Here is a 72,089-nt window from a genome sequence, read left to right on the forward strand (position 1 = left end):
TTTTGCATATTATTATTATTAAAATAAAGAAATGCATACCATGATAACAGCTAAATACATATTGAAAGATGTAGCGTTATAGTTTTAAAAATATCAATAAACAACAAAGCAATCCAGCTTCCCTGGCCGAAATAGATCGAAATAATAACATTAAAAGAAATACATATAAACCGTGATAAGATCTGGTGAATAAATGTTGATTAAAACAGCGATTATTGGGCTAAACATACCAATAATATCAAAGCTGTATCCAGCTTCTCTGTTGCAGCCGAGTGGCAGAAAGTTTCATGCTGTGATTACGTAAGATGCTTCTCATTGAAATACATTAGTATAAAAAACGTGATCCCAACACGTAAATCTTCACAATAACGTAATGGTATAACGTTCTAATAGATTTAATTTTGTAATGCCATCACGAACTGACGTGAGACTGGGTTGCTGTGGAACACGAGCCCAGCAGGCCTGTCCAAGAAAATGGACGCAAATCACAGAGAAGATGCTTTGTCCAAACATAGTAACATGAATACAAAGCTTTAGTAGCCCTTTTGTTCTGTTGGGTTAACATGTTTCTTAACGCAAATAAAATGGTTCCTGGGTAAAAAAGAAACAGTATATGGTGCTTATGACTCCTAAAATGCAGCAGCATCAGAGAGGAAAAATACAAAAAAAGCAAAAGCTGAAGCACAGGCCTTTCAATTTCTGTATTGAAATTCAAATTTAATAATTTACTCACTGAACAGCAGGAACATATTCATTCCAAGTCTGATCTCAGTCCCTCCACGACCTCTCTACAGTATGTTGGCCTCAGAGGAGCCAGGCTGTAGTATCTGAAGAGTAACAATGAGTTTAACTGCTTTTCTAAACCAGGGGTAAAAAAAGGCATAGATCACAGGGTTTAGACAAGAGTTTAAAAAATAAAACATTGGGACCATAAAGGATGCATATGAGGCTGTGAGCAAGTTGTCAGCTGCAAGAGAAATGCAGTAATATGGGCTGAAACAAATTAGAAACACAACTACAAGAACACCAAGAGTCCTGGCTGCTTTCAGCTCTGATTTCTTTGCCTTTGGAGTCACTGAAAGCTGGAGTGTGACAGCCGTAATGTGAGAGCGCATGGCACGAGCCTGAGACACAGCCACGGCAAATATTCTCAGATACAGAACTACGATGACAGTAACTGGAACAATAAAGGTCAAAACAAGGTCCACAATCCCTGCAATATAGCCAACCACCAACACACATTCTCCGTAACACGGAATATACCTGTCTGGTTGAGTCGGGAAACCCTTTGTAAAGAGAAGGCTGTAGGAAACACAACAGAGCCAACACAGATGAACACAGAATTTAACTCTATTCATGGTGATTCTGGAGGTGTAATGCAGAGGGTCACAAATAGCCACATAACGGTCAACTGATATGAGTACCATGTCACCTACTGAAGAAGAAATAATGATAAGCTCTAGATAAGAATACAGAGAACACAAAAAATCGCCAAGAAACCAGCAGGATGTCTTTTGCAGGATTGCTCCGGGTATCAGCAGGAGTCCCACGAGAAAGTCTGAGACAGCCAGAGAGAGGAGGAGGATGTTGGTGGGTGTGTGGAGCTGCCTGGAAGAAAAGACAAAAGCACTATTAAGTCCTCATATCTAAATGAAAAGCAAATGTTTTATTTTATTTATTCTGATCTGCAATACCAACAGGCCTTATTTTGAGCAGGCAGTTTGATTATTATAGTAGGAGAAGCACAGGTGTTACATTACTAATAACAACATCAATTGTTCCTTCAAGTATTCCACTAAGCCATGACAGTAGGACAAGCTTGCCAGCATGCATTATGCCAGGACCCTGAAACTGTGTTCATAAATTTAACATCAATTGTTGAGACATTAATCTTTGCCTGAAGTGGGAGACTGAGATGATGACAAGCAGGTTGAGAGCTACAGTGAGCAGAGAGATGGAGGAAAGCAAAATGTGAATGAGCAACACTTCAAACCAAGGAGGTGTCAGTTTCCTGCAGGATGTGTTGAAGAGTTGTGGAAAGCAGAGCTCCTCTCTGACCTGTGTCTCCATCATCAGTGGAAGGAGAGAGGCTGCAGCTCTCTGCCTCGAACTCTGTCATACAACTGATTTATCTCTTTTTACTGTTGGCTCCATCCCTCTCCTTCTCCCTCTCGGTCTCTGTTGGGCACTGATGTCATTCTTTTCTTGCTCTACACATCACGTCACCTTTTACACTTTCTCTGTCATTTTTCAGACCTTTCAATAATCACTTTCTATTCAATCCTCCGGTGTTCTGCCTTTCCCTCAATCTTCTGTCACCCCCAGATTCCATACTTCCAGATCTCGACCCAGCTGAATTCATGCAAAAGCCTTGTTTAGAGCAGGTATATCTATGTACACATATATGAATATATATATATATATATATATATATATATATATATATATATATATATATATATATATATCTTTAGACAGTTGGGCGGCATGTCATATAATTTAGTTTGTTTCAAGCTTACGGAACCCTTAAGTCTTGAAACGCTTCCTAGTAACAGCCCCAGTCTTTTAGACCCCCGCTTGGCAACCAGAGGTTTCTCTCTGCTTCTCTGCTGCTTATATTCTGTTGCCATGCAGTTATAAACAACGACTCAAACAATCAAAATTTCCTCAATAAAAGGGGAAATTACAGCACTCTGGAGACTCAAGATCCCAGTCAATAAGATTGAACTCTTGCTGAAGTCAAAGAGGTGGGGTCAATATGTAACTGAAAACTAGTAAGCTTCTCTTAGATGTGATTACACTACCCGTTTTTAAGAGGAACTGGGTTTGTATTCTGATGCAATGTTCCCGCCACATCCCCGAGGTTCATGCACTTCTAAGGAACTTTCCAGACTGGCTACCGGATGCCCTTACACTTTTCCATCCGTCTAACATCCATCACTGCACTTTATCCTTAAGCTCCTCACATATCTCAGTCCCTCCAGAAAAATGCGATTATGTGATCGCATAATTCAATGCACAATTAGCCAAAGTCCGCATATTTATGGGGGGGCTGAATTTTTTCAAATACGCTGCACTTTCGCCACATAAATTGCCACATAAATTGCCACATAAATTGCCACATAAATTGCCACATAAATTGCCAATTTCCTCGCAAAACATGCAGGGCTTGCATGATTTCATAATCCCCGCATTTTCGTTGCAAAAAAGTCACATATATCTTAGCAGAAAGTTGAATAATGTTGCATTTACGTCACACAAGAGCAGCCAATTTCCCCTGTTGCCATGGGAACGTCATGAAGTGACGTAATTACGTGATGTGAACATCCTCAAAAAGCAGGGTGTTGGGGGAATCACTTTTTTTCTCTTTTTCATCAAACCGCAATTTTTGCAAGTTCCCACAATTTCATTGCATAAAATTGCATAAATATCCCGCATATTCCATCGCATTTTTTAAGAAAACGTGCTGCATAATCAAGGATTTTTGCCCGCAACAATCACAAAAATAACTCATTTTTTTGGAAGGACTGCCATCTGTGAGCAGGTGCCAGAGTTTGCCCAAGAAGTCGCATTCTTCAGGGGGAAATTGTATGCAAGCTCTGCTCCAGAACCTCTCTCCTGAGCCTATTCCAGCCTGGTATGAATCTTCCGAAGTTGCTCCTAGACCTCCAGTGCTTCCATGGGCCCTCTAGCAGCTCTCCGGAGTCAAGCAGGTTGCCCGCCAGCCCCCTGCTTGATTCCCTGCCGACTTCTAACTATTGTTATTCTCGGCCCGCTAGCATAGCTTAACAGTCAGCAAGCCTCTGCCTTGCCGACTTCCCCTCTGTCCTCTCCATTGCAGTCTGATTGAATTTGGCTGGCGCAGGCTTGTTGATAAGCACTGAAAAGCAACTTCACCACCCACCCTGCAGGACCAAAAGATACAGAAGTAGAAACAGTAGGGTTATAAAGATTCCAACAAGTCTTCCAAACCAAATGACAATATAGTCTTTTTATTCCTACCCTCTAATACGACTCATGGGAGCATTATATGAATTAACGCCCCATCATTGGTAAGAAAATACGCCCCACTACTTTTATTTTCAAACAGGACACGGTCCCCGGTCTCCTGGCTGAAAGTCCTGTTTGTTTGACCCATCCCCCACCCCAACCTGCTGTCTTACATAGAATTTGAAACATCTGGCGTCTGTGATAAAGAATGGTATAAATGTATTGAATTATTATTATCATTATTATTAGAGCTGTGAGAGTGAACCCAAACAGTAAAGGTGTGGGCCTTAAAACCAAAAAATCAGTGAGTTAAAAACCGTCTGCAGAGCTGAGAGGAGCTGCATAGTCAGGAGATAATTCTCTGGGGATTTGGGACTGGCAGCGACCCCTCTCACATTACACATGCTAATTGAATCCCTTTTTCTTATTAAAAATCTAAAAAATTTTGATTGATTCAATTATTGTACTCAGACACAATGTCAACTGAAAAACATCACTGTTCAGTAATGATTGCATCATATGTTGATGGGTTCATGCTGATTCGTGTTTGTCTTCACACCTCTGCTGGCAGTGACACCTCATTGGTCGAAATGTCATCATCTGACTAACCCATGCAGGTGTGAACAAACTTCCTGTCCAGAGGGGTTCAGCACACCGCCTTTAGGAGCCACTAATGGGCTGCAAAACATTGTTCATAGAGAGACAAATTAAATCTCACAGGACCTTACTGTTTGTGTATCTGAAGATGCCACTATACAAAGGCAAAAAGTAAATGGTCATCTACCCCATCAAACACTGATCTATTGAGAGATGAGTTTTGGCATTTCAGTTTTAGCTATGCTCATTAAGACACCATACTGTAGCATTCACACAAATGTTGCCTTATTAAACTTGCTGAAGACTACTTTGTTTTAATGCATTTTTTTCTTTTTAATACCATATGGTAGTAAGCAGGGCCTGAGGTTCACTTAATTGGCCACCAGCCATACAGGCCAAAGTTTAACCTGAAAAGGTTAAATAAAGGAAATGCACGAGCATCGTTGTTGAACTTGTTAATTATACACATTTAAATGCTTAAAGTTATTAATGATTAACTGCTGTCATAAATCAGCCACTCGATAACCTTGCCGTTGTCACTAACTGTCCCCTTGGTACTACAATGTCTTTTTTTTTTACTTTTCTCAAAAGCCTCTTCACCCCAGTAATGTGCCGCCACATTTTGGAACCCAAATCCAAAGAAAATGGCAGACTTGGTTGAAATGTGAAAGAATGTTGGCAAAACAACTGAGTCACTCAATTCTTATTCGCTACCAGCCAATGTGGCAGGTAGATTGACAGTTTAACCCGCCAATGGCAAAATTCTCCTGCATTTGGCGCAGGGTTGGGTGTTGATTTCAGGCCCTCGTAAGTATGATGGGTATCACTGTGGTTGTTCACTTGTATTTTATGTTTGGTGTTTGTCAAGTTAGACTACACCTTGCCCCATAGGTGATCACAGCACTTCCTATGTTGCTCTGTGATTTGAACACATATTGTTCCTACATAAACATTAGGGGAAAAGCCAAAGCATCATCTTTTGATCTATATCCAGCAGAGGGTTGTGTCTTCAAATTTGTCCAACAAACAGAGCACTGTCACCCAGAAGACTGGGATTTATGTACCGTTTGAAAATAAATGGTGATTTTTTTTTTTATTTTAACGGAACAACTTCTGTATCAGGTGTGTGAACAGAAGTAAAGTTAGCTAACAACACAAACCAAGATCTTTTTCTAAACATAACTACGGAATATTGGTGCCTAAACCTAACCAAACTGACTGTTTAAAACAGCCTCCGTTAGGGTTAGATATAAGGACAGGAACGCTCCTGTGGGTCATATTTCCTATGTGTTGACATTTGAAAACTTTAACAGCAGGAGACTGGTGGGTTGACTTCCCCATCCTGATAAGTGCCTATGGTTGGATGGGTCAAACAACACAGGACTTTCACCCAGGAGACTGGGGTTTGTGTCCCGTTCCTGTCCCGTTACTTACATTTTATAACCTCACACACAATCTTTTCCTAAACCTAACTGTCCTGTTCTTGTGCCGCATGTCAGTTAAACGTACGTCCTGCCCCAGAGCGTCAAAAAGTGACACCAAGATTCCAGACCAAGTGCATCTAAAGGAGATTTTTCGGGTCACGACAACTGCCAAAGGCACCTGACCAAGCATTGCTTTCTGACGCGATGGGAGGGAGAATGTGTTTGAAATACACAATGCGTTTATGTATATAGTGAATCTGATCTCACCCTTTTAAAACACTAAAGTCACACAATGAAACAAAAAGGGATACTTGGCCGATTTTAAACCAGCTCTGTGTCATGGCAGTGTGTGTGCAGATGAACGCCTTCCCATCCATTGTTAGTCTGATGTTTTTTTTTTTCTCCGAAGCGGATACTTACTGTGCAAAGGAATTTGAATCATAGGTGTTACATATGGCTATTAGATGATGTAAATTAACCAATCAAATTGCATGATTTGAGCTACCCGTTTTATAAATATATATCACAACATTGTGTTTCAAGATTTTTCTCTAAAACAAAAGTCTTAAAGTTACATCTTTTTAAAGATCATCCTGTTAGTTTGCTCCGTTAAGCTTTTCCAGAATTTCTTCATTTGGTTTTTGATAAAAGAAGAGAAGACATAAAGTAATGTGGAAAGTAAAGCCATGTAATGTATGCACACACTTTAACAAGACAGATATACCTTAAAAATTCCCTGTGAACCACAGACCTCATTTTGTCATCAAGAGAACCCATGGCTCAAACACTCTGTGGGTTACCATGTTTCAGTGTCTGGTGTAGTCCTCTTAATGATCTTACTATCCCCTCTGTCACAACCCTTCCTCATTGTAAGTTGTATCTACGTCTATTTGAAATGTGTCAGTTAACCAACAAGGAGCTGCTGCTCTCTTCCAGTTTGTTTAAACTTGAGGTAAATGTACAACAGAGTGGGGTGAATCCAGATGACACACTCAGACAGGAGGATACTTCTTTTGTTGAAAAGTGAACTGACATAATTACCCCTTGACCAATTTATTAACTGACTCAGTTTTTCCAAGTGTCTGTCCTTGTCACACACATACTCGACATACACACACATAAGTTATTATGTGTGTATGTCATTTTTATTTTTGTTTAGTGTGCAGGCAAGGAGTACTCGATCATATCTTCATCATCATCAGCTGGTCAACACATCATCTCACAGGGATCAGAGGATCCTATGTTCACCTCTGCCAATCAAAATAGTTTTTCATCATCTCTTCGTGCTTAACCCTAACCATAGTTTCTCCCTCTGACCTTAATTAATCCCTCCATTCCTGACCTTAACCCCAGACACGACCTTTCTGGATGACGTCACATTACGTGCCAGCAAAGCTTGTACCACTGTTGGTTTTTATTTTTATTTATTTTGTGTCGAAAGAAGCCCTGCTGCTTTAACAGAGTGGCCCCATTTAAATGAATGTGAGGGCTGTGTTTTTTCACAGACTTAATGCAGCTTCACACCTCAGAAACGTCTATCACTTAGTGAGATTTTGGCACAATTGGAAAATAGCCTTTAACACCCCCAGTGGCCATTAAGAGTACCTGGTTCTGTCTCTTAAGCCTGGTTCAGACGGCAGGATAATTAGGCCGATTTTAGCCCCGATTCACCCCTCCCGACAATCCTAAGGATGCTCCGATTATCGTAAAATAATCTGATCAGATATTCCTGCCGTGTGTGGTGTGTTAAGACTGCTCTCGTCTGCTCGGAAGGATGTCGGGACCGCTCCGATTTCAAATCGGGGATATCCAACATGTTGGATTTTTTTGGCCCGATTTCTCCTTGTATGTGGTCTCCCCCGGGGACAAACGAGCACGCAGCCTGTGTAAAATAAATAAAGTTGATGGGCATAACTACATCCACAACTGCAGTCCACCATGGAGTACATGGAAATGTATATATGAACGTTTATTTCAACAGTAATTAATCTGTGTAATACGTAACGACATTTCTATGAGAAAAAACAAATCATATCCATATCATGATGTAGCAAGTATAGTCCATGCTCGCGTTGTCTTCTTTGACCATCGCCTTTTCTTTTGATAACGTTTTTTTTTCGGTTAAAAACAAACTATCGCCACTGCATCCTCTTCGTCCGCAATGATTGTTTACTCTGAAGTCACATTTGATCTCGAGGGATTTTGTGAGATTTTTTCCGTCTGACCTGGGAATGCTCGGGAGTCAAATCAGTTCGTGTGTGATGTGTTGATTTTGCCGTGTGCTGCGCACCACACAATGTACGACCAAAACTGTTAGACCCGTGATTTTTCATCACCGTGCGCGGGGTCTCTCAGGATTGGAAAATCGGCCGACAATTTTAAAATCGTCCCGTGTGAAGCAGGCTTTAGACTGATCAATGCCCTGCAGGCTAGCAAACCATAGAGACATGTTAAACAAATGTGTCTTCGTCTATCTGGATGGTGCAGAGGTCCATGGGTGTGTTTTTAATTCATCTAAAATTACCATTCTGTCGCTGCTCCACTCCATCACTTAACCTCTCAACCCCCCAATATTAATAAATCAATGAAAAGACATGACGTTACATTTTGAAAGTCTTCTTTATTATCATATCTCAAGCTACTTTACAACAAATCGCCATGCGACGTAAAATAGGATGAATGACATTAAATCGGATCCTTTATTTATAAAAATGATTTTGTGAAACTTTTCTTTTTCCTATGATTACAGTGTAGATGTTTCTCTTGAAATGTAACTTCAATTATCTGAAAAAATCTAGATAATCTTGTATTTTCAAATACTGTTGTAACATCATAGTGCTTTATATACTTGTGTCACAGAAACAAGAAATGTTATTCGCCGATCAAATATAAATGGCACTTTACTGAAATGATTAAAACAACTTTTGTTCTATTTCTATACTAGACAGGAAAGTGTGGATGTTTAGGGTTCATTTTTTCCTCTGTCCTTTGACCAAACATAGTGATATGAATACAAAGCTTCAGTAGCTCTTTTGTTGTGTTGGGATGAAATGTTTCCTATCACAAAGAAAAAAAGATTCCCTAAGATAAAAAAGGACTGTGAATTTAAAGCTTGCATTAAACTGGGTGATTACCTATAAACAGTATATGGTGCATATGACTCTTTCTTTAAATGCAGCAGCATCAGAGAGACAAAATACACAGCAAGATAACGCTGAAGCACAGGCCTTTCAATTGTTGTTCACACACAATTTAGACGTAAAGATGGAAAAGCATGTCTTAACTTTCTGTATTTGATATTTCACTCACTGAACAACAGGCACATATTCATTCCTTTGTCTTAGACTGAGTCTGATCTCAGTCCCTCCACAGCCTCTCTACAGCATGTTGGCCTCACAGGAGCCAGGCTGCAGTATCTGAAGAGTAACAGTGAGTTTAACTGCTTTTCTAAACCAGGGGTACAAGAAGGCATAGATCACAGGGTTTAGACAAGAGTTTAAATAGAACAGATAGACTGCAAACGATGAAAAGGAAGCACTGACCAAGCTGTCACTTGCAAGAGAGACAGCATAATATGGGCAGAAACATAGTAGGAACACAACTACAAGAACACCAAGATTCCTGGCTGCTTTCAGCTCTGATTTCTTTGCCTTTGGAATCACTGTATGCTGGAGTGTGACAGCTGTAATGTGAGAGCGCATGGCATGGGCCTGAGACACAGCCACGGCAAATACACTCAGATACAGACCTACGATGACAGCGATGGGAACAATAAAGCACAAAACAAGATCTATTACTCCTGCGACATAGTCAATGACAAACACACATTCTCCGTGGCAGGAATTATACCTCCCTGGTTGAGTCAGGTCATCCTTCACAAAGAGAAAGCTGCTGAAAATAGAATAAAGCCAACACAGACAAACACAGAGTTTAACTCTATTCACAGTGATTCTGGAGGTGTAATGCAGAGGGTCACAAATAGCCACATAACGGTCAAATGATATGAGCACGATGTCAACAACTGAGGAAGTGCAAACGATGGGTGAAAAATAATTATAAAGAGAACACACAAGGTCACCAAAACACCAGCAGGATGTTTTTAGAAGAACTTCTACAGGCATCAGCACGAGGCCCACGAGAAAGTCTGAGACAGCCAGCGAGAGGAGGAGGATGTTGGTGGGTGTGTGGAGCTGCCTGGAGGAAAAGAGAAACCAAAGAGAATGACAAAACAACCCAATCAAGTATTTAAAAAAAGGCTATGAGTTTCAAAATATTCCGGTCCACCACATCAGTAGTTACCATATGCTTAGTGTAGACAGTTAAAATGACTTGGTTGAGGTCACGGTGGACAGAAAGCAATGTATTGGTAACAGAGTGGATATGAACAACAGTCTCTGGTATCAACGTCAGACATTTGGTGCAACATTATTCAGTACAAGCTCAAAGACAATTCTTCTAAATGTACAGCAGCTGTTCACATTTTTAAGTTACAAATCCTGTAGAGAGAAGCAAAAAAGTTAATATCTGCCTGAAGTGGGAGACTGAGATTATGATTAGCAGGTTGAGAGCCACAGTGTTCACAGAGATGGAGTACAGCATAATGGTAACTGCTTCAGGCCAAGGAGACAAGGGCTTCCTGCAGGAGGTGTTTGGGAACTGTGGAAAGCAGAGCTGGGCTCCGTCCTCAACCTCCATCTGCAGAGATCTGCAGATAGCTGCAGCTCTGGCCTGAACAAACCTGAGTCATGTAACTGATTTATCTCTCTCACACTCTTCATCTCCTCCTCTTTCTCCGTTCCTGTTTCACTCTGATGCCCCTCCTCCCTCACTCTGCACATCACACCATCATCTTCATCACTTTCTCTGTAATAACTGCTTCTTACACGTTCTCTCTATCCAAAAACTCATTTGTTATTCTCTACCCTTGTTTCTTTTCCTTTATCCTCTTTTTGTCCTATTGATTACTTTCAACAACAAGGTCATTTATTTACCTGCCGACAAAGTTCTGCTGGATCAGATCAAAATCAGCGACGTTCCCTCTCTAGCCTTTAGCTCATTACAGCGCCATTGAAACCATACAAGACAAATGATTGTCCAAACACTTTTGCCTCCAAAATATCAAGATGTTGTTGGCCAAAATGCTAAATCCTGTATTCAAAACGGCAGTCTACAAATAAATGGGTGACGTCACTTATGCTACGTCCATTATATTTATAATCTATGGTTAGTATCTGAGCCACCGAGGCCCAGCCAATCAGCGTCCTGTGCAGAGCTACTGACAGCATAAGGGCATGGTTTCGGTGTGTGTGCTGGGTCACTGTTCGCTTAAAACAGTGGAGGCTCGTAAAGAGGTTAGCTTAGATGCTGCAATAGTACAGCAATAGTTCCACTGTCCTCCGACATTCACGCCAGAAACAGCAAATGGAGTCATTTAACCAGGGGGATGAGTTGATGAAGGGAACAAGTCTTATTTACTTGCTCTAGCTCTAGCATATTACCGAGCCACTTTATCCAAAACGGAAGAGCACTATGTATTAAAGGAGAGGACAAGACAATTTTTGTCAGCGTGAGAAGATAACACTGAGCTTGGGTCAAAAGCTGCAGAAATCTTTTCAGCAGAGAAGCGATTTAAAATGCGAGAGCAGCTAACACGTTTACTGGGCAGTAAATCTAAATTGAAAGACAGGTTGAACAAAACACAGTCATGGTCAGTAGCATGCAGCAAGTCAATCTGGATCAATGGAATTGCAATGCAAATGCAGGGTTTTAAAATACTATCAAAAATGTATGAATCACTAGTAAATTCTTAGGCAAAATAGAGATGCCTGTAATTTATTTTCACAAAGATCAATAAATGACGAAATGATGTTTAGTGATGCACTATTTTGAATTGACTGCAATGGTGTAGATAAGGACAGAATAAAAAAATAATTTAATTTCACTTTTTGAGATAAAATTTTGAAATTTTGCACAGTAAATCTACAATGATCTTTGCATGTTGTGAATTTTTTAGATGAACATCAAATATTTAGTTTGGAAGAAATTGCTGAATTTGTTTACACTACTGTATGCAGTAACATGTTAGAATGCACTGTGGCCTCTTATTTTAAATTCTGTATCAAAGATCTGATTACTATTTTTGTCAGTCTGGATATGAAGTTCCCAAAATTAGTGTCAATTGAATCAAAAATGTGGGAGGAGATAGGTTTAAGAAGTTTTGGTGTCTGTGACCACGGCTAGATTGATGGGACCAAACACAGTGGAGACCAGTTTTACGACTGAGAATACACTGCTGAGAGGGTTTTCGTTCCGGGTTTGGCTCTTAGCTGCCCTGGGCTGAGTCAGCTAATTTAACAGCTGTACAGCTGACTGAATTCAATAGCTAACGGCAGCTAACTACAGTTAGCAGTTACTTTAGTAAGCTGCCGTAAGCTAATTTTAGTAACAAGAAACATTAGCCTAAGGCTAATGTTATCTGTTCAAAATTCATTAAATCCCCTCGGTACTGCATTCACTGTCGTCAAACTGGTCTTATAACTTTTAAGACATCTTAATGACAAGTCCAAAGTTTGATAATTGTCATCACATATTTATGACTTATGTTGCCTAGGTTATGTCAAGTTGTTATGACCAAGACCTCGACAGGTTGTATTGTCTTGTTTAATGTCAAGTTGTCATAACACAGAGATTGTTGTCTTCATTAATGTCAAGTTGTCATGACAACTCGGACAATGCTAACTTTGCATTAAAAGTGTCATAATTTACCGAATGACACTTAATGACAGCAGTCATTCACACTCAAAATTACTCCTTCATGTTCATGATAGGTGTTATGTCATAATAATGACGGTGTCATGTCAGTCTTATGTGCACCCCTTCAAATAATAATAGTATAAATAGTTTTCATGCATGGTAACATGGATTTCTTAGGAAGATGAATAATAATAATAATAATAATAATAATAATAATAATACTGGCAAAAACAATAGGGTCATAAAACTTCCACCTAAAGAATGACGCTATATTGACAAAAAAGTTCCACTTCCCCCGGACCTATACTCTGGACAATCCATCTGCATTTAGGCAGCTTCCACCACATCCACACGGACATCTTTAAAAAGATGCTTCATATTAATAATTCAGAAATAAATTAGTCTTGGCAAGCCTTTTTCTCAAACATCATCAGCAGAAATATCAACAATTCTAGGGCTTATTTTTCTTCTGTTGAAAAGAGAACTGTCATAGTGTCATGATAGGGACAGAACTCAGACGCAGAACTGAAGTTAGTGCAAAACAATATGTTTATTAGGTAATGAGTGAGAGTTGACAGTGGGGAAACTGGGTCCGTAGCTGGCTTGAGACTGGTAGTTGAGATGGCTGGGTCCGAGGTAAGGTTGAGCTAGCAGGAGTTTCTTAGGGCGTTTTCACACCTGTAGGTCGTTTGCTTTGGTCTGAATCAGTTGGGGAGTTTGTAAACTTGGAGCGATTTGCCCTCGGTCGGTTTGGTTTGGTTTGGTTTGACACCTGGAAAAATCCAAGCGTACCAAAATGCGTCATTACAAATCAGGCAAGAACGTCCAGCCCTCTCATTGGTCGGATATGTCTGAGCAAGAAAGTAAATACACAAAGAAAGTCCTGTGTTCTGGTCTAGTGGTCAAACCAGCTCATTTCATTCAAATTATCAGACTTCGCAAGAGACGTTACTACTGGTCACCGAGACTTTGCTCTGCAAGCGTCTATCTCCAATTTTAGCGGCAACTGGTTTGACAACAGAGATACGAGTGATGGACACCGAGCTTGACCGCAGTCTATTTCTGTGAGAGAAACACTGCAAGCTGCCACAGTTTGCTGCTCTGCTGCATCGAAGATTGCTAAACACACCTGACTACAGGAGACATTAGCTCAGACTGGAGGAGTATATAGTTGGTCCGGTTCGAGTACGGATCACCTTCTCACCACAAACGAACCGCTCCAGAGTTTGATTGAAAAGCGTACCGAGACCCCCTCTTCAAGTAAGTCTCGGTGCTCTTGTTTGGTCCACTTTTGGTGCACACCCGAGTTCGATGGCCACATTCTCACCTATCCAAACAAACCGCACCAGCGGGGCAAACAAATTCTAGTTTGATTTAATCGAATTAAAGACTGTCGGTGTGAAAACACTCTTAGGGTGAGTAGTTCTGTAACACAGAAACAAACAAATTAGTTCACGACAAGCAACAGGACTGAAAATTAGGGATGGCTGAAGTGAAACTGACGTTCCGAAGCTTTGTCGAGATCCTGAAGCGCAGATGTTTCGAAACACTGATTCAAAGCGTTATTCAAAACACCCATGTCACGTGACTACGGCTAAATGAAACATCGGAGTGTTTCACAAGTGTTTCAACAGGTGGCATGAATCAGCGTTTGATTGACAGGGTCGGGAACACACAATCGCACATCAGTATAAAAGTGAAGTAAACGCATCTTGACCTTGTGGGTTTTTGTGAGAGCACTTTGATTTTGAGATAGCGGATTTTTGGTGATATAGTGACATTCATAGTGCGAGTTGTTTAGTTATATTTAGGCTTACATTTAAATTTACACATTGACTGATAGGCTAGAGACAGACAGAGTATACATAGTGACACATTAACATATTGATAGGTAGATACATATATAGATACACAGATAGATAGATATATAGATATAGATAGAGATATATAGATAGATAATTATGATTGAAATATAATAAACTTTTGGGACATTCATATTTTTGAATAAAAATCTATAAAGAATTGAGACATTGTGGCTTGATTTCTTTTATTAATATTCTTCTGTCATTACCAAAATAACATTATGCACAGTGAGGACCCTACAGGTTACAAAAAATGGCTCATTGTCAAGGTTGTTTTAGATCAACACCTGCAAGTGACCACTAAGTGTCATCGTTGAGACGGGTGTCGGATTGTTTCGAAGCATCGACACAATATGGCACATTTGCTTCAACGGTTTCATTGTTTCACGAAGCCTTGATCTGCCCACCACTACTGAAAATAACTAACGTGAGCTGCAGTAGTCTCATACTAGAGGTAAGTAACAATCCGGCAGGGAGAGGAAGGTCACACTCTTCTTTAAACGAGGATGATGACCTGATGAATTTCAGGTGCACTGATTTGGAATAGGTGCCAGGTGCGGGAAGAGAGCAGCAGGAGGGGGTGTGTCCACACACTGTGGAGAATGACGTTAAAGGAAAAACCAAAACACGCCAGCCACACTGCAGGCACAACAAAATGAGGAAATGAAACAAAAACACAGTCACACCCACACCAGACAGTCGACGGGGCGTGACAAAAAGTTACCCCTCGAACAGTTTACCCACTGACTCAGTGTTTGCAAGTATCTGTCCTTGTCAGACAAATACATACAAACGCATACAAATATATTATGTTGTTTTTGATGACAGTGACTGGCCCAAAATAATTCATCCCATCTTTGTGTTGTGTTTTAACTCATATTGATGACTGGAAGGATGAGCATCATTTGTTTGGTCAAGTATTCAGGCAAGAAGTTCTCAATCATTTCATTTGAATTCTCGGTTTCTCGTCAAAACATGCATAAATATTATATTATGTACTCTGAAAAAAGAAGAAACTGTCATTTTCAACTGCCTTTATATTTTAAGTAAACTTAACATATGCAAATATTTGCATGAACATTAAAAGATTCAACAACTAAGACATAAACTGAACACTTTTCACAGACGTGTGACTAACAGAAATGGAATAATGTGTCCCTGAACAAAGGGGGGGTACTGCATTAAGTACTGCAGTATATCTCCTCATTATGTACTGCACCAGACTGGCCAGTTCATTAAGTACTGTAGTACATCTCCTCATTAGGTATTGCACCAGACTGGCCAATTCATTAATTACTGTAGTACATCTCATTATATACTGCACCAGACTGGCCAGTTCTTGCGGTTGTTGCCATCCTGTACCTGTCCCGCAGGTGTGATATTCGGATGTACCAATCCTATGCAGGTGTTGTTACACAAAGTCTGCCACTGCGAGGACGATCAGTTGTGCTTCCTGTCTCCCTGTAGCACTGTCTTAAGGCCGTTTTACAGTTGTGCGGAGGCTCCACGCAGAGCTCTCGCCGTAGCCTATGTAAGTGGCCTGATGTTTATACTTGTGCGCTGGTGTGTGCGTCGAGCTGCATGTGTGTGTGTGTGTGGGGAGTGTGTGGTAGAGGGAGAAGTGAGAGAGTGCCGGCGATCGGAGCTAGTAGCGACTCTAGAGTCATAGTGACAGAAACAAAGTGTCTCCCCTGTGTTTTCTGACCATGGTGGGAAATCTGGAGCAGTAGAAGTTAACCCTCTCCTTGATTTCATGTTGTTTATGGAGAAGGAGAACCAGGAAATGACTAGTGGGAAATGCAACGCTACCGAGCCACGGCCAAGCGACGTGCGTCGCCGCGAGGTGCGTTGCCGCGAGGTGCGTCGCCGCGAGGTAGTTACATTTTTTTGACAGGTGCACGTCAGGCTACGGCGCAGGGTCCGGCGTAGACGCAGAGGGGTCTACGTCTACGCCGGACCCTGCGCCGTCGATTCGACGCACAACTATGAAAAGGCCTTTAGGCGTCTCACAGTAGGGACATTGCAATGTATTGCCATGGCCACATCTGATGTCCTCATGCCTCCTTGCACTATGCCTAAGGCATGTTCACGCAGATTAGCAGGGACCCTGGGCGTCTTTCTTTTGGTGTTTTTCAGAGTCAGTAGAAGTGTCTCTTTACTTTCCTAATTTTCTTTTAACTGTGACCTTAATTGCCTACCGTCTGCAAGCTGTTATTGTCTTTTCGACCCTTCAACAGGTGCATGTTCATTAATTGTTTATGTTTCATTGAACAAGCATGGAAAACATTGTTTAAACCCTTTACAAATGAAGATCCCTAAAGTTATTTTAAATTTTACAAAAGTATCTTTAAAATACATGTGTCCTGAAAAAGGGGCGTTTCTTGTTTTGCTGAGTTTATATTATATAAACAGTCATCTCGTAGGCACGAGTATCCCATTTTTCACTTCTGTGAATAAACAACTTTTTATCATCTCATCGTGCTTAATGCTAACCCTAGTTTATCCCTCCGACCTTAATTAATCCTCCATTCCTGACCCTAACCACAGATGCAACACCTTTCTGGCCAGTTCATTTGCAACACATTATCAGATCACACAAAAATGTGTACTAGGTTCAAATGAATTTGCATCAACAGAATTCCCAAATTAAATTGAATGAGAGCGCTGCGTTTTTTCACACACTGTTGTCTGTCTAAATGCAGCTTCAGACCTCAGAAACACATATCACTTAGTGAGATTTTGGGCCATTTGGAAAATAGCCACCAGTGGCCATTGAGAGTATCTGATTGTATCTCTTACACTGATCAATGCCCTGCATGCAGGCTTGCAAGCCCTGGTGACCCATGTTCTTATTGACACGGTAGACAAATTTGTTTTTGTATATCTGGACTAACGTTACATTATGAATATGTCTTGCGTTTATTAAAATTGAATCTGGTCTTTTTTATGAAAATGATTTTATACTGCAACCCATCAGATTTCACGTAATTTTTGAAACTTCAATTTTTCTCTGTCCTATGTTTACAATGTACGTGTAGCTACAATTATCTGATGAAATGTAGCTAATACTGTCTTTTCAAATGATCTGTTTAAGCACTATGAAGTCCTTTTGGCAAGAAGTAAATACTTGGTGTTACACAGGGATCAAATATGAACTGAGATGGTTAAAACTGAGTTTCTCCCTGAGTTGAAAAGGAACATAATGTTTTTGTACTGACATTTGTATCAGAAACACAGAAGCTGATGTTTTTCTATACTGGAAACATACATAAACAGTACATACATAAAAGTGTGGCTCTTCAGGGGCATCTTTTTTCTCTGTAAAACAGGAGCCCAGCAGGCCTGTAATTTCAGTTTGCAACAAAATGGACACAAATCACAGAGATGATGCTTTGACCAAACATAGTAACATAAATACAAAGCTTTAGGAGCTCTTTTGTTGTTGGGTTGAAATGTTTCGGTTCCCTGGAAAAAAAAAGTGTCAGTAAATTTAAACTGGGTGATTACATAGAAACAGTATATGGTATGGTCAGGGACTTGTTCAGAGAGGAAAAATACACAACAAGCAAAAGCTGAAGCACAGGTCTTTCATTTGTTGTTCATCGACAATTTAGACTTAAAGACTGGAAAGCATATCTTCACTTTCTGTATTTGAGATTTCACTCACTGAACAGCATTCATTCCTTTGTCCTTAAACCGAGTCTGATCTCAGCCTCTCTACAGTATGTTGGCCTCACAGGAGCCAGGCTGCAGTATCTGAAGAGTAACAATGTTTTTAACTGCTTTTCTAAACCAGGGGTACAAGAAGGCATAGATCACAGGGTTTAGACAAGAGTTTAAATAGAACAGATATACTACAAAGGATGAAGAGGCACTGACCCAGTCGTCACCTGCAATTAAGAGACCGTAATATGGGCAGAAACATATTAGGAACACAACTACAAGAACACCAAGATTCCTGGCTGCTTTCAGCTCTGATTTCTTTGCCTTTGGAGTCACTGAATGCTGGAGTGTGACAGCCGTAATGTGAGAGCGCATGGCTCGGGCCTGAGACACAGCCACGGCAAATACTCTCAGATATAGACCTACGATGACAGTAAAAGGAACAATAAAGCTCAAAACAAGGTCTAGAGCTACTACGATATCGTCAATGATAAACACACATTCTCCATGGCAGGAATTATACATCCCTGGTTGTGTCAGGTCGTCCTTCACAAAGACAAAGCTGTAGCTAACACAATAGAGCCAACACAAATAAACACAGAGTTTAACTCTATTCACAGTGATTCTGGTGGTGTAATGCAGAGGGTCACAAATAGCCACGTAACGCTCAAATGATATGAGCACCATGTTACCTATCGAGGCAACGGTAATGATGACAGAAAGATAATTATAAAGAGAACACACAATGTCACCGAGAAACCAGCAGGTTGTATTTCGGATGCTTTCTGCGGGCATCAGCAGGAGGCCCACGAGAAAGTCTGAGACAGCTAGAGAGAGGAGGAGGATGTTGGTGGGTGTGTGGAGCTGCCTGGGGGAAAAGAGAAAAGCACCATTAAACCAACAAGTCCTCATATCTAAATGACAGACAATTTTTTTATGTCAGTTTTTTCTGAAACAATGGAAACAATCATTCCAAAAATACTTAGAGTTGTTTTTTTTAACCTGCCACACCAGCAGGCCTTATTTTGAGCAGGCAGTTTGATTATCATAGTAGGAGAAGCACAGGTGTTACATTACTAATAACATCATCAATGACTCCCTCAAATGTCCCAGTAAGCCATGACAGTGAGACATCAAGCCGGCATGCACAATACCAGGACCCTGAAACTGACACAAAGTGTTCATATATTTAAAACTTCAATTGTTGAGACAATCATCTTTGCCTGAAGTGGGAGACTGAGATGATGACGAGCAGGTTGAGAGCTACAGTGAGCAGAGCGATGGAGGAAAGCAAAATGTGAATGAGCAACACTTCAAACAAAGGAGATGTCAGTTTCCTGCAGGATGTGTTGAAGAGTTGTGGAAAGCAGAGCTCCTCTCTGACCTGTGTCTCCGTCATCAGTGGGAGGATGAGAGAGGCCTAAGCTCTCTGCTTCAAACTCTGTCATACAACTGATTTATCTCTTTCTACTGTTGTCACCACCCCTCACTTTCTCCGTCTCAGTCTCTGTTGGACACCGATGTCCTTCCTTCCTTGCTTTACACATCACAACATCATTTATCTACACTTTTTCTTGTTTCTTCTACAAACCTTTCAAAAGAATTTTACTTCTCACTCCTCCGGTATTCTGCCTTTCTGTCAATCTTCTGTTACCAGCCCCCATTTCAGAGCTCGAACAAGCTGAACACATGCAAAAGCCCCATGTGTTGTCTTTTAGACCCCTGTTTGGAAACCAGAGGTACCTCTCTGCCTTCTTTGCTCTTTGTATTCCTTTCCCATGCAGTGATAAACAAGGACACAAACAGTCAAAATTTCCCCAATGAAAGGGGAAGTTCAAGTATCCTGGAGATCCCAGATCAAAGTTTTAGGTGACAAATTTCAATTAGTTTGAACTCTGGCCCGAAGTGAAAGAGGTGGGGTCGATTTGCAAGTGGAAATGAGTAAGTCACAACTGATTACATTCAACGTTCCATTTTTAAGAAGAACTGGGTGTGTAATCTGATGCAAAGCATTCTCATGAATGCGTTCATATGATATCTTAAGTAAATATGGCTACCATCGACTGCCGACCGGTCACGTGACAGTTAGATTTTAAGATTGTGGTTTGGGTTAAAACACCAGTCCCCTTAAGTATTACTCCCAGGACATGAACAACCGTTTACTGGTTTAAAGTCTTGAGCCCTCTACTTTATTCCTTGCCAACTACTAACTATTCTGATCTCGGCCTGCTAGGATAGCCCAACAATCAGCAAGCCTCAGGCCTTCCCACTTCCCCTCTGTTCTCTCTATTGCAGTCTGACTGAATTTGGCTGGCGCAGTCTTGTTGTTAAAAAAGAACACTGAAAGCGCACCATTGGATGTTCACCACCAAAACTAGAACCAGTAGGATTATAAAGGGTCTATCAAGTCTTACAAACCATATGACATTATAGGTTTTTTTATTCCTATAATACGACTATAGGAGCATTTCATAAATTATTAATCAGAACAAATCCAATTGATTACATTATTATATACATTATATATAGTCAGAAAATGTTATGTATTGTAGTACATTGGGTCATTTGTGAATGAGAGCAGGGATCGATAGGCTATTCAACTATGAAGTTGCAACATTGTAGGGATAAGTATGTAAATGGTTACATCTGTCTGACAAAGATGCTGTTACGTGGATTTTCCCAAATCTAAATTAGTAGTTTGGTTTAAATTGACAAGTTAACCACGTGTTTAAAATAGCGACCATTTCACAACACATTCTCACAATGCGGATACTTGGTCGGGTGCCTTTGGCGTTGTTATCGACGCTAAAAGTCTCCTTTAGCCTCATTTCTAAATGCGCTTTATCTAAACGCCCTTGGTCGGGACTATTGGCGTCACTTTTGACGCAGTTAGGTTAAGGAAAAGGTTGTAGGTGTGCTTACGTTTTCATGAGACGCGGGGAGAACGGGACGGTTGGGTTTAGGAAAAGAATAACGGACGTTTGGGTTTAGGAAAAGAACAACAGGACGGTTGGGTTTAGTAAACGTGACACGCGGGACACAATCCCCGGGGTTTCCTGGGTGAAAGCTCTGTTTTGTTTGACCCATCCACCACACCAACCAACGTCCCTGTGCAGAGTTTCGGGGGTTCCGCCATCCATTCCGACATACCCCCACTCCGACATTGACGTCTAATTGTCGGAGGGGCGGCACTTCCATTGTTTTCAAATGTCCCACCACTCCGACAATTTTTGTTTCCATTAGGGTTAGGGGTTAGGGAATAACAGCATGTCGGAATAGCGGCATGTCGGACTGGCAGCATGTAACCGAGTTTCGGCTGTTCATACTACTCGCTACCATAGTCGCTCTTAGTGTTACGTCATCTTCAAACCCTGTGTAGCTGCTGCTCTCCCCGGTGCGTTCTACAAACACGCTGAAGGGCGCTTTTTGCATCGCTTCTGACGCTGACAGCCATTGCCCAAACATCTGTATTTTACGAGTTCGGAGTGAGAACGGGTTGTCACAACATATATCTGTCGCTGGAACGAGGGCTTGTAATCCGGGAGAAAATATGTTTCCCTCTTAAACGTACTTGCGAATGCAGTTTAGTTGTATGGGAACGTAACTTTTTATGAGACGGTTGTTACAAAACTGCATTATAGCAAAGGAGGTTCTTTTTATGGTTTTGTTGCTGCATTTATTTATCTCTCATTACTAAGCACATTCAATAAATGTCCATTCCATCAGCATTCTTGTTCACATATTTCTAGTACACTTGTTATTATATACTATTGGGACAACTTTTGATTGTGTGTCACTCTCAGAGCTGCTAAAGGAAAATGACATAGACATTGGTATGCAGAGCATTCATCTGCAGGACATACAGGTATGGGCAATTTTCTGTGACTTGTTGAAGGACTTAGCAATATTAGAAATACATTCTTGTGCATGTACCCATCAATCAAAACAGTTCCACTTACAAGGTCTAAACCCTAACAATGCCATGAAATCTGAGTTTAGACTTACTTGAATTGTAACTACATAAAAAAACTTTATTTTACTGATTACTGTTTAATTGTTGGTCTTGTCAGATGGGGTTGCATCATGTGTTGCTAAGTTACCTTTTTTCTCTCTCCACAGACTTTGCATCATGTGTTGATGTGTGGATTTTACATCATATGTTTACCTTTGAACATGGGTGAATTTCTAACACCTCTTAGTGGAATGATCCCTCTGAGATTCGAGTTTGCAAACATCTGACATGAATACAACAAGGTGTGAATCTTTAACGAGAGCAATTCATAAGAGAGCATTATCTCTATGTGGATGTTTCGTTGTGTTGAGTGCTTCACACGAATCCAGTCTCATGGGCTTGGGTCAGTGTGTGTGTGTGTGTGTGTGTTGTGTGTGTGTGTGTGTGTGTGTGTGTGTGTGTGTTATAAAGACCATATTGTAAAATGCAGATTTGTTAGCATAACACACCTACAGTATACTCAAGTTCACCTTCTAACTTTATCTCTTTGTCTGGCAATGTTGAGTCATTGCTCTCTCCACAAACCTAAGAATTGCTTCCTTTAAAAAAAAAGAGAAAAAAAGGACCCTTCTCTGTATTAGCAGTCCCCAAAGTTGAATCAGCACAGGTCACCTGTGAGTCGGAGGAGATCACATGAAAAGGCCAATACTGACTAGTAGCTGCTATGCAATGCTATCACTTAATAAGATGTAATATACTTTAAAATTCTACAAACACCTTTTTTTACAGAAGTTCATTATTCGGGGTGACCTCTAGCTCACCCAGTAAGAGTGGCCGCCTCACGTAGGCTGAGTCCTTTGCAGCTGGTTTGAGTCCGGCCTTTGCTGCGTGTCATCCCCCATCTCTCTCCCACCTTTCCTGTCTATCCACTGTCACTATCAAATAAAGGGAACGCACAAAAAAATAAACAAATAATCTTAAAAAAAAAAGAAATTGATTATTCAAATAGAAAAATTCACTTCCAGAACCAGAGCCGTTTTAAAAGTGTGTGTCTCTGTTGAACTCTATAACAACCCCAGGCGGCATATGTAGTAAGCAAAGCAAAGTTTTGAATCCAGGTTTATTAAGACTATACGCAGCAATTTTTTGCAGAATAATTGTCCCTTAGACTATATGAATATATTATATATATAATTATTTTTTTTACCTTTATTCAGGGAAGGTTCACTGAGAGGAAGCCTTTCTTTTGCAGGAACACCGTATTCACACAGTTACAGATTCATACCTGGAAGTTGCCCAGTACAACCACAGTTTGACCATCTGGGTCTTATAAAGCTAACAACGGTGTCCGATTTCAAATTAATGAATATTTGTGAAGACTGGGTGTTTCGTTAGCTGCGGCTGTCCCTTCAATCCTAGCTACCTGTGTAGCTACAAATCACGGATAGTTAGCTTCATTTTCGGCGTAATTCGAGTATATTTACAGTTTGAATTTCGTCACGCCACTTATACAACATCTACCTAGCTAAATGTTTTGTTTTCAAGTAAATGAATATTTGTGAATTTCAGAGGAATTCTAAGACAAGGCTAGCTAGCTCTCATTGATAGAGCTCCATCCAGCCGCAGGCTCTATCAATGAGACTCGCAGACAAGCGGTGTTTATTTCCCCAATCGTTTGTTTAAATAACTCAACACATTATAATTACACACATTATAAGATTAACTGAAACCTGTGGTAAGAGAATGCTGGGGTAACTGCACTCTCACTCACATACACCGGGCATTTAGCTAGCAGGAAGAGGGGACTTGCAGGCCCTGGAGCTCTGTCAGAGCAGCCAGACGTTTAGTAGTCCATTAGCCCAAAAACTGTGACTTTGCGCGGGTATGGAGTGCTGTGGGCTGCCAGCCTAACGGAGCTCAATCGAGCTCACAGCAAGCCGGGGTCTGTGAAGGAAGGCAGGCCAGGCGGCGAGGCAACAACCCAGGCAGCACCGGCGCTGAACTACGAAACACAGTCGGACAAAATTGGCAATTAGCCATCCATTTTCTATGTAAATGTTGGGCGTGACCGTTCTCTTAATACACCCGTGCGGCGTGACAAAGTTACAGGTCTTGGGAGGTTGACGTCAACTTCCAAAATATGAGATTTTCATAGTAAAGGGGTGTCAATGGGATTTTGAGCTTCTATGTATGTCCTATTTACCCACCGAACTGTCGTTATTCAACTATGACAGAGTAAAATCGGTTTTGCATTCTATCACCCCTTTAATGAAGTAAATGATCGGAATACATCTTCCACCACTGTTTACCACTAGGCTGTGCTGTGTTTGGGTGCTCAGGCTTGCAGTCTCAGTCACGGATTGGTTGGATTTCATGACATGGCTGTCAACACAATGGTTGACATTTGTTTTAAGAAGATCAGACTGTAGTTTTAAACCTATGCAAACGATTGATTTTTTTGTTTTGAAGTTGGACATGTTGTATGTGCGTTTTTTGAGCTTTTTTTCATAATATTAGCGAATTTAGTCGAGACGCATTCAGGGACGGTCGGAATTTTGAGGATCCGACAAACAATATAGTTTTTTTCAGCTTCTTTCTATGGTAAGTGTTTTGGTTTTTTTTGGTGATCTTTTAAAGAAAACATTCTTTTTCAAACATGCCGGTGGGTTTTGGGGTTAGGAGGTTTAAACATGTTTCCATTTAAATCTTGTTTCATGTCCGCAAACATGAAACAAAATCTTGCATATGCACATATTTATATGTTTATGCTTTTATACATATATCTGTCTTTGTGAAGCCTTTTGGTGCAAGCTTGTTTGCATTTAAATTACTATAGAAAATGAAGTGCAGAGAGGATTGAAAGGAAAAAGGAGGAAGATAAAATGGAGGATGGAAGATGGAAGACACTGAGGGAAGGTCGAAGATTGAGATTGAGGAAGATGAGCACAGAAAACAGTATTTAAATATCCAGGGAGAGGAAATCAGCAATAGCGGTGAGTAGGGAAGGAGGTGTGGGCAGGGAGGATAGAGATAAATCATTGTTGTTGTATGACATAAAGCTTTGGTCAGAAAGCTGCCAGAGTTCAGCAGCGTCTCCTCTCTCTGGTGATGGAGACCTTGGAGGGAACAGAACTCTGCTTCCCACAACTCCTCAACACCTCCTGCAGGAAGCCAATGCGTCCTCAATTTGAGGCCATGCTGATTTACATTCTGCTGTCTTCCATCTCTCTGCTCACTGTGACTCTTAACCTGCTGGTCATCATCTCTATCTCCCACTTCAGGTAGCCAAATATTTAATTAATTTATGGAACTGGTAGATAATAACAACAAGTATTGGTTGATCTCAAACTTTGGCGAAATATTTTCCTAACAGTGTTTTTTGCATTTCAGTCTTTGTTCTATATGCTTTTATCTGCATGATAATTGATACTACAAGTAATGATAAATATACTGTTGAACTTTTTCTACAGGCAGCTTCAAACTCCCACCAACCTCCTACTCCTCTCTCTAGCTGTTTCAGATTTCTTTGTGGGCCTCCTCATGTTCTTTCAAATTATGCTCATAGATGGCTGCTGGTTCCTCGGTGACATTATGTGTGTTGTGTATCAGTGTGTATCATACATTATCACCTCTGCCTCAGTAGGAACCATGGTGCTCATATCAGTTGACCGCTATGTTGCTATTTGTGATCCTCTGCATTACTCCACTAAAGTCACAGACAAAAAAGTTGTAGTCTGTGTTTGTCTGTGTTGGATATGTTCTGGAATCTTTCAAAGTCTGGTTCTAAAAGATACCATAAAACAACCAGGTAGGTATAACTCCTGCTTTGGAGAGTGTAACAATTTTGTCACCTACATTGCTGGTATAGCAGATGCTATTTTTTCATTTATTGTTCCCGTTACTGTTATTGTTGTTCTCTATATGAGAGTGTTTGTGGTGGCTGTGTCTCAGGCTCGTGCCATGCGGTCTCATATTGCAGCTGTCACACTTCAGTTTTCAGTGAAAGTAACTGCTAAAAAATCTGAAATGAAAGCAGCCAAGACTCTCGGTGTTGTTGTACTTGTGTTTCTAATATGTTTCTGCCCATATTATTGTGTCACTCTTACAGGCCAAGATAACTTGCTTAATGCTTCATCTGCTGCATCTGTAATATGTTTGTTCTATTTTAACTCATGTCTCAACCCTGTGATCTATGCCTTTTTCTATCCCTGGTTTAGAAAATCAATTAATTTCATTCTTACACTTAAGATATTCCAACCTAATTCCTGTGAGGCCAACATGCTTTAGATAGACCCTGTGTGGTTCCATTATTATCCCTTAGCATGAACAGAAAAATGTTGCTGTGTAATGGAATATAAGATGTAAGACTCTGGGTAAAGTGTAGCCGCTGAATGAACAGTTTTTGCACATTGTTGTCACTCTTACATGCAGATCATGTGTCTATGCATTGGGTATGTAACAGTGTAATATCTCTGAGAATACTACTAATGGAAGCTATTTAGGGTTTGTTCTTTTTTGTGTATTTTGAATGAAGCACCATCTCTAGTTTTGCTGTGCAGTCTGTATCAGGATTGTGACACATTGTGGTTGTGCTGGCTCTGTACTCAAGCACAGTTGTTGAGATAAGTAACTGCGGGGTTAAAGTCACAACTTCTAGTTGTATTTTGAAGGTGTTATATCCGCATTAATAGTAATATAGTCAATTCACTTGTCAGTGAATTCTGTGACCCATAGACATTAGTAGGCACTTTGTACTGCATCTTTTCTGGTGATTTCGTGTCAGGCCTTTAATGCAGCCATATCATTCTAACACGTTTAAAGTTAAGAGTCAGCCATTACCGTTAACTTCCAAAACTCAAAATATAATAAATATGACTGTATGATTACTGTTCTTTAATGTTGCTTTTTAGGCCTTTATTTGTATAGGACAGCTGAAGATGTGTAAGGGGTGAGAGAGGGGTAATGACATTCAGCAAAGGGCCGTAGGTCGGAGTCAAACCCAAGGAGAAAACCTCTGTATATGGGTGCGCGCTCGAGCTATACAGGCACCCTGTTGTTGCTTTTTTAATGTACAAACTAAAATCACACTATACAGGCTGAGACTAAGACTTTTGGTCTTATGTCATGAAGTTGGTCTGATTCCTTTGCATCTTCAATAAACCATTGACTGTGCTAAATATTAAACATAAACACTAAACAAGGAAAATACATGCCATCTCCAGAGGATTGTTTCTCAGTTTCATTGCTGTTTGAAGAACACATAATTAACTAAGTCATCAGACAAAAACTCAACCCTCACAGATATACAGTACACATCAATTAAACACATCTTGTAACCTCTTCGAATGAAAATAAACAAAAAATCATATCCCATACAGCTATGAAAGTCTACATCAAATATTGTGAGCACCATGATTTCAGCACTCTGACAGCTTCTAGTTGCTCTCCCAGCGCATCACTACTGCACACACTGCTCCGCTGGGTGCAAAATGTGGGTATATATATTGTTCAGTGTCTTTTTATTTAGCATCAACCTTGCTTTAATGCTCGCATAGTGGTAAAATAGACTTAAAGCCTAAATAAACGCTTCAGTTAAGGTGGCAGTTATACTGTGTCTGTGAGACATCGCTGAGACGGCACCCTGCAGGCAGCTGCACAGATTAGATTGAGAGTTTATCTGTAGATGTGTGAGTAAAAAACGTTTCTGACACCCCCAGGTATACACATGCACAGGGTGGACAGGAATCATTGATACGCCACTTCTTGGACAAACTCAAGGTCTCACTTCCAGATGGCAGGGACTGATTTCAGGAAGCCGGGTTCTTCAACAAAGAAAACTTCTGGCAGTGCAGGTGACTGTCTGCCATGTCAATTACTGGCCAGATCATACTGTCAAGATAAGTGAATTTCTGCAACAGAGAAGACTCAAATACCACAAAAAGATATCGGCAGGCCACCGTGCCTTTTGTTATCGAGCACCACCTCTGGAATAAGCTTCCGTTATATGTCAGAGAAGCCAGCTCTATCACCACTTTTAAATCAAAACTCAAAACATTTCTTTTTTCAAAACATTATGGACCATCATTATTACTTCCTCTATCTTCTGTTTTTACCCTTGTACCACTCTTAAATTTGTTTTTATGTGTATATATATCCGCAATGATTTTGGATGTATTTTGTATTTTATTTTAAACTTTTTACTGAATTCCCTGTTGCACATGTCTTATGGTGATATGGCACTTGAAATAAATTTGAATTGAATTGAAATACAGACGAAGAAAGAATTGTAGCCTACCAGCCAAATAAAAAAACTACTTCATTTGTTGTGGTGCCTTTCAACTTCAATAAATGAGCGCACGTCTGGGGAGCAGATTAGGAACAGGCAACAGGTCAAAATCCTGAACAAGTAACTAGAAAACAGGATCAGGTACAGCTGAATGCAAAGGCTATAATCAACGTAAGAGCACCTACAATCTAGCAACTTAATGGGGAGAAGTTGATTGTACGAGTCCTGTGTTTCACCTTCCAGGGGAGAGCCTAGTACAACATACTGCCGTTCGGCTATTCCCTGTTCCCCCGCACCTTCAGTAAATGTGTGGACACGGCGCTTCAACTACGTGACTGTGGCATGAGATAACTGTGTGCCACGCTGTTGGAACACAGACGGCCAGCCCAGCAGCAGGCGGTTGGCAAAGTGTGTCGGGGTGCACCTGTGACGGCGTTGACCTACATCAACAGGCAGGGTGGAGTTTGGTGGAGAGACTGTGGTTGTGGACTGCAGAGCACCTGTTGTCTCTGAGGGTTCTCCACGTTTCCGAACTGGCGAATGAGGGGGCCCACCTCATGTTGAGGGGCGGACCCCTGCCAGATGTGGGATGCTACACCCCAAGGTGGTGAAGCAGATTTGGACTCATTTCGGGAAGGTGGAAGTGGATTTGTTCACCAATCAGCGGAATGTCCTTGGATTTGTCTACGTACAAATAGTATGGAGACTGTGTCTACTGAAACATTCATGTGCTGTGAATGGGATTTCAACCTGTTGGGATAACCAAGGTGTAAAGCTTAGGGACAGTTCCGGTTTTGGCACAGCCGACTTTGATCTTGAACATCTGGTGGTCGGCCTAAGGTTGACATAAACACAGATCACAGTCATCTCAAACTGGAGCAAGATGAGCACAGCATGTAGAGTACTTTAATCTCTATGGAGAGAAAAACAGCGGTGGGAGGAAGGAGGTGTGGGCAGGGAGGATAGAGATAAATCATTGTTGTTGTATGACATAAAGTTTTGGTCAGAAAGCTGCCAGAGTTCAGCAGCGTCTCCTCTCTCTGGTGATGGAGACCTTGGAGGGTACAGAACTCTGCTTCCCACAACTCCTCAACATCTCCTGCAGGAAGCCAATGCGTCCTCACTTTGAGTCCATGCTGATTTACATTCTGCTGTCTTCCATCTCTCTGCTCACTGTGACTCTTAACCTGCTGGTCATCATCTCTATCTCCCACTTCAGGTAGCCAAATATTTAATTCATTTATGAAACTGGTAGATAGTAATATACGTAGTATAGAATTTCTTGGTCTTTAACTGGGATGAAATATTTTCCTTATCATGTTTTTGCATTTTATCTGAATAATAATTGATACTAATGATAAATATATTACTTGTCTTCCTCTCCAGGCAGCTTCAAACTCCCACCAACCTCCTCCTCCTCTCTCTGGCCTTCTCAGATTTCTTCGTGGGCCTCCTCATGTTCTTTCAAATTATGCTCATAGACGGCTGCTGGTTCTTCGGTGACTCCATGTGTGTTGTGTATCAGTATCTAGCATATATTATCACCTGGGTCTCAGTAGCAACCATGGTGCTTATATCTATTGACCGCTATGTGGCTATTTGTGATCCTCTGCATTACTCCACTAAAGTCACAGAAAAAAGAGTTCAAGTCTGTGTTTGTCTGTGTTGGATATGTTCTGTAATCTATCAAAGTCTGGCTCTGAAAGATAACCTTAAACAACCAGGCAGGTTTAAATCCTGCTTTGGAGAGTGTGTGGTTTTCATTAACTACATTGCTGGACTTGTAGATATTGTTGTTTCATTCATTTGTCCCATTACCATCATCATAGTTCTGTACATGAGAGTATTTGTAGTGGCTGTGTCTCAGGCTCGTGCCATGCGGTGTCATATAACAGCTGTCACACTTCAGTTTTCAGTGAAAGTAACTGCTAAAAAATCTGAAATGAAAGCAGCCAGGACTCTCGGTGTTGTTGTAGTTGTGTTTCTAATATGCCTCTCCCCATTTTATTGTGTCGTTCTTGCAGGCCAAAATAAGTTGTTCAATCCTTCATATGCTGTATTTGCAATATGTTTGTCCTATTTTAACTCTTGTCTCAACCCTGTGATCTATGCCTTTTTTTATCCTTGGTTTAGAAAATCTATTATTTTCATTGTTACACTTAAAATACTGCAGCCTGACTCCTGTGAGGCCAACATGCTATAGAGAAACTCTGCATAGTGCCTGAAATTAGACTCGTAGGATGAACAAAAAAATGCTGAGAACTTGAATAACACATGTAAAACTCTGGGTAAAGTGTAAATTCTGTATGAACAGTTTAGCACATTGTTGTCACTCCTACATGCAGATCATGTGTCTAGTCCTTGGGTGTGTTACAGTGTAATATTCTATGCAAATGAGTGCTTCATTTTAATTGCACATTGCAACAGTGAAGCTACTTAGGATTTGTTCCTTTTTATGTATTTTGGACAAAGCAAGACCAGTTGGTTTTACTGTGCAGTCTGAATCAAGACTGTGACACATTGTGTTTGTGCAGGCTCTGTACTCACAGTGTTTTTGATAAGTAACTGTGAGATTAAAGTCTCTACTTCTATCTGTAATTTGAAGGTGATATCCACATTAGAATTATAATGCAGGAAATTGTACCCCTTTATAATACATGACTGAGATTAACAGGCACTTTGTACTCTACCAGTCTGGTGATGTTGTGTCAGGCCTTTAATGCAGCAATTTAAAGCTAAAGTCAATCATTAACAGTAACCTCTGAAACTTAAGATATACTAAATATGACTGATTATTTTTGATTTTCGTTATGGGTTAGGGTTCCCTAACATACCATCTGAATAAAAACAACCTTGAAGCTATTTAGAGTTTGTTCCTTTTCATGTATTTTGAAAAAAGCACAACCTCTAGGTTTTACTGTGCAGTCTGTATCAGGACTGTGACACATTATGTTAGTGCTGGCTCTGTATTCAAGCATAGTATGCTCAATTTATAGCTGTAATTTGAAGGTGTTTATATCCACATTAGAATAACGAAGTAGGGGATTGTACCTTGTTATAATACATGACTGAAGACTGTGATACTGTGACTTTGTACTGTATTTTCAATGGTAATGTTGTGTCAGGCTTTTAATGCAGCCATTTCTTTCAAACACATTTAAAGCGAAGAGTCAGCAATTAACAATAACTCTGAACCTTAAGATATAATAAATATATAGTATGTACAAACTTAAAAAAAACACTACACAACATAAAACTATTTGTAACATACCAGCTGAATAAAAACAACCTTGAAATTTGGTCTAATGTAATTTATTTGGTCTGATTTCTTTGCACTTTTAATAAACCATTGAACGAGCTAGATAGAAAAGCAAATCAAACAAAAGAAGGAAAGTACATGCCATCTCCAGGGGATCGTTTCTCAGTTTCATTGCTGCTTAAAGAACAGAAAGTTACGTCATAAAATAAAAAACAACTTAATCCTCACAGATATTCACGTCAATTAAACACATATCATAACTCTCCCAGCACATTACTACAGCACACTCTTCTCCGCTGGTTGCACAGTATAGACAAATATAATATTCTGTGCCTTTTTATTGATATGCATTTATGCTTGTAAAGTGGAAAAAATAGACTTGATGTTTAAATAAACGCTTCAGTTCATGTGGCAGTTACACCTGGGAGACACATCTGAGACGGCGCCCTGCAGACAGCTGTACAGATTAAATTGAGAGTTTATCTGTAGAAGTGCGAGAAAAAAAGTTCTTACTTCCAGATGGCAGTGAGGGACTTCATGAAGCCTGGTTCTTCATTAAGTCACTCGAAACACCAAGAAAATGGCAGTGCAGGTGATTGTCTGCTGAGTCAATGAATGGCCAGATCATACTGTCAAGATAAGTGAATTTCTGCAACAGAGAAGACTCAAATACAGACAAACACATACAAGGCAAGTAGGCCCAGGTGGTATTTCAGGTAGAAGGTTTAAAAAACTCTGAGTCTAACCCTGATGTCTGAGTTGATTTACCCTGAGATGGGAAACTCTGAGTTTTTGGTTCCAGAACAGCTGATATGAGTTGGTTCAATCAACTCAGACTAGGTTCATGCGCGTGCACCACCACAATAAGAAGGCAGCATGAATGGAGCCATGATTCTACGATTCACCATGGTAACAACCACAAACAAACTGGTCGGCGGAAATACTCATGCGCACATAGAGTTTACGTCATTCACCTGCAATACTGTGGAACTCCTTTAAGTTTAAAAAAACGTTTCAGAGCGAGTCACACTCTTCTGACGGCGCTTTGCTACAGTGGCTTTACTAAAATGCTCCACATCACCAATGTTGTAAAGACAAATGCCGTTTGCAAAAAAACGTAATGCGACACAAATAATCTGCTGTGATGTAAGAGCATAGATGGGTGACGTTAGTGATATGAGGACGGATAAGGTCATGTAGCCTAAGTTACATAACTGATCGACTGGGAAGAAAAACGATAGGCTACCACTCAAATAGGAAGTTATTTGAAAATTAAAAAGGCAACCCTGCAAACACGTCCAGTTGGGGCCCACATGGGCCTTACTTGGGCTAGTGGGGCATCGGCTGGGCATGGGCTCAGAGTGGACTTTGTTGTTGGGCCCCACATGGGCAGTAGATGGGCTAAACTAAGTGGGCTCCAGCTGGGCTCCACTCCTAAGATATTCAAAATTGATTATGTCCGACATGGATGCTATTTTTAACAATAGCCACTGGGCTAGGTCCACACTTTCACAGGGCTGAAATCATTTTGCATTTTGTCTCTGTGTGCCGTTTTCCTATTATGTGCTTGTTTCTTGTCTGTTGCCTTCCCTGCAGTTTTCTCGAACATGCCAATGAGTACTGCTGTATCATTGTTTGGGAGAGAATGGACTTAGAGCAGTGGTTGGTGAATTTGGTGATTTCGTCTCAAGTCATTATTCATTTGTAATGGGCTAGGTTACTTGCACAAGAGAAAATTATTAATTTATTTATTATTAATTATTAAAATGCACATGACAGAAGGAGAGAGATGGTAGGCTAACGTTACATCTCAACATTCTAAAAAATGTGCCTTCCTTTACGTCTTTTCCAGAAATAAATGTGATTTTAGCTGTGGTGATATTAGTAGTTCTTGTTGTAATAGCAGTACTGTTACATAGGATGGGATGTTATTTTCACTAATTGCATACTTGACACCAGCTGCTTGGTTATCAAAACAATTAAGTGATTTGTTTGTAGCTGTTGATGTTTTTGGGCCTAGGAATGAGTGGGCTGGTAGGTCCATTCTGGAGAAGGGGTACTGTGCTAGTGCAAAGCATTAGGCCTTAACAGAGACTAATGCTATCTTTCAAATAGTGTACTGATCACATTGAAGGCTACTAGAAGAACAGTTGGTAAAATCAGCCACATTAATACCAACTTCAACAAACTATTATTTGCAATTGTACTCTAGAGTTTGTAATTTTTTTTTTTTTTTAATAATGGAGCGTTCAGAAAGAACTAAGAGGAGGAAAATATCAGCGAAAGTGGAGGAACATTTGCGTCTCCTTGAAAAGGAGTCTATGATTGATGATTTGTTGGCACATGATTCTGAAGGAATAACCACTGGATGATTTGTTAGAGCACACTGAAAGCGAAGATTCCACGGACACTTTCGACGCGATTTTTGTGATCAGAAATGTTTTGAGAATTCATCAAATGATTTAGAAGATGAACGTTCCTCAGATTTATTTTATGATTTTAACATTTCCTCATTTGATGATTTGGATGCTGAAAACTGGGTGCCAGGTGACATGCCTGGTTGTGATAGTGACTGTGATTTGCATGGAGATGAACGTTCTGACTTGGAAGATGATAATGATTATGATTCACGTGGGCTTGCAGAGTGGGCTGCAGAATTCAACATACCACAAACAGCGCTGTCTGCACTTCTTAAAATCCTAAGGAGAAAGGGCTTTGATATCCCAATGGATGCCAGAACTCTTACGTCCACTGATAGATCTTGCAATGTGACGATAATGGCTGGGGGGGTCCTACTACCACTTAAGAATCGAAAATGCTCTCATAGCTGAACTAACATCTTTAGGACATTTAGCAAATATGACTGATACTCTCACACTTTGAATTAACATCAATGGATTGCCCTTATTCCGTAGCTCCAATATGAGTCTGTGGTCTATTCTGGGTAGGATTAAGGACATTCCAGGGTGTAGTGTGTCTGTAACTGGAGTGTACTCAGGTGCGTCCAAACCCGCAAACGTACAAGAGTATTTACAAGAATTCATTGTAGATATAAAAGCCGTATTGTGTACGATGGTGTACATTTCATGGTAGCATTAACCAATGCTTTTATTTGTGATGCACCTGCTTGTGCCTTTCTTAAATGCGCCAAAGGCCAAACGGGCTATTATGGGTGTGAGAGGTGCACTCAAAAAGGCCAGTACATGAATGGGAAGGTGGTTTATCCTGAAATATCAGCAGAACTCAGGACAGATGAGCAATTTGGTAGGCAAGGCTATCAACAGCACCAACTGTCAGCATCCCCCCTAAATGATCTGGGTATATGTTTAGTTAACAGTTTTGTGTTAGATTATATGCCCCTTGTGAACTTGGGGACAATGCGTCAGTTAATATGTCTTTGGTTGAAGGGACCGCTGAAATGCATGCAATCTATGAAGTTCTTTTGTTGTAATGTCAGCATATATGGTTTCTATCAGGCCATATATACCTATCAATTGTGCAAGGAAACCACAATCCTTGTTTGAATTCAGCACATGGAAAGCTACAGAGCTTCGGCAATTTTTACTTTACACTGGCCCTGTTGTTCTCCTCAATAATATACCCAGTAGAATGTACAGAAACTTTTTACTTCTATCTGTATCTATGATAATTCTTCTGAGTCCTGCCTTATGTTCTCCTGAAAATTGTGACTATGCTATGTGAGGAGATGTGTGAGGAGATTTTGAAACTCTTTGTAACAGATTTTGCTGCCATTTATGGCACTGAATTTGTCAGCTATAACATGCATTCATTGATCCCCCTAGCTCAAGATCCACGAAAATTCGGCCCGTTCGATAGTGTTTCAGCTTTTCCCTTTGAGACATTTTTAGGTAAACTGAAAAAAAGCCAAAAGACCACATTAGTTATCAGCCCACTTAAACAACTCCACTTTTCTGGACCAATGATTAATTCAATTGCAACATGGGAACAATACAGGCGTTACAATGATGGACAGACACTGATCTCCTCCTCTCATGGCAATGACTTTGACTGTTTTTCTGTAGGGGGAATGGTTCTTATTGTGTGGAACATTTTGTCACATTCTGGAACTGTTAAAGTACTGTGTAATTTCTTTGAAGCTGCCAAATCCCTTTTCACATATCCAATGCACTCATCATGTCTTGGAATTCTTTTTGTTTTCAATTTATCTGAACACTTGCAGCTGTTACTTGTGGAGGAGTTAAAAACAAAAATGGTGTTGTTGCCACTCAAGACTGGATACGTGGCATTGACATTCCTGCACTAGTGTGCTATTTATTAGGGCCCGAGCACCGACAGCGGCGAAGGCCATATTGAAACTGAAGGAATTCATTTTTTTTTTCTGCAAATGAATCACCTTTTTGAGGGGCTTAACATACTCAAAAACTCACCAAAATTGAAGCCTGGTGAAACTTTACGTATTTTAAGGGTTTCGGGAATAGGCGCGCAAAAATGGCTCGCTAGTGCCCCCTACAAAATTTAAGAAATTGAGCCCCTGCAGTACATTTAATGTAGACTAATGAAACATGGTAGACATATGTAGCATATCAAGATGTACAAAAAAGCTCACTGGAGTCATACCTTTAACCCAACAGGAAGTCCGCCATTTTGAATTGAAAGTTCGAAATTAGTGTGTTTTTGGGCATTTCCATGTTGTACTTTAACAAACTCCTCCTAGAGATTTCAACCCATCAACTTCAAATTTGGCGGGACAGCCATTTTGCACGTTTCAAATGAATGAAACTAATTACCACTCATTTGTCTGTCTCCCACAGCAATGTATGTTTACTCCCCGGAGTCCTTATGTTTCTTCTTTGCAGAGCTATGCTCTGCGATTCTCTGCAATTCCCGGCCGCATCCTGCTGCATCCTGCTGCATCCGCCACATCCACCCATGCTCTGCAGCGCCACGTTACATCCCGCAACGCCCTGCTGTGATGTTCATACGCACAGAGTAGTTAGGATCCGGTATAGGAGACTGCACTACTCAGTATGACACGATGTGCCCTGCTCTGACATGAACTTCCACGATGACCTTCGAAGTCCCTGTTCCATTATCTCTAATGTGACTATTATTTGCCACTGTTCATCACACCCCCAACCGGCCCTGTCAGACACCGCCTACCAAGAGTCTGGGTCTGCCGAGGTTTCTTCCTAAAAGGGAGTTTTTCCTTGCCACTGTCGCAATAGCCACTGCTAATGCTTGTTCTTGTGGGAATTACTGTAATTGTTGGGGTTTTGGAATTTATAGAGTGTGGTCTAGACCTACTCTATCTGTAAAGTGTCTCGAGATAACTCTGTTATGATTTGATACTATAAATAAAATTGAATTGAATTGAATTAGATAACTTCTGTTATGATCTGACACTATTATTAAAATAAAATTCAATAGATATGAGCTTAAAAGCAGATAAACCCTCATTCAAAGTTGTGTTATTATACACTGGACATACTCTGTTTGGTTTAGATGAGGAGTGGCGTCTGGGTAGAAACATGAAGCTGACAACATCACAGTCACATATTCGTAAAGATGACTGTACAGGGCAATACATGATCCCCTTTTTATGGTGCAGTGTTGGCAGGGAAAAGTGGAGGTAGTGAGTGGCACCGGTGTGCCTGCATGCCATCTCTCTGTGGCCCACTGCTGCTCCAAGATCCCTCACAGTTTAGCATGGGACCGCTAAACTATACACACACAATTTAATGTCTAATCCATTTGATGTCTATATACTCCACCAGGGACGGACTGACAATCTGTGCGTTTGGGACAAGTCCAGAACGGCCATCCAACTGACGGACGTCGGCACAAAAAAAGTCTAATAAAGCCATATTAACAGCCAACAGGAGGGGGAGCTAATATGATCACTTATATGCTACGTGTAAAAAATAAATATGGTTGGATGATGGGCCTATTTGGGAGAAAGTCCAGGGCTGTTTTTTAGCCCCAGTCCATCCCTGCACTCCACATTGGGGGTAGCCACTGCATCACCTTGTTGTCCAACTAAATGGTATGATCTCGGAAAACTGGCGGTCAGCCTAAGGTGGACATGAACACAGATCACAGTATTCCCAAACATTGAGCAAGATGAGCACAGCATGTAGAGTACTCAAATCTCTATGGAGAGAAAAAGAGCAACAGGCGTGAGTAGGGAAGGAGGTGTGGGCAGGGAGCATAGAGATAAATCAGTTGTATGACATAAAGCTTTGGTCAGAAAGCTGCCAGAGTTCAGCAGCGTCTCCTCTCTCTGGTGATGGAGACCTTGGAGGGTACAGAACTCTGCTTCCCACAACTCCTCAACACCTCCTGCAGGAAGCCAATGCGTCCTCACTTTGAGTCCATGCTGATTTACATTCTGCTGTCTTCCATCTCTCTGCTCACTGTGACTCTTAACCTGCTGGTCATCATCTCTATCTCCCACTTCAGGTAGCCAAATATTTAATTCATTTATGGAACTGTTAGATAATAATAACAATAAGTATTGCTTGATCTCAAACTGTGAAGAAAAGCGTATTATTTTTCAAAATAATGTTTTTGTATTTCAGACTTTGATTTGTCTGCGTTTATCTGAATGATAATGTATGATAGTAATGATGAATAAATTGCTGGTCTTTCTCTACAGGCAGCTCCAAACCCCCACCAACATCCTTCTCCTCTCTCTAGCTGTTTCAGATTTCTTTGTGGGCCTCCTCATGTTCTTTCAAATTATACTCATAGATGGCTGCTGGTTCCTCGGTGACCTAATGTGTACTCTATATCAGTATCTAGCATATATTATCACCTCTGCCTCAGTTGGAACCATGGTGCTCATATCTGTTGACCGCTATGTGGCTATTTGTGATCCTCTGCATTACTCCACCAAAGTTACACACAAAAGAGTTCAAGTTTGTGTTTGTCTGTGTTGGATATGTTCTGTAATCTTTCAGAGTATGATTCTGAAGGATATTCTAAAACAACCAGGCAGGTATAATTCCTGCTTTGGAGAGTGTATCAATTTTGTCACCTACATTGCTGGAATAACAGATGTTATTTTTTCATTCATTGTTCCTGTTAATGTTATTGTTGTTCTCTATATGAGAGTGTTTGTGGTGGCTGTGTCTCAGGCTCGTGCCATGCGGTGTCATATTGCAACTGTCACACTTCAGTTTTCAGTGAAAGTAACTGCTAAAAAATCTGAATTAAAAGCAGCCAGGACTCTCGGTGTTGTTGTAGTTGTGTTTCTTATATGTCTTTGCCCATATTATTGTGTCGTCCTTACAGGCCAAGATAACTTGCTTAATGCTTCATCTACTGCATCTGTAATATGTTTGTTCTATTTTAACTCCTGTCTCAACCCTGTGATCTATGCCTTTTTCTATCCCTGGTTTAGAAAATCTATTAATTTCATTGTTACACTCAAGATACTGCAACCTCACTCCTGTGAGGCCAACATGCAGTAGAGAAACTCTGCATGGTTCCTGAAATTAGACTCTAATCATGAAGAGAAAATGTTCTTGGTCATATTGCCGAGTAATTTAAAAACAGAATAAACTCTAGGTAAAGTGTAGCCTCTGTATATACAGTTTTGCACATTGTTCTCACTCTTACATGCAGATTATTTGTCTATACCTTGGGTATGTTAAAGTGTAATATTCTCTGAGAAAGAGTTCTTCATTTTTAATTCAACAGTAAAGCTCCTTAAGATTTTTTCTTTTTCATGTATTTTGGACACAGCACAACCTCTAGGTTTTACTAGTTCACCACAATTCAGAGTCAATTAGGCCTATTGTACGTTACACTTCACTATTTATTCTAAGCCAAAATTACTTTGCAGATACCGATTAATATTAGAAAATATTATGATTAAACTATGATGTATAAAAGTGGGTGGTGAAATTCACAAGCTACCTGCCAAGTCATATACTTCCCCTGTCATTTTGGTGAAAATAACTCATAAGTAACGCAAAAGTAGTATAAAGCATTACAATTCAGAGACAGTAATATTCTAATACAACTAACTACTCTCAAATGACAGTACATAGTAATCTATAATGCATTAAATTTTGGAAGTAACTTGCCCAACACTGTCAATGACCGGCCAATCATACTTCTGATTAGTACATTTGAACATTTAACATTGTGAAAAGGACTTATTTACCTAAGATGGAAAACAGTGCATTGGGTCCAACATAGGCTAAAGCCTTTTGGCCCATGTGAGATTTCTGTGACAGCATGGGCTTTAGAAAAAAAGTGAAAAAAGTGAATCTGCTTCGTCACTATGAATTTCATTCAAAAAACAAACACCGTAGCAATATTCTAATGCTAATACCAGACTGAAATTCATTTTTGGTACGTTTGTATTCTTTTTTGTACCGATCCAGAGTTTAACACAGTCTCTGATTTCCAGTAAAATTGTGGAGCAAGGTGCAACCCGCTCTCACTCCCAACTCGTAAAATTCGGAGGCTTGGGCAGTGCCTCTCAGCATCAGATACGACACAGAAATCACCCTTCATTGTGTGTATGGAACGCACCAGGTAGAGTGAGCGCTGTTTGATGACATAGTATTAAGAGTGACAACAGTAGCAAATAGTATGAAAGAGATGAAATGCTGCATAAGGTTAGTTAGAGGTTAGTATGGGCAGGCCCGTATTAAATGTGGTGCCCTTGGGCACTATACCTCAAAGGACCCCCACGTCCACCACCCCCTTTACCCATGCTGTCCTCCTGCCAAAAATATCAGACATAATCAAGGGGATTTCTCAAATGTAATTTACTAACTTATCCAGATACATACATGTAGGCATATGTTATTCAAATGTTTCAATTCAAAATGTCTATAAATTCAAAAAGCCAAAATCAATACTGTATATTGCAGTATTGTGGGTCAATCAAGAATTTTTTTTTTCTTTGCTTGCCAATTACATTGAAACAAGAAAGCCAACCACGTTTTTATAACAGTTAATACTGGGGGTTATACTGGCCACTTTTGATTATTGTTAACCCCACCCCCCCGATCCCCCAAATGATACATTTGCACATACCTGTGGATCAACTCACCTCTGACAGATTGAGGAGGGTAGTGATAGTGGTCATGTAATATTGATTTATTTATAATTTATTATAATTATTATTATTATTATTATTATTATTATTATTATTATTGTGAAATTAGTGTTCATAAATGAATAATGTATGGTCTTTCAACAATTTCAAGTGAATAAAATAACAATTTACGGAAAATATTGTTAAAGCTTGTGTCACGTGGTGCCCCCCCCCCACTGGTTGTGAATGGTTGGTGCCCCTGGGTACTGGCCCAAGTGCCCTTATGGATAATCCGGGCCTGAGTATGGGCAGTGGATTGGTCAAACAACAAAGGACTTTCACCATGGAAACTGGGGTTTGTGTCCCGTTTGTGTCCCGCATGTCACAGAAACGAACATTTTATAACCCCACCTACAATCTTTTCCTAAACCTTACTTTCCCGTTCTTGTGCTGCATGCCAGTCAGTACGTCCCGAACCAGAGCGTCAAAAGTGACGTCAAGAGTCCCGAAGCTAAAGGAGACAACTTTTGACCAGTTGTCCGTATTTTACACTTTGGGAGAGTGAGAATGTGTTGCAAGGTGAGATGATAAGGTGGTCGTTAATCACTTGTGTGACTTTCTACATAACAATAGATTATTCAATGATTTTTCATTAGATTTTAGAGTGCATCATAGCACAGCAACCCAGTCTCACAGACACAGCACTGGTAAAAATTAAAAATTACCTTGAAATTGCTTTTAGATTGCTATTAGATCTTAGTTCTACTTTTGACACTATTGACCATCACATGGTATTACAGAGACTGGAACATTTAATTGGCATTAAATTGGCATTTTGATTTCAAAATACTTTTGCTGGTTTATAAATCGCTAAACGGTTTAGGGCCAAAATACATTTCTGATCTGCTACTACACTACACCCAGACCTCTCAGGTCGTCTGGGACAGGTCTACTTGTTGTTCCCAGAGTCAGAACTAAACAGGGGGAAGCAGCGTTCAGTTTTTATGCTCCACATATCTGGAACAAACTCCCAGAAAACTGCAGGTCCGTTGCAACTCTGTTCTTTTAAATCAAAGCTAAAGGCCTATCTTTTTGATGTTGCCTTTCTTTAAATAACTGTTCAATTGTTATACTGAAGTGGCATTGATGAGACACTGTGTATGACATTCTGTAACTGCTCTTTAATGTTTAATTTCTTTAATACTGCACTGTAACTTTTATTCACATATTTTAGCTTTCAGTTCTTATACTGCACTGTCAATTTTATTCTTGTCTTTTATCTAGTGGTATTTAAGAGACGGTCTGTGAGTCCTCTATTAAGAGATGGTCTGCGAGTCCGCTGCGGATTTTTTTGCCGAAGAAAATAACTTAACCTTGTGGTGACGATCACATTGAAATATAAATAACAGTAATTTCTTATACTGCACTGTAACTTTTATTTGCATATTTTATCTCTCAGTTCTTTAAATTATTATACTGCACTGTACATTTTATTCTGTTTTTAATGATTTTAAATTGTTTTTAATTGTTTTCTAACTGCTCTTTAATGTTTTATGTAAAGCACATCTAATTACAAATAAAGCTTCCTTGCCTTAAAGGTCCCATGACATGGTGCTCTATGGATGCTGTTATATAGGCCTTAGTGGTCCCCTAATACTGTATCTGAAGTCTCTTTTATATAGACCTTAGTGGTCCCCTAATACTGTATCTGAAGTCTCTTTTATATAGACCTTAGTGGTCCCCTAATACTGTATCTGAAGTCTCTTTCCTGAAATTCAGCCTTGGTGCAGAATTACAGCCACTAGAGCCAGTCCCACAATGAGCTTTCCTTAGTATGTGCCATTTCTGTGTCTGTAGCTATTGAGGAGGAGGAAGGGGGGGGAGGGGGGGGTGTGGCCTTGACCAAGTGCCACTTTGCTCGTTTGAAAGCCATGATGTCTCTCTCTCATGGGTGGGCCAAATTCTCTGGGTGGGCAAAGCAGAGAAAGGGGAAGTAACCTTGCTCTTTATGACCTCATTAGGAGCAAGATTCCAGATCAGCTGATCTGAGCTTTAATTTTCTCAAAGGCAGAGCAGGATACCTAGGGCTCAGTTTACACCTATCGCCATTTCTAGCCACTAGGGACCATAGGCAGGCTGGGGGAAACGCATATTAATGTTAAAAAAACTCAAAGTGAAATTTTCATACCATGGGACCTTAAAAGGAACTGCATTAAGCTTGTTTAAGTCCTATTTATCAGATCAATCTCAGTTTGTTCTTGTTGTATGGTTCTTCCATGCACACTATAGTTTGTCATGGTGTTCCACAAGGCTCTGTGCTTGGACCAATTCTCTTTATGTTTTATATGCTTCTTTTGGCAATATTATTAGGAAACACTCCATAAACATCCACTGTTGTGCAGATAATGCCCCATTTATATCAATCAAGCCAATACAAACCAATCGGTTAGTTAAACTTCAAGCATGCATTGAGGACATAAAAACCTGGATGATGTACAATATCCTGATGTTAATCTCATACAAAATGGTTATTTTGTATGAGATAAACAAATGGTTATAAAAAGTTATTGTATTTGGCACCAAAAACCTCCAAAGCACATTATGTAAAAAATATAACTGTTCTGGATGGCATTACCCTGGCCTCAAGCAGCACCACTGTTGATCAGGAAATATCCTTTAAGGTCTAAATAAAATAAACTTCAAGGACTGCCTTTTTTTAACCTGCATAACATTGCAAAAAATAAGCACATTATGTGCATTAGTCCATGCATTTGTTACTCTAAGGCTGGACTATTGTCAGGTTGCTCCAATAAAAAGCACGTGTACTTCCAAGAACTTCCAGGTTCTGATCCAGATTTCTGACTGTTAAAAGTACATTTTTCCTAACCACTGTTGCACCAAATGCATAACAATTTTTGGACCTCTATACATTATAGAGTGGTCTAGACCTAAACTATCTGTAAAGTGTCCTGAGATAAATTCTGTTATGATCTGACGCTTTAAATAAAATAAAATTCAATAGATGTGAGCTTTAAAGGAGAAACAACCTCATTCAAAGTTTGGCACATTTTAAGCTACTCACTCTGGCGCTTGGCTAAATGTGCAGATCAGTTGTATGTCTGTCTATTCATAAGCTGTTTTCTCATTTTCATCAAATCTTGTTTTCTCTTCAGTCAGATATTGGCATTGCCGTGTTCGTATAAATCACCCTTCTTCACTCTCGGATGTGGGTTTTCATCCAGTTTTGTAGAAACGTCATCAACACGCCCACTCACTCACTGTAAGTTCTCTGGACAATGACCTGCTCTATTCACACGTGGGCTCAATCGGACCTTACACAGACTTTGCACAAGGGGGCTGGCAGGGTGCAGACCATTTAATGTCTGGTCCAACATATACTGTTAATACTACATATACTGTTAATACTGTTGTAATCTCTTTGTCTGTAACAGATGTTGTGTATTATCCCAAACAGGTCTCTCTTGAAAATGAGACCCTGTGTCTCAATGAGATGACCTGTATAAATAAAGGTTAAATAAAAATTAAAAACTGGTTCAGACATTTTCCTTCTCAAATACAGCTCATCCAGGTAATGTCTAGATAAGTTCAGGGTTGCAGTGCATGTGTGAAAGGGGCTATTTACTCCACATTGTGGGTAGACACTGCATCACCTTCTCCAGCGACATGATATTTTAACCTGTTGGGGTAATCTGAGTGCAAAGCCTAAAGAAATATACGGCTTCAGCACAGTCAACTCTGATGTCAGACATCTGGCGGTCGGCCTAAAGTGGACATTAACTCAGATCATAGTCATCCCAAACACTGCAAGATGAGCACAGCATGTAGAATATTTCAATCTCTATGGAGAGACAAAAACAGCAACAGAGGTAAGAAGGAAGGAGGTGTGGGCAGGAAGCATAGAGATAAATCAGTTGTATGACACAAAGTTTTGGTCAGAAAGCTGCCAGAGTTCAGCAGCGTCTCCTCTCTCTGGTGATGGAGACCTTGGAGGGAACAGAACTCTGCTTCCCACAACTCCTCAACACCTCCTGCAGGAAGCCAATGCGTCCTCACTTTGAGTCCATGCTGATTTACATTCTGCTGTCTTCCATCTCTCTGCTCACTGTGACTCTTAACCTGCTGGTCATCATCTCTATCTCCCACTTCAGGTAGCCAAATATTTAATTCATTTATGGAACTGGTAGATAATAATAACAAGTATTGCTTGATCTCAAACTGTGAGGAAAATAATGTTTTTGTATTTCAGTCAGCTTTTAGCTGAATGATAATTGATGCTATGAGTAATGATAAATGTTTTGCTGATCTTTTTCTCCAGGCAGCTCCAAACCCCCACCAACCTCCTTCTCCTCTCTCTGGCTGTCTCAGATTTCTTCGTGGGCTTCCTAATGTTCTTTCAAATTATACTCATAGACGGCTGCTGGTTCCTCGGTGACCTAATATGTACTCTATATCAGTATCTAGCATATATTATCACCTCTGCCTCAGCAGGAACCATGGTGCTCATATCTATTGACCGCTATGTGGCTATTTGTTATCCTCTGCATTACTCAACCAAAGTTACATACAAAAGAGTTCAAGTTTGTGTTTGTTTGTGTTGGATATGTTCTGTTATCTTTCAAAGTCTGGTTTTGAATGATATTCTAAAACAACCAGGCAGTTTTAATTCCTGCATTGGAGAGTGTATATTTTTCACCAACTACATTGCTGGAATTACAGATGTTATTTTTTCATTTATTGTTCCCATTACTGTTATTGTTGTTCTGTATATGAGAGTATTTGTAGTGGCTGTTTCTCAGGCTCGTGCCATGCGGTCTCATATTGCAGCTGTCACACGTCAGCGCTCACTGAAAGTGACTGCTAAAAAATCTGAGATAAAAGCAGCCAGGAGTATTGGTGTTGTTGTAGTTGTGTTTCTTATATGTCTCTGCCCATTTTATTGTGTGGCTATTACAGGCCAAGATAACTTGCTTAATGCTTCATCTGCTGCATTCGTAATATGTTTGTACTATTTTAACTCCTGTCTCAACCCTATGATCTATGCCTTTTTATATCCATGGTTTAGAAAATCAATTTATTTCATTGTTACACTTAAAATACTGCAGCCTGACTCCTGTGAGACCAACATGCTGTAGAGAGACATGGTTCCCGAAATGAGTCTCTTAGCTTAAACAAAAAAAATAGCTGGGTAACTGAATAAATGACGTCAAACTCAGCTTACATCTCTAAATGCTGATCAAAAATGTGTTGTCACATTGTATGTTACAATATAATGTTCTATAAGAATGACTGTTTCCTTTTTACTGCAACAGTGAAGTTGCATAGGTTTTGTTCATTTACAGAAAAGAACTGTGAGATTTAATTGTATTTTAGTGTAGTAACAGTGTAGTGAAATTGTACCCCGATTTAATACATGACTGAAGTCTGTGACACACAGACATTAGCAGACACTTGGTATTGTATTTTCTCTGGTGATGTTGTGCCAGGATTGCATTGACACTTAAAGATAAATTCAGCTCTGTGCCATGGCAGTGTGTGCAGTTGAACAATGTGTGACTTCCCTCCTTAGCCGCAGTAGTTCACAGCTGAGTCATTAGCTGCTTGGAGGTCAGTGCACTGGCACCAGGGAGTGAAGCCCAACACCGTTTATCTAAACACATTGCCCACACAAAGATGACACAGAGTAGGATTAAAAGTATCCCTTTAATGATTTAAGCTCCTTAATTACTTTGTTTGTTACTTTACCTTTTACGTCACTTTCGAAGATAAGTAACTTAACTCAACTTTATTTATGTAACACCTTTCATGCAAACATGCTACATTGGCCGACAGGGGCAAACGCCCTGCAACTTCAGAAAACACATGCAAATAGACAAAACACAAGCAAATTAAGAAAACGTCATTAATTTGACAACACATGTGCAGCATTCAGCAAACGCGATGCAAATACACACAACACAACCAAATACATAAACGCGATGCAAATAAAAAACGATGCAAAAAGAAAAGCACACAAACCCCGAAAACAAATGCAACAAAAAAACACTGCATCCAGATTCCACAACGGAAGTTCTCCAGACCTCTAGAGGGAACAGCTAATCAGCTGGATTTTCGACCCCTTTTCTGCCTTTTTATTAGAGTCTGGTATGGCTGCATAGTAAAAAGAGAACTCCTGTCTCATGCCCTTATTAATAACATAATATAATATATTAGTAATATACAGTCTATGCTCCCGTCTCAGCCGGGAGGCTGGTGCCGTGCTTGAGCTTCAACTTTTCAAAATAAAAGCTCGCGTTTGGTCGGCTTGTCTTCCTTTGGTGTTTTGGATGTTTTTTAACTAAACAGTACGGCAATCATGCTAATGAATACAATAACTTTTTCAGCAGATGTCTTACTTACAACACGATGGAGCAAGCAAAGCAGTTTTGTCTTTATGTGCAGGCGGGATTTATTCAGTTTGATAAATCCCATGGTAAATTGGCTGGTTTACTAAACAGAGAGGGACTATTTTAGTCTATTTTTTTTTGTATTTCAAGAGCGTATTGCTCCACAATATGAATACAGATTGGTCACTTATTTTGTTGTATAATCACAATATTACACTTGAGGGAGGTCTACACTTCAGTGATGTGCTTTCGGACCTGGAAATTAAACCCTCTTAATTAATGTGGCTTAAACAAACGTCAACGTTAAACACTGATGCAGTTTTTTCAGCTTTGACCCGAGCCGAGACACACCCACCAAACAAGAGAAAACATATCTTAAACATAGACTAAATATTTACAGTCTATGATCTCACCGTTGCACACCGTTCTGAGATTGAACATCTCTCTCTCTCTCTCTCTCTCTCTCTCTCTCTCTAGCTCTCTCTCTCTCTCATAGACGGTTATGCTCTCCCCCCAGCCCAAAATAAAATCAGCTGTTCCACTGCTAAGTGTAATATTGTGATTATACAACAAAATAAGTGACCAATCTGTATTCATATTGTGGAGCAATACGCTCTTGAAATACAAAAATAGTCCCTCCCTGTTTAGTAAACCAGCCAATTTACCGTGGGATTTATCAAACTGAATAAATCCCGCCTGCACATAAAGACAAAACTGCTTTGCTTGCTCCATCGTGTTGTAAGTAAGACATCTGCTGAAAAAGTTATTGTATTCATTAGCATGATTGCCGTACTGTTTAGTTTAAAAACATCCAAAACACCAAAGGAAGATGAGCCGACCAAACACAAGCTTTTATTTTGAAAAGTCGAAGCTCGAGCACGGCCCCATCCTCCCGGCTGAGACGGGAGCATAGACTGTATATTACTAATATATTATATTATGTTATTAATAAGGGCATGAGACAGGAGTTCTCTTTTTACTATGCAGCCATACCAGACTCTAATAAAAAGGCAGAAAAGGGGTCAAAAATCCAGCTGATTAGCTGTTCCCTCTAGAGGTCTGGAGAACTTCCGTTGTGGAATCTGGATGCAGCGTTTTTTTGTTGCATTTGTTTTCGGGGTTTGTGTGCTTTTCTTTTTGCATCGTTTTTTATTTGCATCGCGTTTATGTATTTGGTTGTGTTGTGTGTATTTGCATCGCGTTTGCTGAATGCTGCGCATGTGTTGTCAAATTAATGAAGTTGTTTTCTTAATTTGCTTGTGTTTTGTCTATTTGCATGTGTTTTCTGAAGTTGCAGGGCGTTTGCCCCTGTCGGCCACCGTAACATGCAGCCTTAAAGGGCAACTATTATTTAGCATTTTCAGGTTAATATTTGTATTTTGTGTTTGTACTAGAACATGTTTACATGCTTTCATGTTCAGAAAACACTTCATCTTTCACATATTGCCCATGGCTGCTTCACCTGTATTCACCTTCTGTATGAGATGCTCTGTACAAGCACCTGTCTCTTTAAGCCCCTCTCCCTCGCGACAATGTTAATGTCTGTAAATGTAGTAGCTTAAAAAACACTTTGGTAGGTTCTGCCTGGAGCAGATAACCAATCATAGAAGTCTGGCTAAGAGTTGCGTAATACTTAGCTAAGAGTAGAAAAAGCTGTTGAAACTGGAGCATTCAAAACAGTTGGAAATCTGAATGTTTTAGCTCACAGGAACATTTCTCTAAAATGTGTTTACCTCATTATTTGAATACATAAAAATTCAACATTATGACATTGTACATTTGACAGTAAATAAGGAAAAGCATAATATGTCCCCTTTAAGTGCTTCACATAGCAAAATGAAAACACAAAAAAGACTCAAACTAAACACCAGGGTCAAAACAATATAAATAATATAAACAAAACAATGATTAAAACTTAAAAACTTTAAAAAAAAAACAGCTTTTTGTGTTTTTGTAGTTGTGTTTCGGATTTTCGGATATGCTTTTGCCCATATTACTGGTCCTCTCTCGCAGGCCAGAAGGCTGGTTTGGCATTACATCTTTGACTTCAGAGAGCTGGCTGCTATATTTCATCTCTAGTCTGAACCCTGTGGTCTATGCATTTTTTTTACCCCTGGTTTAGAAAATCTGTTAAAGTCATTTTAACATTTAAGATACTGAGTCTTGTGATACTAAAATACTGTAGAGACAGACTGGTGAGTAAGATACATAAAACTTTATGTGAAGATGGAAGTGTATTTGCTATTTTTATTGAGTCACTGAAGTAAAGCCAAAAGGTGTAATGGCTGGAGAAAGAGCGGTGTTCTTATTTGTTTATATTTCATATTTTTCTGGATTTGCGCCTTATTGACATTTTATATTGACATTTCCACTCCATATATTTGCACTCTTCTTCTACTTGCAACTGATGCTCACCAATTTCCCTCAGGATAAATTAAGTTCTATTTTATCTTGTCTTATATTTAATTAAAATAGCCCCACATCATCACATACCCTACCTAGAGATTGGTATGGTCTTATTTCAGTTAGCCTAATAGCTGGTTTGATTTGCATTGAGAGATGATATTATGGAAAGTACCCCATGCCAATCTCTAGGTATGGTGAAGGGTATGTGATGATGTGGGGCTATTTTAATTCCAAAGGCCAAGGAAACTTTATCAGGATGCATAGTATCCTGGATGCATGAAATAACTGGCCTTTAAAAGTAAAAATCTGCCTGCCTCTATGGAAACATAACATAGGAGTGTCTATACTTATGCCCCCTGTATTTTAAACGAAGAACATTTATTTATTTACGATACATTGTAGTAGTGTTCAAGTGTTCTCAAAGGTTGGATTTTTCCAAATATTTTCAATTAAGGCATTAAGATCAATTTCCAAAAAATGATTTTTTTATTCCTCTTTGTAGTCAAATTTAGCAGGGGTTCCAATACTAGTGAGCAGCACTGTATTTGAAGAAATGATACAAAGGAAACCACTCCCAAACATGGTAAAACAAAAACGTAAGTTCTCCACCGTGTTAAAGGGATATATGTTTAGTAGAGTTATATGATCACTCGCTAACACAATATTCAATGAAACGACGGAACTTTTAAACATCTAAGCTTTTGGATAGTGGAGTTTTTTACATGAAACTCAATCAGTTTGACAGCAATTATGTAAAGAAATCTCATGGAAAAAATGACTTAACAGCTGTCCTGTTAGGATGCAATCACAATGTTTTTTTTAATCTTGAGTGATCCAGTGTTTCAGTCTTTATTTTATGTTTGTACCTGTCTCTCTTCGTCTCCTTCAGGTGCAAGTTGAACACCATGTGCATTGTGATCGGTTCCACTGTCATTGATTTCATTGGCAGAGTTCACTCTGTCCCGGACCGGTGTGAGTACACTCCGATTGAGCCATCATCATCGATTCCAGGCTTCCGGGTGCTGGGGTTTTTCCAGAAAAGACAGCGTAAAGATGTTAGGTTTTTGGACCATGTGATACTGCAGGTGGACAGGGCCGGTGTTCAGATTTCCCTGGAACAAGGAGGCAGAGTTCAGGTAAGTTACCTGCTTCCACAATCACTTGAGTAATGTGTTTTAAATGTTATCAATCACAGATGTTCAGTACACTCCAGTTAGTGGCCGATTAGGGTCATGGGACCTTAGGGTACTTGGTCAGACCCAATTTAAAATACTTAAAGGTCCCATGTTATGCTCATTTTCACGTTCATACTTGTATTTGAGGTTTCTACTAAAACATGTTTTCATGCTTTAATGTTTATAAACTACATTATTATTACTGTCTGTCTGAAAATACCTATATTTACCTGTCAGACGCTCCAAAACGTTATATCTCCTGTCTCTTTAAGCGCCCCTCCCATAAAAGCCTAATCTGCTTCGATTGGTCAGAGTTTCCGGGTTTTTGCAACGTCATTGCAGCCAGGGAATGACTGTAATGGCACTGTAGCTGCACTATCTACTTATATACAGTATATATATAGTTGGGTATAGTGGATGCCTCGTTTTAAGGCAGGCGCAGTATTTATATAGCACCTTCAGTGCTGTAATGTAAAAAAGTACTACTACTTTGTTACTGTATTTAAGTAGAATTTTCATGTATCTGAACTTTACTTTATTATTTATAGTTCTGTAAACTTTTACTTTTACTCCACTGCATATCCTAAATAAAATGTATACTTTTACTCCACTACATTTCCCGTTAGCTTCTTACTTGCAAATGTTTATGTACGTTGGAGTGAAAGATTCTTTCTCACAAAAAAATAAAATTCTGTTACTATTTTTCTCTTTGCTGATGTCAGACTTGATGTTTAAGAAGGCGTGGAAACCCTGAATATTATACTTTACTGTAACGAAGCCACAATAAAGTTCATAATGAAAATGAATTTTTTTTTTTACTTTTACTTCTAATAGCTAAGTACATTTAATATCATAAAATGATGTGGTTTCTCCAAGTTATCCACAGAAAGAAGAACTACTGAATGTTTTTTTACCTTTGAGGATAAAGGGTTTAAAAATGTATTCAGTGGAAGCAATGTGAGGTAACTGTTACAAACTAAAGACATTTTAAGGACAAAACCTATTGTCTAATTATTTTATAACCATGTTTTGGTACCTTTAGAGGAGAAAAAAAGAAAAAGAAGAAATCAGACTTACTGTAGCTAATATAATAATTTACTATTGTAAATGCACATACAAGTGTCTATATGCATTTCCACTAACCTATGGGTCTCCCACACCTTATCACATCATTTAGTAGTTACAAAACTCAAATGTTACACAAGGCCACTTTAAAAAGCAAAGCAGTGTATTTCAACCACTAGAGAGAACACCACAGCACTCTATGATATGACCTCACCACTTGTGCCAAAACAATAAGGTGTCGGCTTTGTGTCTTTGTGATGTTTGAGTCAGTGTTTTCTCTGTCACTTTGCTCCTCTGCTGTGAAAAGCTGAATGACAAAATGCTGATGCTTAACGCCACAGCTCAGGTGGTCCACGGTGTGGCGCTCTCCAGGGACAAGACAGGAATGACTGATAAGATATCTGCCTCCAACTACATGGTTTCTGTCCTCTTTGGCTACACCACACTAATCCACATGACAGGTACAGAAGAATTAAAAGCCCAACCTGATCTAAAGGTTGTGATACAATTGTGGTTCATATTATATCCCTCTCCTCTTCCTCACATATACAATTTCCATATATGAATCCACATTTATACTAGAGTAGTGCCAGTTGGAGTTGTTCTCCTGGATAATTGCATTGTTCTCCTTGCAGATGAGACAGAAAGGCCTTTCACGCCCACACAGGTGTTTTCAATTATTCCGGCTGATTAGACCTCTGCTCAGGTTGAAGGTGGGCAGGGGTGTGCTGGTAATTATGTGTGGTATGACATTCGTCCAGCCCCAAAATAGTGCAACAAAGCAAACAGGAGAGATGTCAATCAGCACAGTCTTTACGCGCCCATGCAGTCCTGAGTCTGATCAGCCAACGTTATTCAAATCAATTGCATGGGTTAATCATGCCTGTGCATGATCTCCAATGAAAAAAATTGTCCACCTCAGACAACTTAAATTTTTGTTTTTTTAAATCAATTGGGAAGTAGGGGTGGGCGATAGCACAAAAGTTGTTTTTAATCCGATAGCTTAAGAGTAAAAAATAAGTAAAGGAAAAAATGTAATTCAACATGACAAAAATAATAAAAAAATAAACGAAGGGCATGACCCTCCACCAACATTATATCAATACCTTCTGCACTGGTTTGCACTTTGCAAATATTTACAGATTCCCATTGTTTTTTTATAGCCATGACATACATGACTAAACCTCTGCATTCTGATCTGACGCATCGCACTCCTCTGTTATGGTGTGGTGGCCATTTCAATAGATTTCCTCACTAACGTTGTTGTGGAAACACTATAATCATGGAAACTAAATGCACACTTCCTGGATTACTGCATTACTTCAAATACTAAGTTACTCCTCTAGTAAACTAGTATTCACATGAAATAAAACAATAAAATATTGAGACCATTCAGCAAGGACCTCTGGGTAAAATTCAACACACAAACTGGTTGCTATGGACTCGTCACTAGGCTTCCTTCACTTCACCGTTTAAACAAAGTGGAATAAATGTATACAAATCCAAATCTACACAAAACCCGCAATCAATAGATAGCAGATAGAACTTTTGACGCACGGAAAGAACACGCACTTTTGATAGCCAGCAGGCTAAAATCATCAGAGCCATCCATAATAATATAATATTCTGAAGTAGCCAAACTTACTGTACCTACACTCCCTCCTGCAGCATTGGTCTCCATCTCTATTGCTTCTGGTAATCCACATTCAGACCCACAGCAGGCTTGTTGTTCTCTGTTGGTCAGTTCCCTAGATTCGTGATCCGTCTCTATCTCTTCATCCTCCTCTTGCTCGTTTTGTTCTTCCTCTTCCTTATATTCCTCACTGTCCTCTCTTTCTCCCTGGTGTGCTGGCTCAGATATAGTGCTAATGCTAGCTGAAGCTGCACTTGATTTTAAAAACAAATCAGTCAGTTTGCAGCATTTTTCAACATCAGCCAACAGTGCTCTCTTATATTTCTCTCTCTTTTTCTCTGCCCCCACCCCCCCTTGTGTCGCTTAATTTTTTTGTCAACAGTAGGCTATAGCTTCCAACTTCAAACCATAGCTTCCAACTTCCAATTTTCAACTTCCAACAACCACGCTGACGCAGACGCAGTCTACTCAAATCTGTCTTGAAATTCCCAGAAGGCATTGCTTCATTTTAACTTTTTAACTTTTGTAAACAAATATTCAAATGAAAGAAATACAGGTAGATTTGTTTTATTTCAAACCATGCACATTTACATTTTTGAACATCCAATCTGAATAAGTAATTTTGCTACAAAACAATTCAGACTAATGTAAACGTTCGTGACTGTAGAGGGTAACCATGACTGTGATATCGAGAGACTCATATGGGGTGTAAATACTGATCAGGTAACAGTGTTACTAAGGGTGAAGTGTTTGAACAGGTTTGGCTATTGTAAGGTCAAAGGTCTTTATTATTGAAGCTTTTGAAAGGGGGCCGAAATAAATTATATGGGCCGCTGTTTACGATTAAGTGACCGCGTGGCTGTGACAATCATGTGGCTCTCTGATTGGCCGGCCGGCCCAAACGGCCAATTTCACATCTGCCCAAAATGCCAGATTACCAGTCCGTCACTGCATTTAGGAAACCTTAATTGCAACCTTGGCACGGTAAGATTCATTTTCGTTTTTTGCGTCCTGCTGCTCCCATTGTTAGCCAGGAAATACTTTTTTTTAAAATATGCACCAAACAAGCCACTTTGAAATTTTTCCTGGGTGCTTCTCCAATCCAGCCGCACCCTCCACGAGTCTTATCACTCTTTACTAATATTCTTCAAAATATATTTTTGACATGTTGATGTTGAAACAAATATGTAAAGGACCTTAAAGTCAGGCTATACAAGAATAAAAAGACATGACCTCCCCTATTTTCCTCCGGTGGTCCATTCCATAAATACCGAACAGTCCCTAACAGGGCCTTTTTGGGTGATTTATAAATAAAGATAAAGTTGATTGTAAGGTTCTGTACATATGCCTACATTTTATAAGGGAGGGTGGCAGTTGCACCATGTTTCTGTTTTGTTGTGATTATTGGGACCCAAAAAGGACTGAACTGGACAGACTTCGGTCTGTGTCCTCAACAAGACCAAAACATGCTTTATGCTTTATCTACCTTTATTGTGATAGTGTATAATCAATAAAAATGGGTATGTATGGGAATATTATATGAGTTTTGTGGGGTTTTTTTTCAGTTAAACATAATAGTAACTTAATCCTCCCTGCTGTGTCCTTATAATTGTTTATGCTGTCATTTTTTTCATGTCATTTTTCTCTGCATCAGCTCTGATAGAGCCTAGTTCAAGGTGTTAGGCCATAGTTCATGGCACAGCAACGACCAGTGTAAAGCTTGATTTATACTTCTGTGTAAAATCTATGCCGTGGCTACGTACGTAGGTATGTGGAGACACGGACCTACGCTGGACCCTACGCCATAGCCTGACGTGCACCTCTCGAAAAATGTAACTACATGTCGCGGCAATGCACGTCGCTCAGCCGTGGCTGGGTAGCGTTGGGATTTCCCCCTGACTCATTTCCTGGTTCTCCTTCTCCATAAACAACATGAAATCAAGGAGAGGGTTAACTTTTCCTGCTACAGATTTCCCACCTTGGTCAGAAAGCACAGGGGAGACACTTTGTTTCTCTCACTATGACTCTAGAGTCAGTACTCGCTCCGAAGCTAATCCCCGTAACTCTCTCACTTTCTCCCTCGCTCTACCACACACTCTTCCCCACACACACATGTCAGCTCGACGCACACACCAACGCACAAGTATGAACTTCAGGCCACTTACGTAGGCTACAGTGAAAGCTCTGCATGGGGCCTCCACAGAACCATAAATCCCGCTTAAAGGAACACGCCGACTTATAGGGAATTTAGCTTATTCACCGTAACCCCCAGAGTTAGACAAGTCCATACATACCCTTCTCATCTCCGTGCGTGCTGTAAGGCTGTCTGACGGCTCCAGCGGCATCAGGCCAGCACAGAACACGCAGGTGAATGGTTCCAGCAATCCTACTGCTCCGAATAAGTGACAAATGTTCCTATTTACATGTTGTGATTTGTGGAGTGACAGCGTGTACAAAAAACAACGTAACATGAGACACAGCCGTCTTCTAACCGTAAACAAACCGGGAACTATATTCTCAGGTGGAAGAATATAGTACTTGGGCGGAGTGATATGCTTGCAGCAAGCCTGTCTGAGAATATAGTTCCCAGTTTGTTTACTGTTAGAAGATGGCTGTGTCTCATGTTACGTTGTTTTTTGTACACACTGTGACTCTACAAATCACAACATGTAAATAGGAATATGTTGGCGTTATTTTGTCACTTTTGTCACAATTGGGAGCAGTAGGCTAGTTGGAACCAGTTACCTGCAGGATCTGTGCTGGGCTAAGCTAATGCTGGAACCGTCAGACAGCGTTACAGCACGCACAGAGATGAGAAGGGTATGTATCGACTTGTCTTACTCTGGGGGTTACGGTGAACCGTCCAGTAAGTCGGCGTGTTCCTTTAAGCAGCACTGCTCGTAGCAAGTGTGCTCCAAGACGGGGTCAGCCTAATGTTGCCTCCATGTTGTTTCCCCAAAGATAATGGAAATGATTTATTCATTATTCGAAATGGACTGTTTTCATCCACTGGGACAACCCAGTCTCATGGCAGTTCATGAAATATTCACAAAATGCAATCTATTAATTTGTGTACATGGACACGTGTCCACTCGTGGTGCTCGGCAATGTTTTTAAACTACTGTATTTTAATTGGAAGCATCTTTCATGAATACACCAAGTTTTTTTCTGTTAGTTGTGACTTCAGCTGAGAAGCTGTGTCACATTGCTCTTTTTGGTATTTTTAATTATTAGAACTTTAATGTTATTAAAGTCGGACTGTTTCATGAACTGCTGCGAGACTTGGTTGAGTGGGATGGGGGAAAAAAATTTGAGTAGCAGCATTTACCATATGCAAAACCATCTGCTGTCTGGTAGCATTGGCAAATTCCACCGGATTTCACTCTTTTCGGCCGGATGTTTGTTACCTTCCACTTTGTTTGTGTTAAACTCCGGTCGATTTATGAGGACTATGGTTAACTGTTCTCAGATCTCTGCAGGGTAAATCCAGACAGCTAGCTAGACTACTTACTAGTTAGCGCCGCCCAAGACGATTGTGATTGGTTTAAAGAAATGTCAATAAACCAGAGCACATTTTTCTCCTATCTTGGAATGCTGTGTGGACTAGCAAAGCGAGACTAAGGAGGGACAATAAAGCTAGGAAAGTAATAAAACATCTGAACTTTGTTCAGAAAGCTGCCAGATCTCAGCAGCTCCTCCTCTCTCTCTAATGATGGAGGGATTTGAACTGTGCTTTCCACAGCTTAACTCCTCCTGCAGGAAGCCAAAGCATTCTAATTCTGAAACTGTGTTTATTTACATCGGGCTGTCCTTCATCGCTCTGCTCACTGTGACTCTTAACTTGCTGGTCATTATCTCCATCTCCCACTTCAGGTAGCCAAATATTTCATCTGTACAGAGAAATGATTTGTCTTTGTCTTGATTTTGAAATGCTTTGATGACAAGTGATGCTAGAAATAATAATCAGTATGTTGCTCTCTTTTCTCTCCAGGCAGCTCCAAACCCCCACCAACCTCCTCCTACTCTCACTGGCTGTCTCAGATTTCTTTGTGGGTCTCCTCGTGTTTTTTCAAATTATACTCATAGACGGCTGCTGGTTCCTCAGTGACTTCATGTGTGTTGTGTATTTGGATCTTTCATACATTATTACCTCTGCATCAGTAGGAAACATGGTGCTCATATCAGTTGACCGATATGTGGCTATTTGTGATCCTCTGCATTACTCAAACATAGTCACTGTGAGAAGAGTTACAATCTGTATTTGCCTTTGTTGGATCTGTTCTGTTCTGTACAACAGTCTCATATTGAAGGATAACTTGAAACATCCAGGCATGTATAATTCCTGCTCAGGAGAGTGTGTGGTTGTCATTAGTTACATAGCAGGAGTGGCTGACCTTATTTTTACATTTACAGTTCCTGTCACTGTTATCATAGTTCTGTATATGAGAGTGTTTGTAGTGGCTGTGTCTCAGGCTCGTGCCATGCGCTCTCATATTGCAGCTGTCACACTTCAGTTTTCATTCAAAGTAACTGCTAAGAAATCCGAGATGAAAGCAGCAAGGACTCTCGGTGTTGTTGTAGTTGTGTTTCTAATATGTCTCTGCCCATATTACTGTACCGTCCTTACAGGCCAGGATAACTTGGTCAATGCTTCATCTGCTGTCTTAGTGATATGTCTGTCATATTTCAACTCCTGTCTAAACCCTGTGATCTATGCCTTTTTCTATCCCTGGTTTAGAAAATCTATTAAAGTCATTGTTACTCTTCAAATATTGAATCCTGGCTCCTGTGAAACCAACATGCTGTAAAGAGACACTGTGGAGTTACAGAAAGTAGGCCTGTATGGGTTAAAGGAAAATGTGCGTTTACATGTGAAGGTTTAAATTTGACCGGTTCTGGTCTGGCCCTGAAGGCCAGAGTCTCTCTTTCGCCAATTTAGTCACCTCAAATACTGCTCCTTTAAGTTTTGTGTCCTTTGAATGGTAGACCAGAAACTCAATACACAGGAATTGTTCAGTTAGTCTATAACAAACTTTAGTAAATGATATTGCAAGAAAAATACAACTTATGCATAAGGAATCAGATTTCTTTCAAGACTATTATCTCTGACCCTAACGCCAACAGTCTCTTCGATATTCTGAATCCCAAACCTGACCTTTCCCTCTCTCTTTATCCTCTTCAGGTTTCCTCCTGAAGGGTACGCCGCTGCTTATCAGTGCATCTGTTCCAGATGTCCGGTTTCTCACAGAAATGTGTGCAAACCTCATGGCTAGACCATTGTTTTGTCTGCTTCTCTGAAGTAAATTTTGCTACTGTGTTAATTATTTCCTGGGTGCTTCTCCAATCCAGCTGCACCCTCCACGAGTCTTATCACTCTTTACTAATATTCTTCAAAATATATTCTTGACATGTTGATGTTGAAACAAATATGTAAAGGACCTTAAAGTCAGGCTATACAAGAATTAGAAGTACATTACAGATAGACAGAGTGAACTGGCAACCTGTCCTCACTTTTTTATCAGTAGTTGTTTCTGCTATTAAAAAGCATTTGTCTGATATGACCTGTTTTCTGAAATATTGTATAGGATGCTTTGTCCTTTATTATGATACTGCATGATCAATAATAACAAAAAATGTATTGAAAGATGACATAAGCTTTGTGTTCTTTTTTAGGTAATGTACAATATAAACTATCAAACATCAGTATAGAGAGTCATGAAGATGATGTACAGAGAAAATAAAGAAGGAATTCGTTTATAAGGGCCCTATTTTAACGATTTTAACCCTAACCATAAGCACACAGCATGAAGCACATGGTGCAAGTGCATTTAGGGCGTGCACAAATCCGTGCACGAGGTGCATGGTTCAAAAGGGTTGTACTTAGTGTCTTAATTAATCATAGGTGTGTTTTGGGCGTAACATACAATATACCAATCAAAGTGTCAGCTCCCATTCCCTTTAAAAAGCCAGGGGAGTTTGGACCTTGGCACATTGCTATTATGATGGTGGATTTGATAAGCAGGAAGGAGAGATTTTCAGGAGAAGAAACTGATCTGCTCGTGCGTGAAGTGAAAGCGCGCGCAGATCATATTATAATACTACTTTAATTCTAATGAACTTTAATTTTTTATCTTTTGCATGTTTGAGTGCTGCTGCTCGTCCCTGTGTGTGTGTGTGTGTATCAAGCATAGTGTACACACGCTGTGCATAAGCCTAGCTGTTAAAATAACAATTAAATGCTGCGTTATTGAATTCAGACCAAGTTATTGTTGGTCAAGATAACAATACGCCAAGAATGCACCTGAGCACAGCAGACCAGTAAGACCAGCATGTAAGACCAGTAAGACCAGCATGCCCATGGGTGCACAGATGGGCAGAGGTGCATTTGCTATTTAAACAACGTGGGCGCTGGACAGGAAATTGACAACTGCGTCGGTCTTAAACTAGCAAAACACTTGCGTCGGGCTTGGCTCTGCTGTGCTGGGTGCAAGATAGGGCCCTAGGAGAGACTGTTAGAAGAGGGAACAAAAATAAATAAATAAAAAGTTACATGACGGAGATTTGGTGAGAAAGCTGTCAGAGGTCACCATCCTCTCCTGTGTTGGGGCAAATGTGTTTAAACATGTTAATGTTGAGTCAACAGAAAAAGCTCTGGCCAAATAAAGTATTTAAATCAATATACTACAGAGATATTCAGTGTAGTAAGTCAATTAATCCTCACTTTGAATCATAATCTAAATTTATTTTATTTTAAAATAAAACAGGTTGACAAAGTGATTACATAACACAAGCTGCATTACCTGTTCTTATGTATTTTAACTCCTGCGTAAACCCCATCATATATGCCCTTTTCTACTATTAGACTTATTGTTACATTTCAGATACTGCAATGTAATGTAAAATGTGCTCTGGTTTAATGGCATTTCTTTAAACCAATCAGAATCATCATGGTCCGTGCTAAACTCCGCACAGAGCCGCTGCAAAATAGTCATGTGAGAGAAAACTCAAATTGCAAAGATAGTCTAGCTAGCTGTCTCAATTTACCCTGCAGAGATCTGATGAGCAGTCAACAATAGTCCACATAAATCCACTGAATTTAAAATTCCAACAGAAATAAAGTGGAAGGAAATGGAAAATACATGCATCAGGCAGAATTTCTTCCAGCACCGGAGGAATCTCGAAAGTGGAACACAAAGGATATAGACTAGGAGTTGCATGACTTCCAATTTTTTAATGTTGACTGGTTGATGATGACATCATTGACATTTATTTCAGTCATTAGCCTAATAAAATCACAGGAGATATAGGTATTGTGGAGGATTTTCCCGAATTTTAGAAAAGAACCGCCCTTTGTACTTTTTGAAAAAATGCACATGCGCAACACTCTGCCTGCTCCCGAGAGGGAACGCCTATTAAACTTGTGCACGAGAGTGCACTGTTTACAAGTTGCTGTCGGCATGGCTCATACAAGCCTACTTTCCAAAAGAAGATTTGCACTTTTTCACAAATTGAGATGTTTACCGTGTGTGCGCGGTGCGTGACTTGTGGCAGGGCTAGCATCGCTAATCATAGCTTACATCAACTTTTACTAGCAGTGATTATAAATGGATTTCTCCAAATAGCATGCCAAACTTTACCTGTGGAGTAGAAACTTCACAACTGAGGCATCAGTGGGAAGCCCAACCTGTGCTTTTAGCGCACGCCACCGTGTGAAATATTCTCCCAAAAGCTTCAATGAATGGCTGAAACCGTAGCTCAAGCTCACCACACATATACACCTGAAAGCTAGGGAAGTGCACGTACGACGGCCTTACGTAAACATATCACCAGAATGATTGACTGATACTGAATACCAGAATGATTGACCACCAGGAGGACCAATAGTCTTGATGATCCACCCGGAAAAAGAAAATCCTCCACTATACCTCTTAAGAGGCTTGCTTTGTTAAGCTTAGCCTTTCTAGCATTTTGCAACCTGTCCAATTTATCAGCAAGCACTTTTGCAGTGAGCTCAACTACCGGTTTTTTCAGTTTGTGTTTCAACACGCTATACTCAAACTACTGTACTGGGTTTACCTACACACACCAATCCTGGTAATTATGTCCGACGATGCATCCCGCATCTCTGTGATAGTCAGTCAATCAAAAGTTCGCGGTAAACAAACACTCTGCAAAGTATATTAGCCGACCTTGTTGTCAACAAATGCATTGTGTTTATGCTTAGTTATGTGTGCACTCACAACCCAGTCTCACGGCAGTTTGTGAAATGTTCACGTGATTTAATCTATTGATTCATGTACACGGACACATTTATCTTGTTTTTTTTCATGATGGTCAGCATGTTTTTTAAACTAATGTATTTCAATGGGAAGCATCTTTCGTGATCACAGCAAGGTTGTGGGTGATCTTACGTTTCCATGACACGCGGGAAGAACAGGATGGTTGTGTTTAGGAAAAGAACAGACGGTTGGGTTTAGGAAAATAATAACGGGACGTTTGGGTTTAGTAAAAAGAAGAAAGCGATGGTCGGGTTTAGGAAACATGACACCCGGTCTCCTGGGTGAAAGTCCTGTGTTGTTTGACCCATCCACAACCCCAACCAACCTCCCTATGCAGACTTTCGGCCTTTCATACTACTCGCTACCGTAGTCGCTCTTAGTGCTACGTCATCTGGCAGAAAGAATCGTGCCGTGATCAAGAAAGCTGCTTCTCATTAAAATAGTTCAGAAAACATGCTGATCATCACGAAAAAAACGAGATAAACGTGTCCGTGTATACGAATCAATAGATTAAATTACGTGAACATTTCACGAACTGCCAGTGAGGTTAGCATTAGCAAGTAGCTCCTTCGTGTCTTTACACAAACAGCTGACTGCAAACATCCTTTAGCTTAGCAGAAATCGAAACAGCTACAGGCAGCCCTCCTCATCCTTAACTCCAATATCTCCTCATGTCCCAAACGTTTCGTGGCTTTCAAATGAAGTTCCAAATGAGCTGGGTTTTTGACTAATTTTGCCAGTGACTGTACCACAGGTCTATGTTGTTAGTGACAAAACCACATGATCAGCGACTACTCGACATCAAGCTCAAAACATCATTGTGGAGGAGTAAAGTCGACCAGTTTGTGCAACCCCAAGTGTGTATGCATACATATGAATCTATTTTATACATTAGGTTTTGTTTCAGAACTTTTGTTTTACATCCAAATGTGTTTAAAGAATTCTTCGAGTTTAGACCAAAACAACATGCTCAATATGTTTTACATATGTAAAAACGTTCAAATTAAAACCAAGCCATGTACTTTAACATCCTGCACACATGTTGGTTTGTCAAATCTATGTCTTATGTCAACTTTTGTCTTACTTTTGCAGGGTTGTCCCTCTACACTCGGAGCTCTAAATTCCTTAAATTGTATGCTGCTGATTACGTGCCATGGCTGGATTACCAGATAGTGGCCCCAGAAGTGAGAACGAGCCCGCATTTGCTCCTTGTTTATCTGCATTGTGTATGGTATTTCTATGGAGTATTCAGGTTTGCTGTTTCTGTGTAACTTGATTAAACACAAATTGATTAAGGAATATGCAATATGTCAGCAAAATAGTAGCTGAAATACTGAAGTTCCAACATATTTTGACACAGGCCTCCACTTTAAAACAGGGTCTCTAAATTGGTAAATAAACGACGACCCACATTAAGGCGTTATCATGTGCCTTTTGACAAGCTAGGCGACTACAAGGAGATATAAAATGAGCACAAAGAGAGACAAAATTACTACAAAAACATGCACAGTGACTAAAAACAAAGTTTTGGGTGTCTTTCGCCCAGGGTGGGACACACTCTCTCTCTCACACACACACACAGAAACTCTAATTGTGTAAGTCATTAGCTGCTCCTCTCAGTGTATCTCACTGGCTCAGAAAAGTTTCATACCTGCTTTCATAAGTGTCCCATGATGATATCACTGCAATCAAAGGTGTTACTGTAAGAAGAAACAAGCTCTAACATCAACATGATGCAATCACTGCTACAGTAAATAGAACAACAACTTAAAGTCAACAGATTGTTTTTAGCTGAGATAATTTCATCTTTCATGACTAAACATTTGTGATGCAACCTCACATGACACATAACACATAATGCAATCTTTGCTTTAATGATCTGATTGCCCAAATCACACAAACGAACAGTCATTCCCTAAGGCCAAATGCCTAAATGATCCTGTAATTTGTAAATGGATAACACATAAGCCTTACTTACTAAAACAAGAAATTATATAATTATATTATATTAAACTAAAAATATACTATATCTAAAAAATATATTATACCAAATAACACTTTTATTAGAAACCAAATACCGGTGCTTATTAGAAGTTATACCATGGTCTGGGTGAATACTCGATTCTGATTGTCTGCAGGGTGTCCATAAAAAAGTGATGTAGAACACCTACTAAAGGAGTTCTGGTGAAACTGACTGTTTACTGTTCTAAATGAATGCGCTACATTAAATCAAATAGGAAATGTGAATCTGTGTTTTCCAACCTGTCCTCTGAAGGATGGCGCTAACACTCAAGCTGCAAGAAGTAAGTTATACTTCCCCTCTGGACTGACTTAGTTTCACAGTAAGTAACATTATCTCACATCCCGTTCACTGTTCAGGTCACTACTTCAGGCTGTGGCCGACAGTAACGTTAAACTTCGCAGATAAAATTGTTCGTAAAAGTCGTTATATTGTTTTGGGGACAATGACATGGCTGGATATATAGCTAGCTTGTCTTGTTGTTCAACATACTGTCAAATTATTTTTGCTGATTGCCAACTGTACACAATGTTATTGACTTTGGATATTGCTAGCACAGCGTTAGCTTTTTGGCTCGTACTGTAGCTAAACTGAAGGGTTCAACCAGCTGAGCAGACTATATATATCTCCCATTGCTAAGAGAGGCAAGTAGTATCTAAGGTCTTTCCTATTTCCTGGAGGAGTGAATAACGTATGTATTGCATAAGAACCTTATAGGATGGGAATTATTGTTCCAGGTATTAGTCAAACCGTCAGGCGTAACCAGGGAAACAGAGTTATTGTTTGGATAAACTTTAGATTTCGATTGTAAAACAAATTTAAAATATAAACTAATGTTTTAAAAATATGTTATTTGGCAAGTGAAGCAGAGAGAAAATGGAAAAAGAGGCTACAGGTGTCTTTTGAGATGGTGAAAGGCTGTCTGGCTAATTATCGATCAAAGCAGCAAGGGCCAAATATTTCGCCACCATCATCTCCAAAAATCACCACAATCCCAAAGCATTGTTCCATACAATAAATGTAATTCTCACCCCTGTTGACAACACTTGTCCTGTACCATCCACAGCCATTTGTGAGGATTTTCTAACATTTTTCTTATTCATTCAAATATCTCACCGCCCATTTATGATCCTGGTCTGATGCTTGCCCCCCCTGCCATCCTTAATGGCTTTCAGCCTGTATCTCTGTCTCTCGTCTATGACACTATTGCTCATACAAGGTCCTCCTCCTTTGGATATTGTTCCTTCACATCTTTAAAAGGATGTATTGGACACTGTAGGTCCCACAATTCCCCTTATTATAAACAGCAGTCTTGCCAATGGAACTGTCCCATCCATTTTTAAACATGCAATAGTCCATCCTCTTATTAAAAAACCGAACCTCAACAAATCAGATTAAAATAATCTACAAAAACATGCACAGTGACTAAAAACAAAGTTTGGGTGTCTTTCTCCCAGGGTGGGACACACTCACTTACACACACACACACACACACACACAAACTCTTAATTGTGTAAGTCATTCGGCATTCAGCCAGACCCACGAAATGTGAAAAGTGTATAAAGTGCTTATATTATGCTCATTTTCAGGTTAATAATTGTATTTTTAAAGGTTGTATCAGAATAGGTTTTTGTGGTTTAATTTTCAGAAAACACCATATATTTGTTGCACTGCACATTGCTGCTGCTCCTCTTTTCACCCTGTGTTGAGCTCTCTGTTTTAGCTACAGAGTGAGACATCTCACATCTTTACCATCTTTGTTGGGAGTCGCACATGCGCAGTAAGTACTACTAGCTAGTCAGTTGCAGAGTGTGAGGGAGTGCCATGCTAGCAGCTAGGCGAGCATTATAACGTGTGTTACAAAGTGACACACGTTCGTCATGGAAGTAAAGACTGGACTACAATAGAGCTGTTTGGAGGAGTTTGTGAACAGTGTTTTCTGTTGGAGATGGTAAGTTCCTTTGGGGTGGACTTGGAGCTTTTTCACTTTGTAAACCTGTAACGTGCACAAAAAGATATATAACACAATAAAGGAAAAGGGAAGAGCCAAAAAGCATAATATGAGCACTTTAAGCCTGGCCTACTCCAAACTCACCAATAGAAGCAAGAGCACTAGGACTTTGTTCATACTATTGTAAGTTCATCAGGAGCTTTGCACATCACAGTGTTCCACTACATGCTCTTACTGAGAAACATGCACACTTCCAATTGACTTCTCAATGCCAGGATGTATTTACTTTAATACTTTAAACAATCCCTCTCAAGCCCACCTGTGGTTGCATTCCCTGATTTCACGATGCCATTCTTTCTCTACAATGATGCTTCAAGCTCTGCTATCGGTGTTGGCTCAGAGACAGGAAAATTAGGAGAAGGTAATTGCATATGCTAGCCATGTTCTAACAAAAGCAGAAAGGAAGTGGTCAACCTACAACAGAAAACTGTGGGCTAGGGCTGGGCGATATGGCCTAAAAATAAAATCCCAGATTTTTTCAAAAAAAATCTGATTTAAGATTTAAATTGATTTTTTTCTCCCTCTACTTAAAATCAATCTGCAGATGACAAATAAATTGTTCAAAACAAGTTTTATTTTGTTTTGACTCATACACGCATGCACACACACGGGGCATGTATACCATTATGATTATTCATGCCAATTTTGTGGAAATATAAATTGGTTTGAGTGTTTTCCCTACCAGTTTTTAGGGGTCCAAGCCCGAGTCTGCAAGAACTGGCGGTAGCAATAACTACGCCGTTCGCACAGCAGGGCTGTGGAACCCTATTGTTTTTCTATGGATTTTTATTTTTTTTCATTATTAGGGCCCGAGCGCCGACAGCGGCGAAGGCCCTATTGAAACTGAAGGAATTATTATTATTTTCCCGTCAAATGAATTGGCTTTTTGAGGGGCTTAATATATTCAAAAACTCACCAAATTTGGCGGTCGCATCAAGTCTGGTGAAAATTTTTCGTATTTTAAGGGTTTCGGGAATAGGCGCACAAAAATGGCTCGCTAGCGCCCCCTAGAAAGTTAAGAAAATTGAGCCCCTGCAGTGCGTTTAATGTAGACTCACGAAACTTGGTACACATATGTAACATGTCAAGATGTACAAAAGAATTCATTAGAGCCATACCCTAAACCCAACAGGAAGTCCGCCATTTTGAATTAAATGTTCAAAATTAGTGCGATTTTGGCCATTTCCACATGTCGTACTTTAACGAACTCCTCCTAGAGATTTCATCCAATCAACTTCAAACTCGGTGTGTACCATCTTAAGAAGTTAAAGATGAAAAGTTGTTAAAAGAAAAACTTTTCTTCATAGGGCGTTGCCGTGGCGGGGCGGCCATTTTGTGCGTTTCGCCGCCGAAACAGGAAGTGGGTGTAACTCGAGTGTACGTTGTCCAACTGGCTTGAAACTTTTCAGGATTCATAAGAGTCCAACCCTGAGGACAAATAAAGGCCGATATTTACTTAAAGTCATAGCGCCCCCTGGTGGCAACAGGAAGTAGGCCTAAAAGTCAAGGTGCTATACTTTAATGAACTCCTCCTAGAGATTTCATCCGATGGACCTCAAACTTGGTCTGTACCATCCCAACACCTTAACGATGAAAAGTTATTAAAAGAAAAACTTTTCGTCAGACGGTGTGGGCGTGGCGGCCATTTTGAGTGTTTAGCGATGAACAAAGAAGTTGTTGTAACTTGAGTGTACTTTGTCGTATCTCACCGAAATTTCTGACGATTGACAAGGGTCCAGGCCTGAGGACACCTACAGGCTAAAATTCAATTTTGGTCATTGTGCCCCCTGCTGGCAACATGAAATGCGCCTTATATGACAAACATCATCCGATTTATGCTTTGGCCACACCCCCTTTCACAACTAATGAACCGCATGACGTAGAATCTTGTGTGAGGTATCGTTGTACTCGGCGGGAAGTTCCCTTTTCATTGTTGGCGATTCGCGGCGTCTGAGTGCCGCGCAAATGCGCAGTCGCAAGGAGCGGCGTCCGCCGGTAACCCCGACGCGCGCAGAGGCGCGAGGGCCCGTCCATCGCTGCTCGCAGCTTTAATTAGGGGTCCAAGCCCGAGGGGGCATGGGAACCGCGTGTTGCAAGGCAACGCGGTACACAGCTCCAACGGAGCGTGGAACCCTATTGTTTTTCTAAGGATTTTTAAAATGGTCACTAGGGGGCGCTACAACTACAAAAACTTTATATCTCATGAACGGTTCATCCGATTTATACGAAATTTGATGCGTACCATCTGGGGCCAATCCTGAGGCCATCCCTAGAATGGAGTACCGAGGGGTCAAAGTGGGCGTGGCCTATGGGACCCAATGTGACCCAACTCTAGATTCACCACTTACACTAATGTGAACAACTTTAAATTTACAGGGTAGATGGACAATGGGCCATGGATCACACCTACCAAAAATTACACATGTGGACCACTAGTTGGCGCTATAATGGTTTTTTGTCATTAACTCCCACAATACAAATTGCACATTAGAAATTCTGCGCAAAAGTCTTTTCGCAATATTGCGCAATGTGCAAAACCAACTTTTTCGAACTTGTCCTAGGCCGTGCGAGCGATCTGCACGAAACCTGGTAGATAGCATCTCCAGATGGACCTGACAAAAAGTTATTGAAAGAATTTTGCTACGTTACAGTATGCGCATTTGACATCAAAACAAATTTTCCTAGCTAGCTACCACACACATATCATATCATCTCGGTTAAATTTAATGTTATCAGCTAACAACTTGAGATGCTTGTTCAATATTCCACTGCGATGCTCTGTACCAAATTTGGCGAAGATTGGCCTTTAGGGGGCGCTATAAGCAACGTTTATTTGTTTCGCCCACTAACTCTATGCATTTCAATGGGAAATTTGCAATTGCAATATCTCTGCCACAGTAAAAGCAATCAACACAAAACGTGTGATTGTCATTCGGCATGCCGCTCTAAGGCTCCCTACCACATTTGGCGAAGATCGGCCATTAGGGGGCGCTATAATCAACATATAAGTGTTTTGCCCTGTTAATCAATGTTAATGGAATATTTGCAATGGGAATGTATCAAAGACCTTGCAGCTCACACGTCTCAATATTTACTGATGTTTACCTCCTACCGTTAGGTTTTGGTTTTCGCTTTTGCCTGGTCCCATGGTTTTCTACAATAAAGAAACTTCTTAACCCACCTGACAAAGTTTCTACAATCTTCACAGTGGACAAAATGTAACTCTTTTTTCCCACTTTTTCAATCCAAAATCAACAGAGAGATGTGAGATGTGGCTCTGTCCTGAGTTGAAAGCCTACTTTACGGCTTTATTATCGAGTTAATAGTCGCGTGTACAAACGCGTTTGGCCCTATAACTTCCACACCGTACATCCAACAGTCAAAAACCATACATCGACGCGTTCACTGGATCCAACTGAATCCCGTGATATAGGCCACGCCCATTTCCGCCTAGACTTTTATGCGTGAAAAATCGCGATTTATCAAAAAACTACTTTTTCAAACTCCTCCTAGACCGTGCGACTGATCTGCACGAAACTTGGAACGTAGCATCTCCAGACTGACTTGACAAAAAGTTATGGAAAGAATTTTTGTACGATAAAAATTGCGGATATAACGCACAAACTAATTTGTGTAACTAACTATGAAAACACCAACTTTGCCATATCTCAGCCAAAATAAATGCTATCAACACCAAACTTTAGATTCTTCTTTGCCATGACCCTCTGGAGGTGCCCCATGCATTTTACAAAAATTGGTCAACAGGGGGCGCTACAAATACAAAAAGTTTATATCTCATGAACGGCTCATCCAATTTATACAAGATTTGATGGGTACCATCTAGGGCCAATCCTGAGGCCAACCCTAGAGTGGGGTACTGACGGGTCAAAGTGGGCGTGGCCTATGGGACCCAAGACGACCGAAGTCTAGATATACCACTTACACTAATGTGAACAACTTTAAATTTACAGGGTAGGTGGACAATGGGCCAATGGGCTATAGTCAACATATACCAGTTTGGGCCTTTTAACCCCTTCTGAGGTGAAGCAATCAATGTTAATGGAATATTTGCAATGGGAATGTATCACAGACCTTGCAGCTCACATTTCTCATTATTTATTGATGTTCATCTCCTAGTGTTACATTTTGGTTTTCACATGCTCCCCTGGTGTACTACAATAAACAAACTTCTTAACCCACCTTACAAAGTTTCTACAACCTTCACAGTGGACAAATGTAACTCTTTTCTCCCTCTTTTTCAATCAAAAATCAAAGGAAAACATCAATTGGCGCCTATGACACCATTTACAACAACCTGACCACCTCCCCTGCTCTTTCAACCACCACACCTGCCTACCCCCCTCCACCCACTCAGTCACTCTCTCATTTTTCTCTGCTGTCCCCTGTGGTCAGGGGGGTTAAGATGTTTGTTTATAGTAGAGAATTGTTAAAGGTAGTCTGTATATGCATAGAGATGAACTGTTAACCGCTACATTTGCAACGGCAGAGTACCGCAGACCTTGTGCATCAAACCTCTTGATATTCACCAACGTTTGCCCCCCCTACGTAATGCTTCGGGTCCCGCATTGGCACAGCTTCCGGGGTCATCGGGGGCAGCTGGCGCAGCTCCCCGGGGCGTCGGGGACGACTGGCGTCGGGGACGACTGGCGTCGGAGGCGACTGGCAAGCTTAATGTAGCCTTTCACACTCCCCCCTCCTCCTCCTCCTCCTCCTCCTCATCTCTCCATGAACACAACAACTCGCTCTCATGTTCCAAGTTAACTCAATTACACCCAATAATCGGCTCCTCCTGCACATTTCTGGAATCACTTCCAGTGTAAAGCAAAACCTGATACTGAGTAACTCAATAAATACACTCAATGAATACTCAAAGCATACATACCTGAAGCCGGGGAAATGCGGGGGGAAATGCACCTGGGATGGCTTATGAAGTAGCATTGCAAATGTGAGAACATTCGCTCCTGAACCCCCTCACCGTCTCCAAAAGCATAACTAGTCGATCACGAGTGGCTCAACAGGTAGATCTATAGATAAACTCATCTTTCAGGCATTTGACCGACCGGGTTGACATTTCAGCATGAGAAATCGGGGGTACGACATGTGAGCGTGTGAAACCAATCAAATGCGTCTCTCACGGCCAATGCGTGAGAGTTGGCCGTGATCTACTAGGACCACTGAACTACACCCAACATTAAAATGAAATAATATCAGTGTCGAGGTGACGCTTGGCCCGTCGCCCAGTCAGAAACACGCCGGCTTCATAATGATGAAATAAGTGACTCTTTCCTCCTTTCTTGTTGTCTCGAAGAAGAGAGATTGATTCTCTGATTCATTCTCTGTGATACAAAAAAGCTTAATTTAGCCTTTCACACTCCCCTCCTCCTCCTCCTCCTCCTCCTCCTCCTCCTCCATGAACACAACACCTCTCTCTCATATTCCAGGTTGACATTTCAGCATGAGAAATCGGGGGTGTGGCATGTGAGCGTGTGAAACCAATCAAATGTGTGTGTCTCACGGCCAATGCGTGAGAGTTGGCAGCCCTCGCAAATCTAATCAAGAAAAACGTAATATGTGGGGGCAACTGCCACTATTTTATTAGAATGATATGAATAAACTTACTAAATGAGGTGAATGGGCAAACTCGTACGTGAACTATGAAAACTACAACTCCCATAATCCCGGCATCATCAACAGTATGTGTTCACCAACCTTTGTTTTGATTGAGCCCTAGCAGCAGAAAATTACATATTGTACATTCAAATAAATAAATGGTTTCCTTTATTGTATGCTAATCCTGTTCAGGATGACCCTGACTATCACCATGTAAAGGTTGATATTATGTGGTGTAGAGGTTTACTCCTTGATGCAGCGACCGCCGGTTCGACTCTGACCTGCGGTTTTTTGCTGCATGTCATTCCCTCTCTCTCCCCTTTCATGTCTTCATATGTCCTGTGAAAATAAAGGCCTAAAAATGCCCCAAAATAATAATATGAGGATATTATTTGACTGTACAGAAAATGTGATGGAAAATGACCTCAAAATACATTATAACGCGAAAAAATGTCCTCACGTTTAACCTCATAAAATCTTTTCTTTCATGGTGAAGTGATTTTGCAGCCATGCTTCCTACTCGACAATGTCATGTTTCAACATCAGAGGAAGGTGATGAAGTCACAGAAGAAGAGTATGATGCAAGAGAGTTTGATGCAAGATCATCTTCCATAAGGGGAGAGCGATACATAAGCTGTGTGA

At 40.3% G+C, this 72,089-nt stretch overlaps 5 protein-coding genes across 5 annotated transcripts in view; 4 read left to right on the forward strand and 1 right to left on the reverse strand.

Moving 5' to 3' along the window:
• Positions 1-788: 788 nt before the first annotated feature.
• On the reverse strand, positions 789-2,070 carry LOC114563603 (trace amine-associated receptor 13c-like). The gene is made up of 2 exons (XM_028590402.1): positions 1,898-2,070; positions 789-1,608 (listed from the first exon to the last, which is right to left on the reverse strand). Exons 1-2 carry the CDS (start codon positions 2,068-2,070, stop codon positions 789-791), a joined length of 993 nt encoding a protein of 330 aa, XP_028446203.1.
• Positions 2,071-25,349: 23,279 nt separating this feature from the next.
• On the forward strand, positions 25,350-26,528 carry LOC114563604 (trace amine-associated receptor 13c-like). Its single transcript, XM_028590403.1, has 2 exons — positions 25,350-25,522; positions 25,712-26,528. The coding sequence occupies exons 1-2, from the start codon at positions 25,350-25,352 to the stop codon at positions 26,526-26,528; spliced, it is 990 nt and encodes a 329-aa protein (XP_028446204.1).
• An 11,526-nt stretch (positions 26,529-38,054) lies between these two features.
• Positions 38,055-39,240, forward strand: LOC114563605 (trace amine-associated receptor 13c-like). The gene is made up of 2 exons (XM_028590404.1): positions 38,055-38,227; positions 38,424-39,240. Exons 1-2 carry the CDS (start codon positions 38,055-38,057, stop codon positions 39,238-39,240), a joined length of 990 nt encoding a protein of 329 aa, XP_028446205.1.
• A 5,519-nt stretch (positions 39,241-44,759) lies between these two features.
• LOC114563607 (trace amine-associated receptor 13c-like) lies at positions 44,760-58,314 on the forward strand. Its single transcript, XM_028590405.1, has 5 exons — positions 44,760-44,992; positions 50,523-50,769; positions 52,181-52,334; positions 57,178-57,379; positions 57,498-58,314. Exons 1-5 carry the CDS (start codon positions 44,760-44,762, stop codon positions 58,312-58,314), a joined length of 1,653 nt encoding a protein of 550 aa, XP_028446206.1.
• Positions 58,315-70,385: 12,071 nt separating this feature from the next.
• Positions 70,386-72,089, forward strand: part of LOC114563608 (trace amine-associated receptor 1-like) — a 2,983-nt gene continuing 1,279 nt past the window's right edge. Inside the window, exon 1 of the mRNA XM_028590406.1 lies at positions 70,386-70,510. Within this exon, the coding sequence (XP_028446207.1) occupies positions 70,386-70,510 (125 nt within the window). The remainder of the gene's footprint in view (positions 70,511-72,089) is intronic.

Source organism: Perca flavescens, chromosome 11 (assembly GCF_004354835.1).
Source record: "Perca flavescens isolate YP-PL-M2 chromosome 11, PFLA_1.0, whole genome shotgun sequence".
NCBI classification, from domain to species: Eukaryota; Metazoa; Chordata; class Actinopteri; order Perciformes; family Percidae; genus Perca; species Perca flavescens.

What these genes read in the sequence shown, in the direction of transcription:
- LOC114563603 (XM_028590402.1), bottom strand. Translation starts at nt 2,070, where the DNA reads ATGGAGACACAGGTCAGAGAGGAGCTCTGCTTTCCACAACTCTTCAAC. An exon ending in ATCTCAGTCTCCCACTTCAG is followed by an intron (nt 1,609 to 1,897) that starts GCAAAGATTAAT and finishes CTTTTCTTCCAG; the next exon opens with GCAGCTCCACACACCCACCA.
- LOC114563604 (XM_028590403.1), top strand. Translation starts at nt 25,350, where the DNA reads ATGGAGACCTTGGAGGGAACAGAACTCTGCTTCCCACAACTCCTCAAC. An exon ending in ATCTCTATCTCCCACTTCAG is followed by an intron (nt 25,523 to 25,711) that starts GTAGCCAAATAT and finishes CTTTTTCTACAG; the next exon opens with GCAGCTTCAAACTCCCACCA.
- LOC114563605 (XM_028590404.1), top strand. Translation starts at nt 38,055, where the DNA reads ATGGAGACCTTGGAGGGTACAGAACTCTGCTTCCCACAACTCCTCAAC. An exon ending in ATCTCTATCTCCCACTTCAG is followed by an intron (nt 38,228 to 38,423) that starts GTAGCCAAATAT and finishes CTTTCTCTACAG; the next exon opens with GCAGCTCCAAACCCCCACCA.
- LOC114563607 (XM_028590405.1), top strand. Translation starts at nt 44,760, where the DNA reads ATGACACAAAGTTTTGGTCAGAAAGCTGCCAGAGTTCAGCAGCGTCTC. An exon ending in CACACTAATCCACATGACAG is followed by an intron (nt 52,335 to 57,177) that starts GTACAGAAGAAT and finishes AACTTTGTTCAG; the next exon opens with AAAGCTGCCAGATCTCAGCA. An exon ending in ATCTCCATCTCCCACTTCAG is followed by an intron (nt 57,380 to 57,497) that starts GTAGCCAAATAT and finishes TTTTCTCTCCAG; the next exon opens with GCAGCTCCAAACCCCCACCA.